Source organism: Pagrus major, chromosome 1, assembly GCF_040436345.1.
Source record: "Pagrus major chromosome 1, Pma_NU_1.0".
NCBI classification, from domain to species: domain Eukaryota; kingdom Metazoa; phylum Chordata; class Actinopteri; order Spariformes; family Sparidae; genus Pagrus; species Pagrus major.
Window position 1 is genome coordinate 36,410,647 of NC_133215.1, and position 72,089 is coordinate 36,482,735.

Below are 72,089 nucleotides of genomic sequence, written 5' to 3' on the forward strand. Positions count from 1 at the left end.
AATCCCGTCATTTGCACATGTCAGAGCATGTGTGGCCAGAGCAGTGTGTGGGAGCAGGGAAGGCCAACCAGGAGAATCCTCCAAATGCAACACTTGGAGTACCCTTGTATCCTGGGCGCACACCATCCCAGTGGTCTAGCCTTCAGGGGGAAGATCCAACCTTGAGCAGAGTGTCCTGGTATCTGCAAAGAGGCCATCGACCCAACAAGCAGGAGAGACAACGGGAATCCAAACTTGTATTGCGTATTCTGCGAAACTGGGAACGACTCTCTCTGATTGAAGGAGTACTGTGCCGCACAGTATGGGACCCTAAGGAAGTCAACCCAGTGACTCAACTTCTGGTCCCTGAGGGTGAGCAACATTCTGTATGGCAGTTATATCATGAATATGCAGGGCACTGGGGCCCAGAAAAGACTGTTTCATTGATCCAAAAGAGATTCTTTTGGCCTAAATTAAGTACAGACATCAAAAACTGGTGTGCTCAATGTCAGAATTGTGTTCTACGCAAGGCTGCTACTGCTAAACAAGCTCCTTTGATCCCTATTAAGACATCGGCACCCATGGAACTGTTGTCTGCAGACTTTCTGTCTATAGATCATCCAGAAGACCCATACCATAATGTGCTGGTCATGGTGGACCACTTCACAAAGTTTGCCTGGGCAGCAGTCACTAAAGACCAAACTGCAGTAACAGCTAAGGTACTATGGAACAAGGTAATTCAACCCTTTGGTGTTCCCAAATGATTGATGTCAGACCAAGGTCCCAATTTTGAATCTCATCTGATGCATGAACTATGTGAGTTGTATGGCATGACAAAGAATCATACTACACCCTATCATCCAGCAGGAAATGGCTCCTGCGAGAGATTTAATCGGACTCTGTTAGGGTTGCTGGGCACCTTGGGTGAAGAGAGAAGAAACTGGCATGACCACCTGCCTGAGATGGTTCAGGTATATTATAACACTGTACACAGTTCAACAGGATATTCACCCTATTATCTGATGTTTGGAAGACATGGATTCCTGCCCCATGACCGCTTGATGGGCCTCATAGAAAATGTGGGCTTCTCCTCGATTAGATAACTGGGTGAGGTGTCATCAGAAACGACTGCAATATGCCTTTTGAGAAAGCCAGACAGCACAGAGACTCCGAAATGTCCAGACAAAAACAATATTACGACCAGAAAGCAGAAACATCCCCACTGCTTCCTGGAAACAGAGTGTTACTTCAGGACATGAGAGCAAAGGGCAGAGGTAAGCTGGCTGATAGGTGGGAAAGGCAGCCTTACGTTGTAGTTAAACAACCAGATTCTGAACTACCGGCATATGTTATTAGGAAAGAGTTGGGAGATTTTGAAAAAGTTGTACATTGCAACTTATTGAGGCCCTGTTCGCTACCACTGCCACCAGAGGAACAGAGCCTTAGTCACCTTGTTGATGCCCCTGACCTGAAGGCTTATAAGCCTTCACACGCCTTGCTAGAGACGTGTAGAGCCCCTGTAGATGGTAGAGGATCTCACTTTTGCTGTGAGCCAGTGTGTTGATTGAGGGCAGGTGTGTTTGATTACCTCCGCCAAAAAGTCTATTTAGGCCCACATGCAGGAGACACTGCCTCTCATTTGTTCTGTGTGTGTGTGTGTGTGTGTGTGTGTGTGTGTGTGTGTGTGTTTGTACTAACTATGTTATCCTCTTAAGCCCTGGCCATATTTTCAGAAAAAATGCCTAAAAAGACATACCCAAAGTAAATGAAGAATTACTCCACTATAAAAACGTTCATATGCATGTTCTTGGTGTCTTTGGACATCTAGGGACTTCAGAGAATGTGTTCCCAGTGTAAAAAATGTTGTGTCTGCCACTATGCCTGAGTAAATTGGAATAAACCAGTGGAGAAATGTGAAATTTCTATCCTCGCCTGATTTTCCCCCCTATTTGACAGAGGATAAAACTATGCCAACAATGATTCCATGCATACAGATGCCATTGATTACCTTCAGCAAATCCTTGTCTACATATTTATCAAATTTGATAGAATTTGAGCAAGGGGCTAAGCCTCCACTAAGGTTTTAGTAAGGATACAACCAGGCGGACACTAATTTTGGCACAGTTTGGCACACTTTGTGCCAAACTGTGCCAAATGGATTACTTTCCACTTCCCATGGAAACTGGCTGGAAAATACAACTTATGTCCATTAGACTAGTGTAATGCCATCTACTGGAGCTTTTGGGTATAACATTTACCTTGTGCTTCATCAATTTGTACCATTGTGCATAATATATGTATAATTAAAATCAATGAAAACAACAACAAAATTTATCATTCATCACATGTAATTTTATGAAAACAGTAATAGATATTAGCAGCAATAACCTAATAAAACAACTGCAACAACAATTAGAACAAGAGTAGAGTAAAAAAGTGCAACAAATGCAAGTATTTACAATGGGCTATAAGGGGGTGGGAGGGATGGCTTGCCAGCAGCAGGCTCATTTTTGAAGTCCCATGCCATGGTACTCAAGGAAGCAGTTTCTGTCAGGAACAAGGCAAAGTGACACATTGCACCTTGAGCAGTACATGGGTGTCTTCATGTCCCTGATTTTGTAGCCCAGCATCTGCTTGGCCTTCACCTTCTCCTTGGCTGCACAGACCACACACTTCCTGCGGTCCTGAGTGCCAGTGGTCCCTCTGAACACAGGCATGCAGGTGTTGGTGAGGCTCGGGCGGGGGGTGGCTTCAGCAACCAAAGCTTTAGCCTGCTCAACCATCTCCCTCATCAGAACTTCTCTGAATTGTTTGTGGGACATGGGGGTCTGGTTGTGGCTGCTGGCCACAGCGTTGTGCAGGATGTAGCTGTTGACGACAGCAATGTCGATGAAATGATAAAAAAACGTCTTGTACCACCGCATTGTCTTGCCATGCACCGAGTAGTAGTGGATGAGCCCTGTGCCTGTGTCCATCTGGCCCCTTCACCCTCCTCAGTACAGTGGCTCCGCTGTACGCCTTGTGAAAGGTGCTGCAGAGATTGACCACTTTAGTGTCCATCCACCGTGCAAATAGGAGGTTGCCCTTACGGATCCACCTCATGTCTCCCCTCTCAGGCTTCTTTGGGAGGTCGTTGTTTGTCGTCCTTGGAAATCCCTCTCTATTTGTCCTAATGGTGCCACAAGCTGGCGTGTGATTTTTTAAAAGTTTATTGAAAAGGAGTGGACTGGTGTAAAAGTTATCAACATAAAGATGATATCCTTTTCCAAGGAGGTCAAACCTCATCAGGTCCATGACAGATGTGACACTGAGGCCATCATCCTTCTGTCCCCTCAGTTTGACCTTACTCTTATCTTTACCCTGATAAACAAAAAAATTGGAGGTGTAGCCAGTTTTAGAGTCTGCCAATACAAACAATTTGTAGCCGAATTTTGTTGGCTTATCTTTCATGTACTGCCTGAATCCAATGCGGGCTTTGCTTGCTACCATCCTTTCATCGATTGAGATGTTCTGGTACGGCTGGAAAAGGGAGTTACAGGCATTCACAATCTTGCCATAGAGTGGCTTGATTTTGAATAGCCTGTCGAACTGAGGTGTCCCTCTCTTTCTTTCATTCTCTTCATCTTCTGTAACATCAGACAGATGAAGAGACCAAAAGATGGCCTCAAACCGGTCCCTGGACATGCTGCTTTTGGGGAAAACAAATTGGTACGGCCACTCCCTCCTCCAGAAGTCTGCCCTGGAGTGCACATGTACCAAGCCAAAGAAGAGGATGATGGAAAGAAAGATGTAAAATGAGTCAACTGAGAGGGGAAACCACTTGGAACCTTGTGCCAATCGTCGCACAGCATTAGCATTTGTATTGTTTATAATGCTGTGCAGACTGCTGCTGCTGAAGAACAGCTTGAAGAGACTGAGGGGAGACCAGAGTGGTGTCAATCCTGGGGCCAGGTGGGTGTTTCGGCTCAAACTGTGGTGTTGGGGGTTCAACATCTGGCTCTTCCTTTGTCCTCCATCTCCCCTGCTGAGGCTCAAAGTCTCCAGCAGCCAGTTTTGGCCGCTTGCTGGCTTGCCCTCTACGGCCAGGACCACAGCCACGGCCGCGGCCACGACCTCTCTTAGTTAGCCTGTCAGGGGAAGAGGACCCGGGACTGGAGGATGCAGATCGGCGCCTGGAGGAACTGTGTGGTGGGGGGGCATAATCCACATCCTCATCTCCTTCATGATCACTGCTGCATGAAAACAGAGCAATAGATGTTGAAAGAATTATATTCAAAGGACTGACGAATCACATAAATTTCTAACAGCAGAAAAGCATATAAATGTATCATTGAAGCAGTAAGAGACAAAACCTACACAAATAATCAGTACACAAACCTTGATAGGAGAGGTGATGCCTCAGATGGAGACACAGGTGGCTGAGTGTCTGGAGTAGGGGGGGGCTGAGGAGATGATGGGCCTGAAGCCTCACTCTCCTCTTCTTGTTGGCTATGAAAATGATGATAATAATTAGTATTTGGGACAAAATATGTAATGATGTATGTACATTCGACCAAAGGAGACAAAGGTAGTGGAAATGTGTAAAAATATTCAATATAATTGAGTAGCCCTGACCTATACTATATTGTGTTTGCACTTGTATGCACTTTATGTGTATATATTTTTGTATACAGTATTTGGGACGACACACATAATCCAATGTGTGCAAACCACGACCAAAAGAGACAAACACAGTGAAACATCTACAAAAAAAAATAGTATTGAATTGAATTGCCCTGCTGTATACTGTACTGTGTTTACATATAACCTCTTCAGCATATTCTGTACAGTACAAAGCACAGCCTGCCCAAAAATGACTCACTCACACAATAACATTTTTTTATAATAATAAAATATAATATATTTTATAACTTTTGACCACAAAACAGCAAAGGTAAGATGCATTTTACAATTTTGTGAAGTTTATTTTCGCTACTCTTTGGCTGCTAGTTCGCCAAATTTACGTCCCACAGTGAAGGGGGAGACATCTTTGTAGTCAGCAGAGCCTCTGCTTTCATATGACATGTCGTTTATTTGGTTAGCATCTGTTAGCATGACGTGGTGAATGTCGTTTGTTTGGTTAGCATCTGTTAGCATCTGTTAGCATGATGTGGTGAAATGAGAAGTGGCAGAAAAGTGGACCTGCGCTGTTTTCGCGTTTTTGTTACATGCCAACATAACGTTACTAGCTTGGGGTTTGAGGTGTGTTTCGTTTGGTTGGCAGTGCTTAGGATGGGCTTTTAGCACAAAAATTAGCCATTAGAAAGAAATACAAATACTTACTCGTGAACGTGATCCACGCCACGCGTAATTGCCTCTTCTTCTGAGCCGCCACTCTCGGAGTCAGATGAATCCAAAAAATCAATTTCCGACCCTCTTTGAATCTCAGCCAAAATTTCAGCCATGTCCCTGTATCTCTTTGCCATTGTGGCCACAAAAACACTAAATACTAAAAAAAAAAACAACAAAAAACACTTACAACCGACTGAATGGTGACAGAGGTCGACACGCCTGTTACAGAGAGCTAGCGCCACCCTACGTGCACTGTTCGTAATGGCGCACTGCAAGGCATTTTCGCTGTTACCTTTACGCAGGGTTTCCATCTCTGCTGGGTATTGTAGTCCATAGAAGGCTTGGTCTCATTCAATTCAGGAGCTCCTCCCCTTTCAAAGGACTACAAACATGGTCGCACCACATTGTGTTCTACGATGATGCAAGGCATTTACTTCCTCAGATCACACTTTTTAAATGTTGCGGATTTCACACCAACAAGGTTTAAAATCATCTCTAAATACTAACGTTTTCACTAAAATGCACGTCCGACCTTCTTTTGTGAACATTAGAGTATAACATTTGATCAACAATTGAAAGTAAACACCGTTGTCCTGTCTTACTACTTTTTTTTACTGTGTTTATTACTGTCGGGTTTTTTCGGCCCGCCCACGGGCCGAACGGGTTTAAAGGGTTATTTATTTATATATATATATATATATATATATATATATATATATATATATATATATCATAGTTGGTAGTCGGCATCTTAAACTGTCATTTGTTCTGTGTCCTGTGTGCAGGCCAGGGTCCGCTCCAGATGCTGAGTTGGGCTTCCTGAGGCTGGAGGCGCTGCCAGCCTAGTCCCCTTGATGGGTTAAAAGACAGCCATCAGGTCAGAGACTGAAGTGGGACCAATCTAGGAAGCAACCAACCTGCGGCGCGGCTGACCTTGGCCTCTGACACTTTCTCCTCTTGCAAATCCTGGACTCTGATCCTTTTGATTCTCCCTTAGATTTTAGTATATTTTATGATTTACAAATAAAGTAAGCTTTTAAACTTTCATTGTGTAATCTTTTGCCTGCTACTTAGACTGGTTGGTCGGATCTAGAATCTGTTACTTCTACATCTGTAACTTCACTAAGCTGGTCAGCACAGTGTCGCAAAGTGTGACCACAGATGGAGTCAGGGCCAGCAGCCTTGCATATATTTACCCTCTTATGGAGATTTGTGACATTTTCCTGCGATATCACAATATCATTCTGTGGGGACAGAGATTCCCGCAACATGGAGACATTATTCATAAAATCAGACCATTTTCGCCTTGCACTGGTCCAAAGAAGCACTCACCAGACACTCGTTTTCTTCCTGTTATCCTGCAGTGTCTTTTCTTTTTCCCATCTCTTCTCTGTACTTTCATAAAGTACATTTCCTCTCCATTCAGCAGTCAAATAGTTGAGTTGTACAAAAATTCACCCCCTGTACTGTTGTCACAAGTGGGGAATGGACCAAAACCGTTTTTTGTACCAGGCTGTCAGCATGTTTATTTCTGCTGTAAAGTTGGGTATTTTAACATGAAGGTCTCTTTTGAAGCTTCAAGGGGCCATTTGAGGAACTGCGGTTTTTTGGTATTTACACGTTGGCTTAATTTTTCAGCCTTATGGGTTGCTGCTTGTGTGGCCTTGGTGGCAAGAAAGTTGCAGCTCGAGATAATTCCTCCTACCATCCATAACACATAAGGCCAGGGATAGCCACGGGCGCTACTAAGGACACACTGCCAGATGGACTCTGCCTCTTCTACCGTGAGGTGTGGATTACTTGTCGCCTAGATGACAATGTCATTGAACGAACGAAGGAGGACAATATATATGGCTTATTGCCACACTTTGAAACTCCTTGTTATAGGTTTAACCCATGTTGCACAATTATTTGATACTGAATTGATGATCACTTGCTGAATGCTAAATTGACCAAGCTTAGCTTAATTATTCAAGGTTTAATTTAACATTGTTACATAAGGTATTTGATGGTAAAGTCAAAACTACATTGATTTGTTATGAATTTAACTTTAGTTGAAGCTGCCGTACAACCTGAAGTGATTTATGTTGAATTAAATTTGAGTTCTTGCTAATTTGTTGTAATAGGGGTTGAAGAGGCTCAGGGCTGCCTCATCAAAGTAGACAAGGCTCTAGCACACACAGTGTTAACTTTGCCCAAGCCACTGATGCTTGAGTGTGCTGTAGTATTACTGTAACTTAAGTATTATTGATTATTGATCAGTTTTGGCTAATGATAATAAACTCTATTATACTGCACAGAGCAGTTTTCTGTGATCATTTGTGCATACGTGTTGTGGTAATAGCTGGTTGTGACGGTCAGTGCTTGGATTCATTTCCTTCACTGTTCCTTTTAATGTGAAATATTTTACAAATATTTACATTTTAAAGTGACTAACCCTTTTTGAGACTGTTTTCCTGTTTGGTTATTGTCGACTGCACAGATACACAAAGTGTCCTCCAAATTTCTGTGCATATTAAAACAAGAGGCTTCAACAGGAGCAGACCGCAGCACTGCATATAGGTAAAAAACAAAAGAAAACAAACAACAACAACATCAGGGTGGGCTACTAAAGATAACTGGACTCTGTGTGGAAGAAGCTCAAAATATAAGTTAAGGTGGAGGTATTGACCAGCAGATTGACAAAGGTATGGCAACACTCAGTCACTCTCTCTATCTGTCCCAAAATGTGATTAAACTACTTATACTACCATGAAGTAGTAGGCTACAATTGATTAGGCTATGTCAATGATGTTTTTCATGATGAAGGATAATCGTAAAAGCATAAAAAACAATAGCTCATAGTAATTTCTATAGTGTCTCTTGATTTTAGCATTTACATTTTCAAGGTTAGGAATATGCATGAATTTGAATGTATTCCTTGAAAAATACTTTTTTTAAACATAATCAGGTGTTTAATATTTTAAGAGGTTAGCATATTTATTTGTTGTCTCCTGGCATTGAAATATGCAAGACAAGTGGATTTTTGAGTCTCATTCCCAGCTCCTCAAAAACTGATGATTTGGGAGTGCAGGATGGGGTGACCACCATCCCAAAGCAAGTTGGGAAACCCAGAGTGTCATTATTTGACGAGTTGTGAATCAACTTTTCTTACAAATGGCACCTTTAAATAATCAGGGGTAAAACATACAATCAAGTTAATATGAACAGCCGGGGTCCTCTCTCAAATGAACTGACAATGTGAACACAAAATAACTGACTCCATTTTCTGTTGGTCCACTTCTTGGTCCACAAGAGAACTGAGTTGGGTTCACTTAAAGAGGACTATATGTGAAAACACCCTTAAAACAAAGTGGACCAAAAGAAAAGGGACATTTTGTGTTCACATTGTCAGTTCATTTGAGAGAGGCCTTTGTTCTTTGGTCCATTTCAACACTGATGGGGCCTCAGTCCTTTTTCTGTTTACACCATAGTTCCTCTGAAGCTCCTAGAGTGCTTAGGAGGAAACAAAAGACCAAGCTGGCCAAGCTCTGCTACAAAAATAAGATGGAGGAGAGGTTCACCAGGTGAAATGCGAGGGATGCATGGCAGAGTGTCAACACCATGATGGGCAGAACAGAGACCAACTGAAATACAGTGCCCAGACCCTGTCTCCTTCAGAGAGCAGCTCATCACCTTCTATGCCAGGTTCAATAACACTGACACTATGCTGGGAGGAATTGAGGATGCCAGCCTTACCCTCCTGGACACAGTGGCAAGGCACCTTGATTCTCCAAACTCATATACTAGGACTGCAAGTCAACACAACACTGATTTTATGGATTGAGGATTTTTTAAAGGACAGACCCCAGCATGTTAAAGTTAATGGATTTAAATACAGCAACATTGTTTTAAATACTGGGGTCCCACAGGGCTGTGTCTTGTCACCCATTCTCTTCTCCATATACACAAATGAAATAACCTGCAATAGCAATTGACTGACACTCCTTAAATATGCTGATGACATGGCCTTGGTGGCCTGTTTGACGGATAAGGCGCTACCTGTCCACATACAGGCAGTATGTGGACACCATGGCCCTCTGGTTCCAGAAGAGCTCGCTGGAACTAAACATCTCTAAAACCAAGGAGCTCTGCTGCGGGGGGCGCCGGGCAACTGACACCCTCCACCCTCTCTCTGGGCCACAGGTAGTGGAACAAGTCGGTGTCCTTAGGTACCTGGGCACTGAGATCAACCATCACCTGTCCTTCACATAATATGCAGACAGGGTCTACAAAAAGGCCCAAGAGCGCATGTTTCTCCTAGAAAGGCTGTCAGACAGGACATTTTACCAACAGTATACCGGTCACTCATTGACTCAGTCCTCACATTTAATATTGCATCTTGGTACAACTTTCTCACTGAAAAAAGCAAGAAAAAACTCACCAAAATCATCAGACATGTAGCTAAGATGACCGGCACCACTCAAATCCAACATTCAGAACCTTACAGTCATGCAGTAGAAATTAAAGCAGTTTGCATCACTGGAACTAAACATCTCTACAACCAAGGAGCTCTGCTGCGTGAGGCACCGGGCAACTGACACCCTCCACCCTCTCTCTGGGCCACTCAAGCTGGAGGCACAGGTGGTGGAACAAGTCGGTGTCCTTAAGTACCTGGGCACTGAGATCAACCATCACCTGTCCTTCACATAACATGCAGACAGGGTCTACAAAAAGGCCCAAGAGCCATCACCTACACACACTTCACCACTCATTTCAGCTGCACCCTTCAGGCAACCGTTTCCTTTTGGCCAGAGGTACTATGGCCATCAGGAAAACTTACAAGAACTCTTATTCCCACTGCAATATGCATTAGTTTAACTGTTGTGTGATTTTATGTGTCTCATGGGTGTGAATGTTTTTTCATGTTGTTCGATCCATTTTTTTTGTAAATTTCTTGTCAATAAGCCAAATTATATTGACCATGATTCCATTTATAAAAGCTTAAAAGGGGAAAACATCCAAGGGGGTGAATACTTTTTATGGCACTGTATTTTAAAAATTAGTTTAGAATTCAAAAATATCTGCAACTTTGAAAAGTTGAAAGTAAGCATTTTCAGAGATCATAAAACTTAGTACAAAACCTGACTAAATTATTATTAGCTACTGTTATTACTTATTTGCTGCCAATGTATTGCTGTTACTACCATCCTTGATTATGACAAAGTTGTCGACATACCCAAACTAATTGTACTTAAAAAAAAAAAAAGTATTGTAATTACATTCTGGGAGGAAAGAGAACAAGAGAGAGACCTAGCGTTACCATTCCTTTATCACTGCTGGTCAACACTTCCCCTTTAAATCACATTTAGGCTCTTTCATACAGAATACCGTCCCGTTCTTTGTAAAATGGCACGCCTTTGTCAGCTATTTCTCCTTTTATCTTATTTTATCATGTGTATTTAAGTACTTTTGATGTTTGTTTGTCTTGTGTTTTTCTTTGACGAGTCTCTACAGTGCAGCTGATATATTTTGTAGCCAGACCTGGTAAACTGCATCTGTTGAACTGAATTCCACCCAAGAGGGTCCTGGTATGAGAGGGCCTGCTCAGAAGGTAGTCACACTTTACAATAGTGACTCTTTTAGGCATTCTACTTATTAGATTCTTTGTTTTTCTGACATTAGTCTTTGGCATTAAGGACTCTTTGCTGTTGTGTTTCGGCACTGCATGTTCCATGGATCCCCTTTCAGTCAGTGTAGTCATACATCACAATCTGATTGATTTTTTAAGTTTAGTGTCTTTATTTCCTTTCACACTATAGTCCAAGTGAATCACTTCAATAATGGAGACAACCTTATAACTCAAGTCTTATTGGGTTCCTTTTGGCTCTGACTTTTGAACATGTAAAACAAGCCTTTTCTATTTTCTATAGGGCTCAAACCTATCTTTTACAGCCCCATCAGGATTCAAGTTGATAAAAGCATAGGGAACAACTTTCCAAGTGCTACATAGAGCATTTTTTGTTAATAGTGCTTTTTGCTTAGTCTCTCCACCTTGTGCATATTCCCTCTAAGTACAAATTGGCTGAATGTGTCGGTAAGTGGTGCGTTGAATTGTCTATTCCAGGTCCGCCCAGGCGGTCCCTGCAGAGTGCTTGTTTTACATCTCATCCAGTGTGCTTTCACAGATCATTGTTTGCGAATGGAATGAACCCCCTCCTGTGTGCTTGTCATTTGTGCTGTGAAAAGCTCTTATTTGGTGCCCAGCAAGACAAGAAAGACAGAAGAAAAGAGAGGGGCCAAAAGTAAGATGAACAATGAAAGACAGAAGAGGCTACATAAACATTAATAGAGGGGTTGAAAATTGAGGGAGAAGGAGCAGAGAAGAGAGAAAAAGGTAAAGACATTGCACTTGTTCTACAACAGCATCATCCTCTAAGGGGAAGAGTGTTATTGAAAGAAAGGTAGGACGGGGGACATGAATTTCAATTTGGGAGGAAATTGAAAGAAAAAAGTTATTTCGGACATATAGAGGACAGGTGATAGAGAGATAGAAGAGGTAAGTTAAAGACATGCAAAGACTTATCCTTCCTATTTATAATTAGCTCCCAAAAATGGGCTGTCCTGAGTCCTGACCAACTAGTTTATATCCCATTTGTCATAGAAGAACTCTCAGGTCTCTCAGCAGTAACCATACCCCTTCTTTACCGTGGGTCTGGGCAATAAACAAAATTTGGTAACATTTTGTATGTTAGCAGTAGCACAGATCTAACCTTGATCAGAAGCCAATGTAGGGAGGACAGGATGGGTGTTGTATGATAAAATGTTTTGGTTTTGGTGAGGATCCTAGCAGCCACATTCTGAACAAGTTGGAGGCTTCTCAACAGATTTGGGTAGGCCTGAAAACAGTGTGTTGCAGTAATAAAGTCTGAATGAGACAAAGGTGTGTACCACGGTTTCAGCATCAGACAGAGTTAATATTGAACAGATTTTTAAAATGCGAAGATGATGGAAGGTTCAGAGGTTCAGATTCAGCTCCTTTCGTTACGTAATGAAAGGAGTGATTTTCATAGGCCGGCCCCTCTGCGCGAAAACACTCCCCCCTCTCCCCGGCGTGAAGTTCTGCGCGTCCAGCGGTAAGATAGCAGTGTTTCACAATGTCGTCGCTCAGAGCTAGACACGCAAATTGCTCTGTTGTTGGTTGTAAAAATCAATATAAGTGCCTATATTCTGTCCCAGCTACAGAAGAACAGAAGAGACAGTGGTTGCGTTTCATTTTTAACAACAACGTGCCGGCTACGGTTCCTGTAAGTTTGTTTGTGTGTGCTAACCACTTCACATCGGACTGCTTCAGTAACGAGGGTCAGTACAGAGCTGGCTTTGCCTCAACACTGACCCTCGTAAAAGGATCAGTCCCAACCATACGGGACCCAGCAACTGCACCTGAGCCACAAGTAAGTGTCACCACGTTTTGATAGTATTTACAGTTGCCTACGAGTATGGTGAAGTCAGCTTGAAATTGGCTAACTAGTTAGCTCCGCTTTGGTCCGCTATGCAATGGCGTTTGAAGCGAGTTTAATGTTAATAATATTACAAGGGAGCTTGGTTGTCACAGTAAAAAGTCTGGAAACGTGCAGACTGGAGACAGAGACTATGCGAACAGTGTCCAAGAGTTTGGAGACTGTGTTGGAGACAAACACAGCTTTCGCTAACTGTTTTTAGATGTTACCTGTTGCAGGTCAGTGGGGGATGGGAGCCGGGTGGTTGTGTCCTGCTGCAGCCGCAGAGTCTGTATTTCTTCAGGAGTCTCTCCTACTGGGTCCGAATCTGGGTCAAACTGGTATGGTTGAACGACAGCATCTCGGCGAGCCATAGTGATACATCCACCGTAAACATTAGCACATGCTACCGCTAGCGTAAGTAAGGCACAGAAACAGTCTGTTCTCAGTAGAGCTCAGTGGAGCTCACTTGAGCGACTTTTAGACAGCTGAAATTCAGGACCACGGATGGGTTTGGGGCAATACATTGCAAATACAGTGTTGTTGGACCTCTGACAGCTGTGTGAAATTGATGAAACACAGTATAATATGGGACCTTTAAGGGACATGTCCTTAAACAGACGACTCCTGCTAGGAGGACCAACTATTAGCAGTTCAGTTTTATCTGCATTGAGGAGCAGGAAGTTTGATGACATCCAGTCCTTAATAGCACATAGACACTGTTCAAGATTCGATATTTGAGACTGGTCATTTGGCAAAATTGGTACATATAGTTGCATGTTGTCCGCATAACAGTGAAAATTAATATTAAACTTGCAAATGATAGCAACATATAAATAGAAAATAGCAGTGGACCCAGGACAGACCCTGGTGGAACACCATACTGCACTTTTGAATAGTCTGAAATCATATTGTTGTGGACTAAATAGTGTGTTGAACCAAAACAGACCTAAGCCTTTAACACCAGTTTGGTTCTCGAGCTGAAATAGAAGGATATTGTGGTCAATGGTGTCAAAAGCTGCACTTAGGACCAGAAGGACCAAAGAGGTTTGGTTTGAGTCAATGGAAAGCAGAAGATCATTGGTCGGTTTAGTAAGTGCCGTTTCGGTGGAGTGGAATGATCTAAAGCTGGATTGGATGGGTTCATGGAGGTTATTACAAGATAGATAATCAGTAAGTAGGTTTGCAGCAGTTCTCTCAAGGATTTTGGAAAGGAAAGGAAGGCTAGAGATGGGTGTGCAATTTTTGAGGATTTCTGGATCAAGGTTTGGTTTTTTGAGTAGAGGTTTAATAACAGCGGATTTAAAGGCTGAGGGCACCATGCCAATGGAGAGTGACGTGTTGATGATGTTGAGAAGTGAGGGACCTAGAATTGGAAGAAGTTCTTTGAGGAGTGGTGCACGGATAGAATCTAGCAGACAGGTTGAAGGTTTGGCAGCGAGAAACAATTTGGTGAAGGCACTGAGTGAGGCCGTTTCAAACTCAGAGAGTTTACAGTTCAACTGAGGAGCAGAGGAAGGGACTTGCAAAGGGGTGGAGTCCAGACATTGCTTAGAGAGAAAACCATCAATTTGATGTCTAATTATGTCAATGTTATGGGTAAAAAATTCAATAAAGTCATTAGCAGAAAACAGAGCACACGAATCAGATCAGTTTTGCTACTGTGTCAAACAGGAATTTTGGATTATTTTTATTTAAATTGATAAGTCTAGAGTAGTAGGAGGTTTCACTTTTATATTTTTACTTATGTTAAAGATTTCGACAGGTCCTTTTGAGGATGAGCGTTTGCTCAATAAACAAAGTTGTATGTTTTTTAAGGGCAACGTTCTTAATTTTTGGGTTTTTTTGTTGATTTTTTTTTTTGCCTTGATGGTTAGACAGAGTCCAGGGTGTTCCGCAGTGCTGTATTCAAATTATCGGTATAAGTGTCAAGGGGCCAGCCTTGATGGAGGCATCAGTGCGCCGACTACAAAAAGTTTCATTACTGTCAGGGCAAGAAAAGGACAGAAATGTAATAAGACAATGGTCAGATAAGGCTAGAGCATGGGGAGAGACAACCAAATCTGACACAACAAGGCCATGTGATAAAACTAAACCTAGGGTGTTGCCACCACTGTGAGTTGATTGGTGGACTGACAGAGGGAAGCCAAAAGTGTTGATAATGTCTGAGAAAGCCTTGTTAAGAGGATCGGAAACTTTGTTGAGGTGAATGTTGTAATTACCAACAATTAATACATTATCAACACGAGTCACTAAATCTGATACAACATTTGAGAAATCCTCAATTGGGAGTAGGAACCTGGAGGACGGTAGAAGACAGCTAGTGAAAAGGATGAAAGGGAGCCAGATGAGTGACTGGAATGTTTTGCTTGGGGTGAAGGATGCAGTAGCAGCACCTCGAATGACGAGAAAATAGGCGCCTAGGTGCAGAGGATCAAGAAGCAGCTGACCAGCACTGCCACCATCCTCATCACAGCTCTGTAATTAGTTTACAAGTTTCAGTAGTCTGAATATAGTATGCTATATTTAATCAGTTTTACTAAGATATTTATTTCACTGTATATGCCTGGATATGCACTGCCTCTGAAAAGACTCTGACTATGCCTCTGTGCTGTTTGGGGGTGTCTGGATGCTGATGAGGCATTTCCCTCCCAGTCCCCTCTTTGCTGCAGCAGAGTTCTCTTTCTCATGTTTTTTTTTTTTGTATGGTTAAACAAGTGGTGTTGCACAAGTTGTGCACACAATGGGACAACAGAACAGTGGAGAAGCAAAGAAAAGGCTTACATGTGTTTAAGACAACAGAACGTTGTTAGACGGCTCTACTCGTTGGTTAAATACAAATATGCAGGTACAACGTAGAAGAGAGAAAAATAATTAATAAAAAAATAATAAATAAATGAATAATTGGTGGGGTCACAAACAAAAGAAAATTCACCAAGTGGTAACAAGTTGCTGCTACAGTTAATAAAGTGTGTGTGACAGAGAGGTGTTACGCCCCATCCAGGGGTGACTGGGACGCAACATGAGTAAGCCCCATTCTCCCCAAGACCCAAGCAGCCACCAGGATGCAAACTTAAAGAAGTAGAAAAAGGATTTATTGATACAACATAAACTGAAGGTTACCTACGGACTTCAGGGTGGACCCAGGCCAACATAATAAACAAAAAGGAATCTAACTCAGGAGAACAACTGACCTGCCGGGAAACAACAAGAACTCAAGAACAAAGGCTGACCTCCCTAACTGGCCAAACACAGGAGAAAACAGATAAACCAAACTGGCAGTCCACCCCTACAAAGAAAGAGTACAAAATGGTCTGGTGTGTCTGGTTGGATGCTGAGGAGTGTGTGGACATCTGCCTCTCTGCCCCATCTCCGACGCCATCTTGGGTCTTATATAGCTGTGGCCCATTTCTGGCAACCAATCAGCTTCCAGCCTGGAAGGTGCAGCACCAATCAGCTCAGAGGAGGAGGAGTCCGGTCAGCAGGCTGCACTCACATGTGACAAGAGCAAAAAGAACACACACACACCTGCACACATTACAACAATACTACGACAACAGTGGTAACACCCCTCTTCTTCCTCAACCCAAATGGCATCACCGAGTACTGGAGGAAACTGTCGGGGGTGACGAAGGCGGAGATCTCGGATGCGCGCGGTGTAAGAGGGACCTGCCAGTAACCTTTTAACAGGTCCAGCTTGGTGACAAACCTGGTAGATCCCACTCTGTCAATGCAATCCTCCATCCTGGGTAACGGAAAAGAGTAGGGTTTAGTGATGGAGTTAACTTTCTGGTAATCGATACAGAAACGGGCCGTGTTGTCGGGTTTCGGGACTAATACACAGGGGGAGCTCCAGGGACTAGTGCTGGGAACGGCTAAACCATGTTCGACCAGGTAACTCACTTCCTGCTGCATCAGAGACCGTTTTGTTGGATTTATCCTGTATGCGTGCTGCTTAATAGGCCGGTGTCCCTCCACGTCGATGTCATGACTTAACACAGAAGTTTGACGGGGATGATCAGAAAAGAGTGACAGGTTATTTTCAATCAACTGACTGACATCTGCCCGAGCGGCAGCGGACAAATGGGACAAAAAAGACTCCAGGTCATTTAAAACCTCAGAGTTTGGCAAACGAGCGACTGGCATCGAACAACTTTTTTCCACTAACTCGTCATCAGCCAGTCAGTACAACAGTGGAGGAGCAGCAGCGGCAGCAGCAGCAGGATGCACAGAGATCACCGGTGCAGCAGGTGATGGACGCGGAGAGCTCTCCCTGGAAATGTAACTTTTTAACATGTTGACATGACACACACGCAACTTTTTTTTCCGATCGGGGGTTTGTACCACATAATCGGTGTTACTGAGTTTTCGCTCCACCTCATAGGGACCAGAAAACCGAGCATGCATGCTGGATCCAGGCAACGGAAGCAGCACCAAAACTTTTTCACCCGGCTGGAAAACACGGAGCACTGACTTTTTATCATAACGTTGCTTCATTTTGCCTTGGACTTGGGCCAGATTTTCATGAGCCAGCTGGCAGGCTTGGTGGAGACACTCACGAAAAGAACTGACATAGTCAAGAACGTTATGCTCGGGATTAGGTTTTTCCGACAGCCACTTTTCTTTAAGGAGCCGGAGAGGACCTCGCACAGTATGACCAAACACTAAATCACAAAGACTGAAACCCAAGGATACTTGAGGAGTTTCTCACACAGCGAACAGCAGGAGAGGAAGAGTTTCATCCCACTCTCTGTTGGACTCTAAACAAGCCTTCTTCAACATAGACTTTAATGTCTGATGGAACCTCTCAAGTGCGCCTTGGCTCTCTGGGTGGTAAAGACTTGATCTTACATGTTTAATTTTTAGCTCGGTCATAACCTGGAAAAACCTCTGACATAAAGTTTGAGCCTTGGTCAGTCTGAATTATTTTTGGTAAACCGAATGTTGAAAAGAATTTAGTGAGAGCTTTGATGATGGGTTTAGCTTTCAGGGTGCGTAATGGGATGGCCTCAGGGTAGCGAGTAGCAGCACACATGATAGTTAACAGATACTGTTGACCCGATTTAGTTTTTGGCAACGGTCCCACACAATCTAACAACACATGTTCAAATGGCTCCCCAAGCACTAAGGATTTGAGGCCGAAATTCTCCTGGCACAACCACTTGGCTCACCGTATTTACCGCAGATGAGTCGGGGCTCCAGCGTCTCATTAACACACCATCTTCAAAGAAAAAACAACAGGGTGAAGCTCATCACTAGTAACAGCGGAGGATAGACAATGGGCCAGAGATGGATCATTTTTCTGAGCCGTCACCTATGGAAGAATTATCCTATCTTTATTCAAGAGCGTAGATTTTCAATTTGAGAGCATGATTTCATTCCTTTTCAGTGACACAGCTCCTTCTCGTGCTCAGATTTATTCTCCTCATGCTCACATTTTGTGCTCGCACTGAGATGTCTGCTGCTTTCTTTCAAAATGTGTGCTTGAACTCAAAAATCACATGCTTGTGCTCACACTTCTTCTTCTTGCACACAAAAATTTTGCTCGCATTCAAATATGTCCTGTGCTCACTCAGATCTAAAGTCTACGTGCTCAAATCTAATGTGCACACACTCAGAACAAGCACCTCCTCTCAGGTTGAGGTATCTGCTCAGACTCAAGGCTGTCCCTCCCTGCGCTTAAAATATTGTGTTTCACCAACCAATAGGGAGACAGCTAGAGTGTGGACCAATCAAATGACGGATGCCGCCTTGGGTGCGTTCCTTCGCCTTTTTTTGAGTGCCCCGTAGGGGCGGGTATATGGTCTGTTTGTAAAACTGCTTCTCTCAAAATACACCAATTTACCATATTAGTCAGCTATTTGAATCATCACCTATATGATCAGCACCCTCTCCATCACACAGTAGACAGACAGCGGAGTACCTTCTCTCACAGGCTGCTTCAGCTCCACTGTCGAAGGGACAGATACAGGAAATCTTTCCTGCCACATGCCATCACACTGTATAATAACAGCTAAAACTCTGGTCATAACATACAGTCTCTACACACTTTATATGTTTTTACACTGTTCTGCACCTCATCTGTTCACTGCACCTTATATTTTATTTTGCACTACAATTAATACTGCTTGTGTATACATCAACACTGCTCATTTATACATTTTTATACATTTTTTTTTGTATATATACATTTTTTTATTTTTTTTTTATATTACATTTTATATTGCTATGTTAATATGTCTAGGTTGTTCTTTTTATTTCACTGTGTTGTCATTCGTCTCTGTGTGTAATGCTGCTGCTACACCTTAATTTCCCAGCTTGGGATCAATAAAGTATATCTATTCTATTCTATTCTATTCTAAGACGGCAGCATATTTATGTATAATTAACCTTAAGTAATCCTAGAAAGAGTTATCGTAGTTTAGATTTTTCAAAAATTTAATATTAGCGGATATATGTTATATAGTATAAATACTCACAACAGCACAGGAATGATATGATAGTCAAGTGGTTAAGTTCACTACCAGCTATTGCATTAAACTATGGGACACCAGTTCGCATCCCGCCCGCCACACTAGCCCTTTTCACACTGCTGTTTGCATGCGGGGATCCTGCGCCAATTCTCTGCATCCGCCTCCGTGTGAAAGTTTCAGATGCAGCGAGGGGTGAAATTTCGCTGCGCCTCTGATACGGAGGTAGTATTAGAGGCATAGTATTGGCGAACCGAACCAGTGTGAATGGATAAGCCAGCGGCGCGGAGCAAGGGTGTGTCGATCTGATGGTGTTCACTGTCTGATAACTAAACAGGTCCTTCACACAACAAAATATAGAGAAATGTCCCACAAAGCAACGTTACATGACCAAACAACAGTAACTTAGTAACTGGTCGTGTGTTTGGCGACTTAAATGAGGTAAAAAATACCGCAGTTATACGTGGAAAAGCCTCTGTCCTCCTGTCTGTCCGACGACTCTTCGTCACATTTCTGCCCAAAAAACAGCATCTGTCCCCGGCAGAAAACTTCAACTCACCAACTGTTTGTCGCGGTGTAAAAAATCACTGCGACGGTCAGCCCTCCCGACCGAGACTTCAGAGAACTTTCCCCCCAGAAAACAGCCTCCCTCCCCGCGAGTGAAAGAGTCAGACAGTCTCCTGTTTACTGATGGTGATTATGTAACGTTTAACTCCTTATGTTGCTATTGTATGTATTCGCCCAACTGTAGCTAACGTTAGCTAGCTAGATAGCTAAAATAGCAGACTATATGCATATATCTGTGAATATACACCGATCAGGCATAACATAATGACCACCTGCCTGTGAAGGTTCCCCTTGTGCAGCCAAAACAGCTCTGACCTGTCAAGACATGGACTTATCTGAGGGTGTCCTGTGGTGTCTGGCACCCGGGCGTTTTATAGTGGATCCTCTGGGTCCTGTATGTTGGGAGGTGGGGTCTCCATGGATCAGACCTGCTCCAGCACGTCTTACAGATGCTCGATCAGATTGGGATCTGGGGAATTTGGAGGCCCGGTCAACACCTTGGGCCCTTTACTGTGTTCCTCAAGCTGTTCCTGAGCAGTGTTTGCGGTGTGTTAGGGCACATTGTCCTGCTGGGGGGCCACTGCCATCGGGTGCTGTTGTTGTGATGAGGGGGTGTACTTGGTCCACATCAACAGTGTTTGGATGGGTGGTGCGTGTCAAGTGGCATTTACATGAATGCCAGCACCCAAAGTTTCCTAGCAGAACATTGCATTATGATGAGATGATCAATGTTATTCACGTCACCTGTCAGTGGTTTTAATGTTGTGGCTCATCGGTGTAGTTTGTATTGTATTTGTAAGCAGATGTTGTTAGATGGTATTTATATGACGTTCATTCATATATCCTTTGAACTATACGTTTTACAAATGTGCTGATGTATCCTATTTCTGTTTGCTATAGTTATGAGAGGGACGCATCAACTTCTAGCCTTCAAAGAGTCAGTTCACAACAGAACCATGTCCTGATGTTTCCACTATTTCTGCATGGGAAACAGAATGCACCTGACAATCCCTATAAATTATCGCTTGCCACCATCACATAAGCTTCCCATCACCCACCTAACCCCAGACTTCATTTTTTTTTGCATTCTTTTGCTGCACTGGCAGCAAAGTTTCCAAATTTTCCAAATGGATACCGTAAAATTACAGTAAATAACTGGATCACAGAACTACATACAATAACTGTAAAAATACAGAGTAGATTTTACAGTCAAAATTAATTAAAAAACAGTATATTATAGTTGATAAATGCCCATTATACTGTAAAATAACATACATATTATGTCAAAAAACATCAGATACCCTTCAGGTTAATCTCTGTAATTTTACATCAAAATACATTAATAGGTATATTTAAAGATAATATCTGTAAATTGAGGGTATTAAACAATCATTTTAGTAAACTGAACAAATATTGTTAAAAAATTTCATTTGACAGAAAAACAAGGATAGTAAGTCATTACACATTAAAACAGCTAAGGCAATCTCTGTAAATGTAAGGCATTCAGCAGTTACTTTATATAATTGTTCAATATAGTGTTTTACTTCCAAAATGTTGTTTTTATATGAAAAAAAAGAAATAGGAATATTTCAATATTTTGAACCCTGGGCCCAAATGACTGGTTTCTGCTATTAGGGATTGTGACTGAAAACATGATAGCTCCCTGCCCCGCCCATCCAGTAACACTGGAAAGCCCCCCCCTATTCTACTGCATTTCTATTCTACTAAGCAACAATCTATGATCAATTTTTTCAAAACATGACACTCGCAGTATAATCATACTGTAATCATCAGTATGTTATCTTGAAAAACATTGTTTTAAAAAAAAGCTGTGCAGACCAAAGAAAAATTGCAAATCTGTGACTTGTTTTATTTTTGAATACCATGGAGTTCAAATAGTTACATGATATGGAATATATATTTCTGGCTGTGGATAGATGGATCATAGTTATTAACAGATAAGCATTGCAGATTTTGCTTTTTTCACAGGCCATGTTTACAATAAGTAAACACTACACCAGTTTTATCCTTTAAAGTGATATTCATAACTTTTATGTTGTACTGTCCATACTGCAAGTCCAAAATATTGAGCAGCTTCTTCAGCAGCTGCTTCTGTGCTCTACAAGTAAGTTACATTGACTAGACCTCCATATACATTAATTGCAGGGCAAAACTGGAAACAGAAACATCTTTTATCTATAAGTAACATCAGCATAAGAACTACCTGCCTACCTACAAAAAAAAAGTTACGTGTACTTGAAGTTTTTTTTAGTTTGGCCCATGTTCCACTTGACAACATGGAGAGGGCCGACTTTATGTCCTATACTACAGCCAGCCACCAGGGGGCGATTGAGATGTTTTGGCTTCACTGGAGGAGCTGTCATGCTGTCCATCATACAGTATTACTAATGTACTATTCATACTAAGTATGTCAGATTGAGTATGTAGTGTTTCAGCTGCATAGTATGTGGATTATGTATACACGAAACGCCCGCATGTATACTAAATTATCAAGAATTTTTGAGTATGCAGTGTGAGTTGACTGCACATACTCAACTCAATGCATTGCTAGCCTGATACTCAGACAGAATTGCCATTTCGTTTCCCTGCATTATTCAGTCTGACCGTGCTCTCATAGCAGCCGTTAGCATAGCAGCTAAGTGTCAAAGCAATTTCTCAAGATACAAGTTGCTATACACAACTTTTGGAGACAGATGGACCTGGTTTCGTCCAGAAGCCATCAAAAGGGATGTGCAGGGGTAATACAACTCTGATACGAGGTGTCCTCAGACACGATGGGCGATGGGGACAGGCGATGGGGTATATTTCATCTCTGACATCCCATTTCCTAAACCACATCTAAACAGAGCTAAATGTCTCTGGTGGATTAAGCTGTGTGGTAGACCACAGTCAACTCAAGGTAAAGAAGATAAACAAGGATGTCTACATTGGTTATAAGGTAAGTCAACATTGTGTATGTATGGTATGGATTCTTTTTTTCACCGCAGTGAAAAAGCAACGTATCCCCGTGGGATGGCGATTAAAATTTGACATAATTACATAGGTTTTTGTAACATATACTAGCATAATCTACTTATTGCCTGTTATGTGCAATAAGAGTAATTTTGAGGCCTTTTTCTCAATGCAATGAATGTGTATTGGGAGCTGGACCACAATTGTGAAGCACAGGAGCAGCTTATGAAGACGATCAGCAATATTTGGACTTAGGTCATGGCCATTAAACTTCGTAACTATTTCTTGCAAATGAAACAAATGTAAAAATCATTTTAGAATACATTCAATTCGGGCAATACATACTGTGCGTGAGAAACTTGTCAGATCATTTCAAACTGTCTGTTCACTTGCTTTTGGATACACAGAGTTTGGTCAGTTCCCAATGTGCACTTCTTCACCGGCCACTTATTAGGTACACCTGTGCAATCTAATGGAGTCCAGTCCAACAGCTCTGCCATACATTCTACTTTATGAAGCTTTTACATTTTCAGTTTTTGTTGACATTGTCAGAAAGGTGATAATTATACTTTATGTTTATTATTGAGGTTGTGGTGCTGGTGTACTGCTCAGCACCTCAGACAGCTCATCGTTCACATCACAGATCCACGTTAAGAGGGCCGTATGCAGGGTTTAAGAAATACCGAGGTCCAAACCTAAATTTGGTTCCACATGGTGTTTGACAAAACTAGGGATAACCCCGGATAATAAAAAAAAAAAACCCTTAAATGTTGATTTCTGGTGAAATTTGTGGAAACATAAATTAAGACTGAATATACTACATACTGTACATTATTATTGTACTACCGTATTTTCCGGACTATAAGTTGCACTTTTTTTCATAGTTTGGCTGGTCCTGCGACTTATAGTCTGGTGCGACTTATATATCAAAATATATATAATTTAACATATTTTTAAATGTTAATTCATACTGACTAACATGAACCAAGGAGTAAACATTACCGTCTACAGCCGCGAGAGGGCGCTCTAGGCTTGTGACAACTATATGCTGCTCCTGTACCACTGAAAAAATTAACTGAAACATTAACTTAAAGACAACTTAGAAAGATTGAATACAAACAAAATGCCCCCGAAAAGAAAATCCTATTCTGCAGATTACAAACTGCGGGTAGTAAAATATGCAGCCGAAAACTGTAATCGAGCAGCAGAAAGAAAGTTTGCTGAGTCTGACGACAGCCCTGCAGAAGAGGAGACGGCGCTTCATCTTCCTCCGGAGTTGGCGGAGTTGTTCAGAAGCGACAACGAGGATGAAGAATTCAATGGATTCAGTGATGTGGAATGAGATCGAGAGCTTGGTGAACTTGCTTACCGGTAACTTGCTTGTTGGACTCGCTGGCTTGTTATGTTAATTTAGCCTATTCAGCCTCCCAGGTATGTTCTTTATGCTATTGTATAGTTGAATAACTGTTAATGTGTTACGTTAACATACCGGACACCTATTAAGCCTGTTGTTCTGTGTGCTATTGTGTAGTTGAATAACTTGCCTTTCCAGATTAAATGTCTGTTCTTGGTCTTGGATTTTGTGAAATAAATTTCTAAATAAACTTATATATGTTTTTTTCCTCTTCATGACGCATTTTTTGACTGATGCGACTTATACTCCGGAGCGACTTATAGTCCAGAAAATACGTTATATAAAACCTGTTGTGAAAAACCTGCACAGGTTATCATATTCGACACACTTCTAACACAACTTTAAGCAAGTCTACAGGGAGTTTGACCTTATCAAATAGTAACAAACTCTTGAGAAGCAATACGTTTTGAATAATGTAAAGGTGACACCTGCTGAACTCACTTTTCTCTCACTCATTTACTGAGGGCAGTAGAAATGCTAAAATCTTTCCATAAAATCTTATAAACAATGAATTATCTACAGTCTGAAAATACAGAAGAGGTTACAACAGAACATCTTAAATTAAATTATAACGATGTGAACGTCCAAATTTATGAACTATAACGTCCTATAAACAGCGGTGTCAAGCACGCGCTGCACGCTCCAGCTGTGTCTGCAGCTGATGAAAATAGTTCACTGGTGGATGCTGATTCAGTGTGTTTCAGTATTTACAAACCAAACTGACCCGACTGACAGCAGCAGATGTTGAAGCATGATGCGCAAAAATGCACAGATGATCAGCTTTTATTGCGCTGTGGCAGAGACACACAGTATGAGCACAGATCTGAAGAATAAAAGATTCAATAACTTTGTTGTTTTTCTACTGGATGGAACAGAGGATGATGCTTTGTTTGAATGTGGGACTGACACGGAGTCTGACACGCAATATTTGCGCACAGTGACAGATCTGATGAAGAGTTTTTGGGTCTCAGTGAGCACACAGATTCTCACTGTATTAAACATGTAAAGTTACTGTGTTCTTTTCAAAAGCTTAATTGAAATTGAGTTCGGAACGGCGGGGTTTCGCAATGGAGGGGTTGTCCCCAATATTCAGAATAGCGGGGCCTTTAGAAAAAATGGGAAACCCCGCCATTATGAAGAATGGAGATCTATTTTTGGAAAGGCGGGGTTTCGAATAGGCGGGGTGTAACCTGATGAATCACAACTTTGTTTAATGCAGGTGTTATTGAAAACAAACACATTAAATACTTTATAAATGAGACCAAATAAATGTATTTATGCAGTTGACAAATTGTCTCATTTTTATTTCCTGTCATTAGTAAAACTATATACACATTTTAAATACTTTATAAATTAGATAAATAAGTGCATTTAGACTGCGTTAACAGGCTCTCTGGGTTTTTTCTTCCCACATGTGAGTCCAGAATTTGGATTGGGCATATGCTATATCTGTGTTTGTTTTTAAACGTGATACTTTGTTTAAACTCGAAATTTTGATCTGGTGACACTTTTGAAAGGATTGCGCACAGTTACCCCTCCCCCCCTCGACTCAGTCTTCAAACAAAGTTTCGAGGCGAACTCTGCATGAACCTAGCTGCTGCAGCAAAAATGGACAGACGTGACGACCCTGTTCCCTGCTCAGATACACACATTGCGAACATGGTGGGTAACATTAATAAACTTTCTAGCTTAATTTCATGTGGAAATGTATGTTTGGTGACTGTGAGTAGACATTGAAACACTGTTTCTACCGTGCACACTAGCTTTGTGCTGGTCAGTAGCATCCATCCAAACTAGCAAAAAACAGCGCTGCTGCTCAGGGGTATCTCCATGCAAATTATATTCGACACATGTACTGACTAATAAATAACTACGCTTTTTGCTAATAATATATTGTAAGATTTTCTGAGTGGTCTGACTCGGTTTTCATTCCTGGTTCTACCATGCTACCATGTTAAGCGGTTTGTGAAATAATATATTGTTTCTACAAAATGTGTACATGGAGCTTTTAGCTCTGGTGTGAACAAGTCTCCAAGTTTCAAGTGTGTTTTATTGCCTACAGTTGTTGGTGTAACACGAAATGGTGAAGGTCTTTCCATGCCGCTTCTGTAGCCTTTCGTTAACATCAGTAAAATGTTATGTAGACCACCAAATACTACATAGACATGAAGCTAATGCCCAATTTCCATGTTGTGTTACTGACTGCAAATGTGTGTTTGTCAAATACAGTGCTTTTAAAACGCATTGTTATAGACACCATAACAACCCATCTGTGTCAGAATTGGACATTATGCAAGGACCATATACATGTGAGATCATAAGTTGTCAAAAACAGTGCACAGATCTCAAAGACCTTCTTGCACATCTCAGGTCACATCTTTCCAAAAGTGAGTTGGTAAATTGTCCATTTGCTAAATGTAGCAAAACATTTAAAGTAAGGTCTTCATTTACTTCCCATATATCCAGGATCCACAAACATGCAACAGCAGGGCAAGTATCTGCAACATGTTCTGTAGAGTTGGTGAGTACTGAGCCAGCATCTGATGTGATGGAAAGTGGTACAGCTGAAAATGTCCCTGAATCTGTGGACATGCCAGATGATATTGATTTGAGAGCCTTGTACACACAAAATCTCTGTATGTTTTACATGAAACTGCAGGCAAAACACTTCATTCTTTCATCCACTATACAGATGATTGTTGAAGAGATAAATGACTTACATGATATTTGCAGTCAGCACACAAAAAAGCAATTCAAAGAGGTACTTAAAGCCAGAACAAACCTCTCTGACTCTGATGTTGATGAAGCTTTAAGTAGTTTGACAGATTTGCATTCTTCATGCATTCTCCTGGACAGATCACTGTCTCACCTGGAGAAGCCTGGAAGCACTGTGAGGATCATGTTCTTTGATTTCTCCAGTGCTTTCAACACCATACAGCCTGCACTTTTGGGGGACAAGCTGGAGCTCACGGGGGTGGACCAACACCTCACGACCTGGATCCTCGATTACCTCACCAACCGGCCACAGTATGTGAGGACTCGGGACTGTGTGTCGGACACAGTCGTCTGCAGTACGGGGGCCCCACAGGGAACAGTCCTGGCCCCTTTCCTGTTCACCCTGTACACTGCTGATTTCTCCCACCAAACACCCCACAGCAATCTACAGAAGTTCTCTGACGACTCTGCTATCGTCGGCCTCATCAGGGACGGGGACGACAGAGCCTACAGAGGACTTATTCAGGACTTTGTGGACTGGTGCCAGTGGAACCACCTCCAGCTCAACGCCGGGAAGACCAAAGAGCTGGTGGTGGATTTCCGCAGGCGCAAACAACCCTGCACACAGGTGAACATCCAGGGAACGGACATTGAGATGGTGACGTTTTACAAGTACCTGGGAGTTCACCTGAACAATAAACTGGACTGGACTGATCACACTGCAGCAACATACATGAAAGGTCAGAGCAGACTCCATCTGCTGAGGAAGCTCAGGTCCTTTGGGGTGCAGGGGGCACTCCTGACAACTTTCTATGACTCTGTGGTGGGATCAGCCATTTTCTATGGAGTAGTCTGCTGGAGCAGCAGCATCTCGGCAGCAGATAGGAAGAGACTTGATAAACTTATCAAGAAGGCCAGCTCCATCCTGGGATGCCCTCTTGACCCAGTGCAGGTGGTGGGAGAGAGCAGGATGATGGACAAGCTGTCATCGCTGCTGGTGAAGGAGTCCCACCCCCTGCAGGTCACTATCACCGCACTGGTCAGCTCCTTCAGCGACAGGTTGATACACCCCAAGTGTGTGAAGGAGAGGTATCGCAGGTCCTTCCTTCCTGCTGCTGTTAGACTGTACAACCAGCACTGCTCCCAGTAGACCTCACATGTGCACTGTGCAATACAAAACTCTACACATATCCACACACTTTCTGGTTTGCACTAATTGGACAATTTTTAATACCCATATTTATTATTTATTGTTTGTAAATAACAATACTAAACTGTTTATACTTACACTGTTCATAAATACTATGTCATATTGTAAATACCAAGTTCATATTGTAAATACTATGTATATACGAGTTAATTCTATTTCTTATCTCTTATCTCTTATTATATTGTTTATTTTTTACTTTTTATTATTGTTTAAGTGTGATACTGTCCTTTGGCTGTTGTGACTAAGGAATTTCCCCATTTGCGGGACAAATAAAGGAATTCTGATTCTGATTCTGATTCATGCAGTACTCCTCTCTCTACAGAATATACCAGGAAGCAGGTTTTCCTCAAAAACTTCAACTATGTTCACCCACAACCTATTCATCTAGGGACGGATGACAACAGAAGTGACAGGTATGTACAGTACATCCCTCTCAAAGAAACACTGAAAGCTATGCTAAAAGATCCTGTCGTTTGGCAAGAATGTGGGAAGACTCAAAATGTCCCTCCTCCTGGGGTGTTGATTGATGTGTGTGATGGATCAGTGTTCAAGACAAATGCTCTGTGTATGCAGCCAGGTAAAAATGTAAAGCTTATTTTATACCAGGATGCTTTAGAGGTAGTCAACCCTCTTGGCTCAGCAAAGAAAAAGCACAAGATAGTGGGGGCGTACTTCACACTTGCCAACTTTGAGCCATTCTATCGGTCAAGTGTTGATCAGCTGCAGCTCTTACTTTTGTGCACAGAGTGAGATTTCAAATACTTAGGACATGAGAGAGTGTTTTCAAAAATGTTCTCAGAGAGAGAGCTAGAGGATAATGGGCTTGTCACTTCTTCAGGTCATACTGTACGAGCAACAGTCTTGTGCATTGTTGGTGACAATTTGGGATCCCACTGCATTGGAGGTGATGCTGAAAATTTCAGTACCTCCTCTCACTGTTGTAGGTAATGCTTGGTACCCAGACAGGACATGGACAAAGTGAGTGTCAAGTTTCCAGTGAGAACTGTTGAGAGTTACAAAGAGGCAGTGCAGCTACTACAAGACAGTGAGACAACTGTAAATGGAGTAAAGTTTGACTCACTTTTCAATGGTCTTCAGTATTTTCATGTGTGTCAGCCAGGCCTTCCACCGTGCACAGGCCATGACATATTTGAAGGAGTAGTTGTCTATGACCTATCCATTTACATTCAGTACTTTGTGAAGGTAAAGAAATGGATGACTTACCAGCAGCTCAACCGGCAGATCAAACAGTTCAAGTACCTGGGTTCTGATGCTAGTTCTGTTCCTTCGGAAGTCAGTGAACGTGGCATTAAGGTTGGTGGGCAGGCAACTGAGAATTGGTGTTTGCTGAGACTTCTTCCCATCATTACTGGGGACAGAATCAAAGACACCCAGGACCAGGTATGGCAGCTGAGTAGCTGTTGAGTTAGTCTGTGCGCCCAAGATATCTGCTGGCCAAGTCAGTTTCCTTCAGGTCCACATACAAGAATATCTTGAAACAAGGAAGCATCTCTTTCCCTCTGAAAAACTTAAACCAAAGCATCACTACCTCCTCCACTACCCATCTCTGATCATGAGGCTTGGCCCACTCATTCGCTTGTGGACAATGAGGTTTGAGAGCAAGCATTCGTACTTTAAACAATGTGTGAGGAGGACACACAACTTTAAAAATGGTTGTAAATCTCTTGCAAACAACCACCAGCTACTGCAGTCCTACATGAACTCCAGCTCCTTCTTTCCTCCAGCATTGCAAGTGAAGGATTCCTCCCCTTACCATGCTGAGTTGTACAGCAGTAAGGTACGCAATGCTGCTGAGGAGAGCTTGGTCACACCTGACTTTATATCCATAGAAGTGCGCTTTCAGGGAACTCTCTATAGAAAGGGCTCCTTTCTGTGCCTTAAGAATGATGAATCTGTGGAATTTGGACAACTTGAGCTTATACGGATGAAAGAAAACAAAAATGTGTATTTTCTTGCGACACCACACTCATCATCTTACATGCCAGAGTATGGGCTTCATAAAGTTGGCGAATCAGCAAGGGATATGCTTTGCATCAATGCTGATCAGTGTCTTGATTTTTATCCACTGGCTGCATACAGTCTGCTTGCAATGAAAGTAATATCCCTGAAGCATAGTGTTTTGGATCTGTAAATATGTTTTCATGTCACTCGTCATTTATTCCCCCCTTTCAGACATGGATAGCACGCCAGCTACACTGCAACCCATTATGGATGTCCTCAAAGATGTTGGGGTGGAAACGCTTGACGATATGCAGCTTATCCAGATAAATGACCTTGCAGGCGTGCTCAGACCCATTCAAGCAAGGAAGCTTATTGCACATGTTAAAAGTAAGTCAAGGCTCAATCTGTAATATGAGTATATTGCCACCAGTGCCATTGTTGGTCTACTATTCATTATTATGTATGTCTCTGTGCTTTTTAGGTGTCTTCTCAGCTCAGACTGATGCAGCTTCAAGCATGGAGGAGGATTTCACAAGCACACCCCAAACTCAAGAAACACCCCGGGTCCCTACAAGCCCAAGCATCCCCTCTACTTCTCGAAGCTCATTTGGAAGCCCAGGCACACCTCAAACTCCAGAAACACCCTTTTGAGCCTCATTTGGAAGCTGCATCTCCTCTCCATCTGGTAGTGAATGCTCTAGTCCCACTAGACAACTGGGCAGTGACTGGCACTACAATTTTCAAGTCCCTTGGAACATGCTGCCAGCTGTTGTAAGGAAGAAATTACACAATCAAGAGCGGCCCACAACCATAGAAAGGAGGGAAGTGATTCGCATTATTACAGCTGAAATTCTTGCCACTTGCAAGACACCAGCGAAGAAGCACTTAAGTGAAGTTGCACGGAAGATGGTCCTAGAATATCCAAAGTCTTTCAAAGACATCATAGAAGGTGAAGTCGTTGGAAGCGGCTATGATTCTCTAACAAAACAACTTCAGTGCAGAGTTGATAACTACAAGAGAAATGAGACACTGGGTAAGAAGAGGATCATCCCAGATGACATCAGCACCATAAGTATCAGTACCAGAAAATAAGAACCAACGGAAAGACTCCTATGGCTGTATTCAGTGGGAATCTGGACCTGTGAATGTGGAAGCACAGATGAAGAAGAAAAAAGACATGCAAAAAATGTTCCTGGAAAATGAGAGGAATGAAAAACAAATAGAACAGTTAATCTCAGACACCTTCATATCTCAGAGAAATGACATAATGTCTGGTAAGGACACCTGGGCCCTTACTGAAGAATGGCCTCTCCTCTTCTCACTCGTTGACATGAAGGCACACTTCAAACTCTTGACTGGTGTCCACATCAGTGAGGGATTTGAGGCCTCAAAATTGGCCAGAGTCCTGGAATATTTTCAATCTCTTCCATCTCTTCCATTGGAGAAAACAAGCGTAGCTGCAAAACAGAGAGCAGAGATCCAAGCTGGAGGTGGACCCTGTGGGGCGGTATTGATGCTACTTTCACACTTCAAAGAGGATTGTGCAAGAATGTTCCACATGGTCGACAGAACATGCATCGCTGTGGAGGTTGAGACAGAACACCTGCCACCCACACCATGCATTGTTGTATGTGGTAAGTGCGAGGCAATAGAATGTGTGTGCCCTACATGCAAATAGAGGCATTTAAATGGGTGGATTTACTGATGCCTTTTTTTTCACAGGAGAGAGTCCATTGTCTGCAACAGCTTTCATGGTGGCAGCAGACCAGGAGGTGATGATGGATAACTTGAAGAGCTTCACCGACGCACTGGTTGGCATGTTCATGTGTTTCTACATCTTCAATATGCACTACCCAGTGGAACTCGGGCCAAAGGTAAGTGTACATGAATAATCATACACACATACACATGTATTCACAATATAACTCCTCTGTAGGTTAAGGGATATTTAGGATCTTTTGAAGAGGGGTTGTATGAGCTACTTAATACATAGTCAGTAGGTAGCTGTTTGCGTGACCCCAGTGTGGAGAAACATGCACCTGCGCTAGCATTAATGCTCAGCAATGTAATGCTGCAAACAGGGATGTAGTCTGTCTCCTACTCTATTCAACGTTTATATAAATGAATTGGCTAAAAACCTGGAACACTCTACGTCCCCTGGTATCACTGTAGAAAACACTCAAATCAAGTGTTTGTTATATGCTGATGATCTAGTTTTGCTGTCCCCTGCCAAAGAAGGCCTGCAACAACACCTGGATCTCCTGCACAGTTTCTGTCACACCTGGGCTCTGACTGTCAACCTGAACAAAACTAAAATACTGATTTTTCAGAAGAGGTCTGGGAATCACAGCCTTAAACATCAATTCTATCTAGACAAAGTCAAATTAGAGCATGCAAAAAATTACACATATTTAGGTTTCAATATTAGTTCATCAGGTAATTTTCAAACGGCGGTGAATGAGCTAAGAGACAAAGCGAGAAGGGCATTTTATGCAATTAAAAGAAACATCAAAACAGATATTCCAATTAAAACATGGTTAAAAATCTTTAAATCGGTAATAGAACCCATCGCTCTATATGGCAGTGAAATATGGGGCCCGCTCAGTAGACATTTAAAATTTACTGACTGGGACAATCACCCAATCGCGAAATTCCATGTAGAATTTTGTAGAAACATATTACACCTGCAGAGACACATCCCAAATAACGCCTGCCGAGCAGAACTGGGTCAGTATCCCCTACAAATTATAATCGAAAAAAGAACCATCAAATTCTACAACCACCTCAAATCAAGTGACCCCCAGAGTTTCCACTACAAAGCACTAAAATCCCAAGAGATAAACTTGGAGAAAAGCCCCCTCAGTCAGCTCGCCATGACTCTCAGCTCCCTGACCTCAACACCAGACCCTCAGGACAGACCCCAAACCATCCGGCCCAACCAAATCATAAGCAGACAGAAAGAGAAATACACCACCTACTGGAAAGACACCACAAAGAACCAAAGCAAAATGGATTGTTATTCAGCCTTAAACAGGCCAACACAGACAGACCTGGACTCCCAGGGAGGACAGACTCTGCTCGCTCTGCTCACAGGGAGAAGTAGAGACTGAGCAACATTTTCTACTCCGCTGTGACAAATATAAACAAATTAGACAAATGTTCTTCCCCAGATTTAAAAACCACTATGAAGAATTTGAGACACTTCCAGATGTAGACAAATTAAAATATGTTTTAGGTGAGAAACCGAAGTGCTGCAGACTAGCAGCTGAGTATGTGTCCTCCTGCCACAGACTGAGGGAGGACCACGGAAACACCACATAGGAGCAAACCACCACTCCAAAACTCTGTTTCTGTAAATATGTTGTGATCAAAATGATTTTCTTTTGGATGTTTTTTTTTTTTAAATTAATTTAATTAATATTATTTTATTGTTATATGCTTTGGCAATATAAGCACTGCCTTGTCATGCCAATAAAGCTATTTAAATTGAAAAAATTGAGAGACAGACAGACAGACAGGAAGAGAGAGACAGACAGACAGACAGACAGAGGAAGAGAGACAGACAGACAGAGGAAGAGAGAGGAAGAGAGAGAGACAGACAGACACAGAGGAAGAGAGACAGACAGACAGACAGAGGAAGAGAGACAGACAGACAGACAGACAGAGGAAGAGAGACAGAGAGAGAGAGAGAGACAGAGGAATAGAGAGAGACAGAAAGACAGACAGAGGAAGAGAGAGAGAGAGACAGACAGACAGACACCTCTAAAACTTCCTCCAGGACCCCCTAAAACTTTCTCCAGGACCTCTTCTGCCTCCTACAATAGTGGAAACATTTAAGAGGTTGAATGAAACATTGTTATAAGCAAGTATTTATTTATTACATTAATTACTTTACATAGAAAATACAGTCAACATGTTTATTACCCCACAAAGAAATGTGTTTTGCGGCAGAGATTTGAATGTAAACAAAGAACTAGCAAGCTATTTATCTATTAGCTAACCCCATTTAATAGTTCTCATGTCCATTACAGTTGACATTCATAAAAAGGCTATTATTTTTTCCTAACAAAAAGTTTAACTGCACTCTGACACCAATTTATAATTCCTGACATGTTCATAAAAAAGAAAATATGATTACCGTAGGTTAAAAAAACCCCTATATCTTAACAATATTTGACTTATCTTTTCTCTTTTCCCGGCATGGGCATTTTGCTATATTCTCCATTTTGTCTCAGCATGAAAAGAAAGTTCCCATCATCCCACCCAAACACATGAGATATCATTGGAAAGGCCAGGTCCTCTATAGAGCACATCAGGAATTAGTAGGGTAGCTCAAATGAGTCAAAAGATAAGACCAAAAACAATTTTTCAGTACAGTGGACACAAATGAAAACGTCATCTAGAGATTCGGAGTCTCACCTTCTTTTTCCACAAGTGCACTGTTCTCAGCGGAAATAGACATAGTTCTACAGTTTTAGCATCTTTAAATATGTAGAATATGTCAGACATGAAAAAATAACACCTGCTGTATCTGTTTCTTCTTCCTCTGTTTATTCAATATATCAGTCTCTACAGTATGGTCCATACCAGTGAAGTGAGCAGGATGTGATAATATAGAAATACGTTATACACCACTATCATTTATTCCAACTCTAGCAGATATCTACAGTACCATCAAAATATCACAAATATGATGAAGAATGAAGTTCGTTGATTTTCTGTCCACCAAAGTTTCTGAAGGTGTTGATGCTCATAGAACAGGGGTTTTCAAATTGTAGGCCTCCCCTTGGACAAACCCTGACTTTTTTTGTGAAAATTTGACTTTGTTTCAAAATAAATTAATTAATTAAATGTGTTATAAATATGGAGCTTGTCTGATTTTTCCTGTTCTGCTGTTGCAGATGTTGCATCTTTTGGAGAGACATAAGTTAGAGCAGCTTCTCTCTGTTAGCATTACATTAGATATCGCAGGCAGTCCAGATAGTTTTAGCCGCAGGCTTGATAGCAGGCCTGCTAAGTTGGCATCACTGATGTCAGATAGATAGAATGAATGAATGAATGATATCTTTATTATGGTATCCTGCATATTAATATGCCCAGCCCCCATGGGCTTACAAGACACCATAAGTCCAGATTTATAAACCAAAAAGGAAACTGATATATCTAATCAAATCTGATTTTCACCAGTAATGGTAGTGAAAACAACACCCATGATCCCACTGTACTTCACAGAAAAACCTTAGAAAATAATAGAGTACTTTCTGTAAAATATTTGTTTTTTTTTACAGTAGTTTTCAGTGAATTACTTTTATGTATGATGCATGTATGTTTTATTTATACCATTAATTACTCTTTTATAAAAACACTTTAAACACATGATTAATTACCCGCAATTTTAAGGAAAACACTTTGAATGACTGGTGATTTCTGTAATTTTGTATGTCTTCGTTATCATGGACAGCAATCTGTAAATTAATACCTCACATTTAATGTAAAAATACATTCAAATCTTTACAAATATAATAAATTGCCATTGAAAACATAATATTAACATAATCTTAAATCATGGTAAATTACCTGGAATTTTAATGGCAAAAATTTAAATTACTCCCAATATCTCCAAATCTACAGGCATTTCATCGTTTGTTTGAAAGTCAAAACCTGTAAGAATACAGAATACTTTCTGTAAAACTGCATTATTTAAAGTGCACGTTCCATAAAAAAATATTTTAAATTGTCTTTCTACAGTAATGTACAGTTAAAAAAAACATAAAATCACTTCAACCACGCATGCTAAATAACCTGCAATTTTTGTGGAAATAACTACGGATTTCTGTCATTTTATATACATTTCTTCATTACAATTATTAGGAAAGATCTCTAAAATGACATCACATATGACGTAAAATTACATTTGAATATGAAAAAGACATGTTAAGTTGCCTTTAAAAACATAATAATAATGTAATCTTATGGTTAATTATTTGTAATTTTAAGGGTAAATGTTTAAATTACTGCTAATATATGTTAATCTACAGTTACTGTCTTATTGAAAATGGTGATAAACCTGTAAAAAAAAATAAAAAAATTATACAAAATTACAGTGGAATGTGCACTAATACAATACCATATAAATGGTAAAAAATTAAATTACTCCCAATATCTGTAAATCTACAGGCATTTTATTGTTTAAAACAGCAACACATCTGTTACAATACCGAATACTTTCTGAAAAATTACATTATTTAAAGTGAACTTTTTGTAAAATAATATATTTTAAATTGTCACACATGCTTAATGACCTGCAATTTTAGAAAAAACACTACAGATTTCTGTAATTTTACGTACATTTCTTCATTATCATTATCAGGAAAGATCTGTAAAATTACATCACATTTTATGTAAAATTGCATTTGAATATGAAAGAAACATGTTAAATTGCCTTTAAAAACATAGTAATAATGTAATATTATATTATTGGTAATTACATGTAATTCTAAAGGTAAATATTTAAATTACTGCTAGTATCTGTTAATTTACAGTTATTACATTGTCTTATGGAAAATGGTGATAAACCTGTAAAAACATAAAGAAAATTGTATGTAAAATTAGAGTTAAAGATGTACAAATACAATAAATTGTCATTAAAAACATAATATTAATGTAATCTTACATTATGGTAAATTAACTGTAATTTTAAACATAAAACCTAAAATTACTAAAAATATCTGTAACTCTACTGGCATTTCATTGTTTTATTGGAAAACAGGACAAATCTGTAAAAAATTACAGAACATTTCCTGTAAAAATACATTTTTTTTTACAGTGTAGCAACAGTCCTGTGTTGTCTTTGAGAGAATTGATTGAACATTTGTATGCCCCATAAACACATTCAGATGTAACTTGTGTATGTCCTGTAAACACATTTAGTTCTCCATCCTTATCCAGTTTTCTGTAACTATTGTAATTTTTGCAGAGATGATGGAACTCCTTTCTTTTAGGCCAAGTACTCCAAGGTGTACAACAAAAAGTCCAGAAAGTAGAGCTTGTACACACTACTGTCAAAATGCATAGTAAAAATACTTATAATAACAACTGAATAAGGTAAGACTCTTGTTTATTAAAGTGCATCAGGTAAATTGTAAGAACTGTAATGGGATGGTTGTTTATGCTGGAAGTGTAAAGAAAAGGCTTTTATCATTTTCAAGACTTTATTCAAACAGTTTAGAGATAATGTAAAACAAGGAGTAAAAACAGAACAACAAATAAATAGGTGTCAGGCAGAGTTCAGCACTTGATGTGATTGCTCCAAACTTAGTCCTTGAATTCTGGCCTGTAAAGCAACAGATGAGCAACATGAGTAGATATTTTCATGGAACAGAGCTCGACTGTCCTCAGCATACTGTGAACATACACACTTTCAATGGTCAATACTTTAGACACTCCTGGACAAAACTGTACAGATGTCCCAGTTTAAATAACATTTTTTTTGAAGTACCAGCCCTTTATCTTTCTTTACATTTTTCTACTTACTGTGTTTATTGTTATGCATCAAAACACAAATTGAAATGGTGAAAAACTGCTTGGCAAAAAATGTGATTCTGATTAGGGCACTTGTGTGTCCAAGTTACATGCCTGGTCAATATACTGTACAAACACAAATAGTTGCAGGTGGTGGTTATCAAGAAAAAATGCCCCAGTAATGTTCTACTTTAGATGCTGACCTGCTCATGTGCAATCCTTGGGATCCCTGTCGCCCTCCCACGTCCACGTCTTCTGCCTCCACTTCCTCGAACACTGCTGGTTGTCCTCCTGTCGTTCTCTGACGGGATGATGTGCTTCACTCTGGCGTGTCTTCGTCATCTGAGTCAACTATGCTCTAATCGTGGACGCTCTAACATGCAAAACATCATATCATCATGAGTCCAATACAATATTCACATTCGTCTGTGAATCACTGAGGGAAACACAAAAATAAAACATGTAGTAGGCCCACCACTAATCTTGATGTTTTAGCTTTGCCATTTCTAATGTTACCATAGCCAGCTGCTGCTAGTTAACCAGCAATAAGTTACAACATCAAAATACACTTTTAAAACAATGTCTGAATGCTCACAAAGCTAGCTTGACAGCTATCAGTACTAGCAATGGCTATGTTGGTTGTTATTGTTCAATATGATAATATTAGGTGTTTACTTACAGGTGAATGAGACATAAGGTAGCTACGTGTTGTTAGATGTTGTGATGAAAACGATGCACTGGTACTCTTCTTCCCATCGCTCATGAGGACTCGGACTCCGTTGGCAGTATTTGGCAGTTGTCGGACAGTGTGCGTTCATGGTTTGGGGGGAGCGGCTTTGGAGAGAGACCTGAGTGCAGGGGGCGGGGTTTACTGGCTGGATACTTTCAAAATCTAGCCTGGGCTTGACGTTTTTTTGTTTTTTTTTCCTTTCATATTTTTATTTTATTTTCACAAATGATAGAAAACAAACAATAAACAACAATAAACACGCACTCAACAATAACACGTGACAACAACAAAAGCATCACCGACAAAAACAAAACAAGACAAACAAATTAAACAAAGCAGCAAAAAAAACAAAAAAAAAAAACAACAGCCACAATGACACTATGGTGTGGGGGGGCACAGTGCACACGCAAGTAATTTGGCGTACAGAATGAAGTAACCTTCTGCATACTGCACAGAAAGAAATTAAACAGGAAAAAAGTATCTGTGTGCTTGAACACCAAGGAAGGATCTTATGCTGACCCAGAGCTCGCTTGTATCCTCATCTAACTCCCTTAGGATGGAGGTGGCTCTTTCCATGCTTAAGAGAAAAAGGAATTCCTCCAGCCATCTAACTCTGGAGAAGCAGGAGGGTTTCCTCACCTTCCAGTTCATTAAAATCATACGCTTTGTTGAGAGGCACGCAAGGGGGTCCGTGTATCTTTTGGTCATTGGAATTTCCCTTCATGAATGGGAATTAAAAAACAAAAAACGACTGGTTTATTTGATTTTCGTTTTGAAACACAAAAACAAAAATTGAATTACGCTGAATTTTTCTTTTATTTTCATTTTCTATTTCATATATCAAAAATAAATTCACTAGTCAGCAGGAACGAAAAAGGTCCGTGTACCTTCCGTTCATTCTATTTCCAATTTTGAAACGAAAATCGAAAAACGAAAAAAACAGGCATTTTTCTTTTTTCAAAATATGTAGCAGGTTTTAAAAGACCAACCAGGAGCCGTTTTCTATTAAAATACAGCCATAAAATTGGATTTTGTGTTGTTTTCCTATTATGGATTTTTATATTCCCAGATAAACACGAAGAATCCAATCTATGTTAATCCAAAATGCAAAAATGTGGGGATTTTTTAACATTAAGCAGTATACCCGGACCCCGGAAGCAGTATTTTAGCCTTTTTCCCACGATTAGCGCGTCTTTAGCAAAACAGTAGCAGATTCGGTTGGCAGGAGTTTGAAGCCTGGGCGAGATGGTGTCTCTCGAGCCCTATGGAAATTTAATAAGAGAAATGATAGCTCAAAATCTCTCGCACGCGGACATTTCCACGAATTTATTACAGATAGGTGTGCAGAAAGGATGTTCTGAAATGAGTGTCAGGAGATTTTGTGCACATCACAACATTTCCAGGAGGGGACATGTATCGGACACACAATTGGAGGTTACGATCAGCAGGGCAATAAATCAGGTAGGTTATTTTGGTTTTCTTTGACAAGTCACATTTACATTTACTTGATTAGGTTTTTGGATAAATTGTACGAGTAGTTTTACATCATCTCCATACTTTTTACTTACTTAGTATACTTGTGAAGAAGAATGTACTCTTACTCCTCTACATTCGGCTACACTGAGCTAGTCGCTTTTCTTTTTTACCCATTCAGTATTCTAGGCAGCATTATCATCATTACACCCCCATCTGTTTTATATTTCATATTTCATGTTGACTAGGTTACATTTCACGGCTTATGTTGATTCATCAGACAGGGTCAACATATGGCCGAAAGATGATGACCGGGTACCTGTCTGCAATCGGAGTGGTTGCTGGTGAACGCCGGGTGGGGAAGATTTTGAGAGCAACTCATCGTCCCTATCACGAAATGCGCAAACGTGTAAGTATCTTTTGCGAGCCTTTAATGTTGTGGTATATGGTATAATGTATTTTACTAGCTGACTTTTACTTGCTTTTTCCCCCAAAGGGCGCACGTAACCTTAACCCCGTCCCCTACAGTGCAGAATACATGGGACACAAAGTCCACATCGACCAGAACGAAAAATTGGTCATGTTCGGAGTAACACACGTTCTCGCAATAGATGGGTACAGCAGTAAGGTCGTTGCCCACGCAACCATGCCTGTCAAAAATAACCTCACAATCTATGAAGATGTTTACAGGTTAGTACAGTGCTTCTCAACCTTTTTTTTTTTTGCTTTAATACCCCCTTCCTCTGATTTCTGATTCCAAGTATCCCCTAGGGCAAAAACACATTTTTCAAAACAGTTTTTTGTGACTTTTTCTGTCATTTTTGCAACTTTGTTTTCTTTTTTGCAATTTTTTGGACCCCCCCACACCTGAAGCCTACAGATGACTCTAGATGTGATTTATTAGCTGGAAAATACAATAGGGACATAGCCTGAAGCCTCACACAGTTCCACTACAAATTTGAGAAAAATAAATCACATCTAGAGTCATCTGCAGGCTTCTGTTGCACAATTTATTTAGGTATGTCATCTCATGTAATTGTGGACACAATGCACTCATAGATTGCAATATTCTTGATCTATCCTATATTGCAGACTTAACATTTGATGAGTCAACATTTGATTGAGTCATGTTTCACTATTTTATAGATCAGCAGTTCTTGAATATGGGATGTGGGACCAGGTCAGGGTGGACCATGGCCGAGAATTTTACTTGTCCCTCTACATGCAGGAGATGCTGTCTAACCACAGACACAACTTGCAAAGGCAACCATATCTCCAAACACAGTCAACAAAGGTGAGGTAACGGGTTCCTTAATGTACAAAATGTGCCTTGTTTATGCCTGAAATGAGACTATGCTTTGGAGATGTTACTCAGATGTTACGTACTGAACAGCAAAATAAACTCTAGCAGTGATTGTTATTGGAATATATAGCTAACAGAAAATATCACTTAACCTTAACCAGATGCACCCTTGAGTAGGGATGCTTGTAGGTACCCCTACACATCAATGGTCCTCCTCCTTGGACACCCAATCAGCCCTCTTCATATTGTCTGTTAATTTTTTACATCTAATATAATCCTATTTCCTCTCACCATGTTGATTTTGCAGACTAAATTGAGTGGGGATTTTTTTTTTTTTTTTTTTTAAATTGAGTGTTGGTTTTACATTATCCACCTAAAAAAAAATCTACCCTTTTCTTTTCTACAGAATCATACGGTAGAGCGAATGTGGGTAGAGATCAACAACCGGGTAAATTACCCATTGAAGGAGGCCCTCATGCAGCTGCAGGATCAGGAAGTCCTCAACATGGATGACAACATCACCAGATACTGTACATCTAACCTTACTGCTGAGCTGTGCAAGATTGGCATAACAAGAGCTGTACTTGCATGGAATGCACATAGAATCCCAGGTGAGTTACATAAAAAGAAAAAAAAAACATGTAACACATTACAGTCCAGTCCTTTTTTGTGAAGTTTTTCTTTATTTTAAAGTTGACTGTGAATTCAAACAATAGCTGCCATTGTGTGACCTATGCTTTGCTTCACAGGCAAAGGAACACCCAATCATTTGGCAGCAGGAGGATGTCCAAAAAAACTAGATGATGATTTGTTGCCACATGCCTCCCAAGCAGCAGACATGTACCAGCAGGATGTTGGCTCTTCACTTACTAGAGTCTCCTGTTTTGGAACTGACCCCTTCTCAAATGAGGAGGACAAAATATCAGCAGAACAACGATTTGCTGAGGGGTACCCTGACATTTCAGTTTTATTAGACTATGTGGTAAACTATAATTTTGCACCTTTTCAGGATGCATTGCTGTATCTGATAAACATTACACAACAATATGCATGAAAATGTCAAATAAAAACAAGTTGGTTCTGGATATACTGTATATTTTGTTACTTTCATTGAATTGCAACTAAAATCAAACACAATCAACAATACCAATGTTAAACATTGAACTATGTTCTCCACCAAGTGAACATATTTTTCTAAAGTGCAACATGAAATACTAAAAATATTCTGTATCCTCTACAGCTGTTGAACAAGTGCAAAATTCCAACTGACTTTGAACAAGGCAATTAGCCAGATGTACTGTAACAGAGGTAATCAGGCTTAAATCACAGAATGTGATACAATCACACTTAAGGGGTTAATCCATCTTAATTACACCACCCAGTATGGAGAGAACATTGTCAAGACTGGTCAGCCTGTGTGCATTGAAAGAGAACTCATCTGCCCTGCATTTGAGGCACTGGTTGGATGTCAGCATCCACTGGTCAACGCAGCTTTTGCAGCCAACAAAGCTTTTGCAGCATACGGCAATCACAGGTTCTTCCATTAGTCCTGTTTGATGAAGAAAATAAAAAGGACAATACACATGCAAGATTAGAGTTCATTATATTATTTTCTCTTTATCTACATATTACATATGTTTAAAAGCTTGGCAAGGGACTGTTTAACTTTAACATGCAAAAGTGAATTAATGTTTGATTCACTTGGACATTCAATTTGATCCTGCTTAAAGGTAGACTTTAATATAGACCAATCAACAAATTATGTTACAGACCTTTGCACACAATACAACCAAAGGCCTCCTTCATGTGTGTTATCATGGTGTTGGTCAGAACCAGCATAGCGCCGCTGGTGCTGCTGGCATGTGCTGACAGGTCCTTCATTACTGTGGTGACTTCACTCAGTCCTTGAGCAGCCAAGACCACTTCTTCTATTTTATCATGGACCTCCTGAAGACTTGTGGAGTCCACATCTTTAAGACTACAAGGAGGGACAAAAACGACAACACAAACATTATACAATATTCACCAGTTGTGTTCAGATAACCTTTTTTCTAAGAGAGATGGTATTAAAAACAGAATGAAAGACAAATATTAATAGGCAGTAACTCAAATTTTTTACCTCAGTTTCTTTCCCTTTGTTCCATGCTGGAACTCATGGAAGATCTGCTCTGGGACAGCAAGAAACTTTTTTGCATTTTGCTTCCAATACTTGGAGCCTAGCAAGTGAGGAAGACAAATCATTTAGCAGATATAATGTAAACACATTTGCAGCTAAACAGAATACTTTGTGGGTCAAAAAATTATGAGACAAAGAGAGCACAGTATTGAAGTAGATGGGGCAGGTAGTTGATCAAACAAACTATTATTATGTAATTACAAATTTTTTCAATTAGTACCTCTTGTCCCTTCGGAGTCCACGATCTCATTTCCCTGGGCATCAGTCAGGATGAGCGGGTCATCACTCTGCAGGGCATCATGTATTTTTGCAAGGATACCTGTGGTTGTTGCTTCAAACTCAAACAGTCTGAGTACAACCATACGAGTAGGCTTCAGTTTCCCCTGGCTGAGCTCAGCAATGAAAACAGACCTAGAAAGTGGGAGTGGTTTACATCAAGTCGAATCAATTAATTCCATCTCAAACACATAGTCTACATTACAAAAACAAATACAATTATGTTGATTTATTCATATGTAGCTTGCTAGTCAATTGTAGGGGCTGTGAACTGATGAAACTAGGTTGTACCTTTGGAAGGTGTTACTCATGCTTGCTCGGGGGGGAGCAGGAGCTATGGCCTGAGCAGGTGACCCTAGAGCAGCAGTGGGCTGTGCTGTACGGTGGAACTGGAAACGGTTCTGGCCTGACAATGGATGACTCTGCTCGGCAACTGGTAGACCAATATCATCCCCATGAACCTCATAGTGGCCACGAGGTCTTAGGTCCAAGCAGCTGAAATGTCCAGCCGATCCCGGGAATATCGCCACATTGTCATCATCAGTTATGTACAGGCTAGGAGCATATACCTTTGAAAGAAAAGCATCAGCTAAATGTTAATTACAGATATGTACAGCCTACCAAACATTTATTTTTATTGCAATGCTATTATTATAATATTCTATTGCTCACCCCCTCAGCTCGCACTCACACACACCCCAGTTCTCTCTCTCTCTCTCTCTCACACACACACACACACACCAGTTCTCTCTCTCTCTCTCTCTCACACACACACACACACACCAGTTCTCTCTCTCTCTCTCTCTCTCTCTCTCTCTCTCTCACACACACACACACACACACACACACACACACACACACACACACACCAGTTCTCTCTCTCTCTCACACACACACACACACACCAGTTCTCTCTCACCCACACACACACACCAGTTCTCACACACCCACACACACACACCAGTTCTCACAAACCCACACACACACACACACACACACACACACACACACTTTTTTAAATAGGCTTATAGCTTTTAAATTTCAATTATCTTACATTGAAGAGCCTTAATGAGTCGGCTAGCCATGTGCCATGCATAGCATCCTTTGGTCTTAGCATGTTCTCCAAGCAAACGAAAAAAGTGTTACCTACCTGAACTATTCTGGCGATTTTATCTCCCATCATGTCGGTCTCCTTAAGCGTGAGCCTTTTGTTTCCTTTAAAAAGGATAAAACTCGACTCCATTCTTACCGCACCGGCACCACGCTGAAGTTAATTAAACTAGGCTACCGCACGAAGGTACACGGACCACGGACCGCACTGCTTCCTGCAACGCGGATCAATCCGCGCGATAATTTATTTTATTTCCGGGCTACAGGCTACAACGCTTAAAAATTGAAAATTGAAAATGGATATACAGAAATTCGAGGCCTTTCGCGAAAACTACATTTTAGGTCAGAAAATGCAATGGTTTTTTTTACACCGGGTCATTAAATTGGTTGTCCTATTTTTGTTTAAGAAATGGCAATAGAAAAAATGGCCCTAAATTTGTTTTTTGATTTTCGTTTCAAAATTGGAAATAGAATGAACGGAAGGTACACGGACCGAAAAAACCAACCAAAAACAACCATTTATTCATATTCTCGCACCAGAGAATTCTCGGAAGCCAGGCAAGAGCGCATGGTCCAGGACTGTCTGAGACAAGGAGAGTAATGACGACGGAGACTTCGAAGAGGATGGACCAGTATGTTGTGTTCAGAAAGAGCAAGAGAGTTTGTCTTCGCGATGAAGACATGACTGCTGATAAACTTAGTCGGATCTTTCAGGTAAAAAAATAAATAAATAAATAAATAAAATCGGGTTACCTATAGATCTGCATGCTACTGTAGCCTACTGTGCGCCATTCTAGCTTTAATTTTTTCTTCAAATTTTGAATTAATGTAATTTGGACAGCGTTTGGAGAAGTATCCTCACAGTAACATTAGATTGAATAATTATGTTTTGAAAACGCTAACGTTAATAACACTAACATTAGCTGTTATTTGACTTGTGTATTTCTTAGGTCTCAAGTCACAGTCTGTACTTAACAGACGACACAAATGTGGCTATATTTCCCGGAGAATCATCCGGCGTCTTCAGCTCTATCGACCTTAGTCCAAGGAGTCACTATGAAGTCCACGGCGAAGACGATGTCGCCTCAGCATCAAACACAACGGGGCAACGCTTTGCCTTCACACGAACACCTACCAGTACAGTTACTAGTGGTTCACAGCGGGTTGCCTCAGCCCTCCCCAGAGCCACTGTTGCCAAAGCATTTCAGAGGTAACTTTAAATTAGAAATACTTTATTTAATCCCCGAGGGGAAATTTAAAAATGTCACAGAGCAGCAGCAAGACAATACAGACAACGACACAGATCACAAACACTGAGTAAAAATACATGTAAGACATAAAAACACATAGTGTATTAAAACACAGAATAAAAGAAATTTAAAGAAAATTAAAGTCACATATTCAATGACTATGAAACCAGAAAAAGATATACAATAGATTTTATTGCACACAAGCTAGTTGAGATCTGATTATGGGGTCATATAGCCTATGGTGTGGATGTTCTGAGTTGTTATGAATGGCCTTTAACATCCTCAATGTGGGGGAGATGCACACTGAAGATATCAAAGGCCATTCTTAACAACTCAGAACATCCACTCCATAACACCTGTAGCTACTGGTGGATGGCTCCTCTCTCTTCAATGCCAGATAAATAAATACAGAAGATCCTTATACCAACAGCCATCAAGCTTTTAAATGCTTTTAATACTTCTTCTAATATATGAGCTGCCTGACAAATTGTTCTCAACAATTATTCTCATTCTTATATCCACTCCATTAGCCATTATTTGTCTCATTTGTAGACTCTAGTTCTTGTTGATATTCAAAGTGGTGGAAAGTAACTAAATAATTGTATTTAAGTACTGAGTATTTTAATTGGCTTCTATACTTCTACCACTACATTTCAAAGGAAATATTGAACTTGTTACTATTACTATCAGTTCCTACATAAGACCATTAAGCATTGCTAGGTGTCATGGTTTGTGTCCGTGCGTCTCCTGTTTGTCTTGTGTGATGTTATTCCCTGTCTTGTCATGTCTGGCGTGTTCCTTTTGTGGGAGTTTCATGTTTTATTTTGAAGTCGTGTGTCTTCCCTCTGTGTTGAAGTTTCCCCGCCTCTTGTGATTATTTAATGTGTCTCACCTGTTTTGATTACCCCTCGTTTTCTCCTGTGTGTTTAAACCCTGTGTTTTCCCTTTGTCTTCATTGTATCGTCTGTTGACTTGTCATTTGTCTCTGCTTGGCCCTCCTGTGCTGTTCCTCCAGTGAGAAAAAAAATCTGATATTCTTCCAGGTCAGTGTTCCTTGCTGAGGTGGTTAGTGGGAAGCTGAATCCTAGCAGAATGGTGGTGGTGAGGTTTTTAGAGTGCGAGGCTTCTCTTCAGGGGATTGCCACAAAAGTACAGGATGCCATTGGAAGTGAGGAGCCCTTAATATTGACTGATGCGCAGGGCAACGCCATTGTGGAGTCAGAGGGAACAACAGGTGGGTAACATAAATTATTGTTGTGTTTCTCTGTATTGAGTCTATGCTTTTTTGATTACAAATGAGTGAACCACTTCAGTTGTAATGGTTTTTCCTGGTTTCCGCTCCTGCTCCAAGGGTCGCCTTACTGGAAACAAAACGCAAGAAAGATTCTTGCTGTTCCAGAAAAGGACTTCAGAGAGCTGCAGGGCACCAAAAGAAGGAGAATGAGGTAAGGTCATCTCATTTACACTGAAATGTATGTGTTCCTTTTTTTGTTGTTGTTTTGTTTTTTCTGTTAGACTTATCATTACATGACTTTTCAGACAATTTTGCCATTGCTGCTTCTGTATACAACATACATAGGATTATTTGGCATTCCCACATACTAATACTCTGTCTGCCGCTAAGGAACCAACTCCCCCCTTAAAGAATGAAAGCCTGTCGACCTCATATTTCCATATTCAGGAATGGAATTTTTCACCCCTTACCAATTTTACTGATTTGTGTCTTTTTCCTAATAAATACATTTCCTAAATTGCAGCCCTGACCTGGCAAAGCTACATTCATAAATCCAATACTTATGATTATTATTTTTTAGGCTCTTTTCTAAACTTTCAAACCAAAGGTTAAGCTTCCACCCCACCACCACCAATCCTGTTCACCACATCCAGTACATAATCTAGCCTGTGTGTTTTGTTTTATCCCTGTGTAGCAGCCGAAAAGATGAAGATGTTGGAGGCATTACAGAGGTCACAGAGAAAATTGAAGACCTCGTACTTGCATCTCAGAGTCTCCCGGATGTCACTTCAGCAATCAGGGAGCTCACCAGTCTGGCTGCAGCTCAAAGAGTGACCCTGACTCGTTCCCAGCTGCAAACCATTAAGCAGGGGTTCTCCTGTGTTATTTGCTTGAGTAAGTATCCAATGGATCTATTTTATATGGTGTGTGCCACAATGTAAGATTTACAAATAAACATTCATTTTTTACATTATCTAACCAACGTCAGCTGTATGCCAGCCACTTCATCTTTTGTAATATATCAGACATTTTTTATAATCATCAAAGTTGTGTAAAAATATAACGCTCATCCAATACACCAAGAATATTTGACTGGGGAAACACTTGCAGAAAATGACTAGTTTTTCTCATTTTGTTTTTTAGAGTTCATCGGGGAGCCGGTGTTCACACAGTGTTGCCAAAGCATCATTGGCTGCAAGACTTGCCTGGAACAGTGGCAGGAGACCTCAGACAGTTGCGCAAAATGCAGGGGAAATGCTGAAGGCAACAGCATGTTTGAAGTTAATGGCCTGTCTGAGGTATTTTCTGTTCTCAGGTCACTTTTTGAAGAAGATGAGTAATTTACTCAGAAACAGGCAGATATTTGAGTTGTTTTAATTATGAAAGATTGAGTCAGAGTTCACTGCTACCAGTTGTTCTACTTGTTTACATTCTTTGAGTTCTAATACAGCAAATGGTGTTTTTACACATTGCGCCGAGTTGTGTTTATAAGAAAGAGAAGTGCTTCTTTGTATGGTGTGAAATCATTGTTGACTGCTTGAGAGAACAATTCAGAAATGTCAGAATATGTGTCTGCAAACTGATTCTCAGCCAGTACTTTGTCTTGTTCTGTGGAAAATGGATCTACTCCAAAGGTAGATTGTGGTGTCAGTGAGGACCCCAGCTGTTGTCTGTAGAGGTCTGCTGCTTCAACTGAATGAGGCAACAGCTCCTGTGGGATTTTTTTGGGACACCCACTGCCAGCCAAGTTATTTGGTGTACCTTTACCTGTAAAATAAAGAACATACTGTTGACCTTGAGACTTATGTGTGCCTGTTGTAATTATTTTAATGTTTGCAATACTGATTTATTTCACCTGGAATTCGATGAGCATTCCAAGACTCCACCACTCTTGTAAGACCAATCTGGCACAGCTGACCAGTCAGGCAGGACACACAGTATCTGACAAGGCTGTCATCCATGTCCAGTTCTTCCTGATCTACCAACTGCAGAAGGGCTGTCTTCAGGGGGTAGTTGACACGATTATTGACCTCAGGCCAGATTTGTTCAACTGTGTGATTCTGAATGTGAGGCAAAAACTTGTTATTAATTTATTCCAATGGTTAAATTAAAAATATGTAGACCTTCCAGAAAAGTGTTCTGCTTATCGTAGAAGTTGGAAAGCATAGCAATTCTGAAGAAAATTAAAAAGATAGCATGATGCTGAAACAAACATAATAGTATCTAAATACCTAACAACACAAAATATTAACAATAAATAGCTTCAATGGGCATGCAGTGTGTGTTGGTGAAGCAACCATAGAAACTACTGAACTGTACCCTTGTGGATGGAGTTTGTAGGTAAGGTCTTCTCTCCTGATCATAGCGATGAGATGACAGCAGCTCCTGCATGAAGAGTGTCAAATAGAATTCCTTTCCATGATCCACGCGCACCTGGTCCCACATCCCATTAGCAACTACTGCAGGCCTATTGGATGAAAAACTTGATTTTAATTTGTGCAAAGCTTTTCAAATGTAGCCATTCCAAATCAGTTATTCTCTGTAAAATATAATGATTCAGTCATAACAAAGTAAATGTTAAGCAGTCAGCATTTTGTCACACTTGTGTACATGTAGGATACTATTTCAATGCCAGTTTAAATGAAGAGTCTGTCATTTATATGGGATTAGTATATGCAGCCTTTCCTTTCAAGTAGGACGTCCAAAATCACATATCATATAGTGTCATATCACAATCTTGATACCATATTGATATATTGGCCAGCAACCACTGTCTTGCATAAATGACAGAATACTGCTTTAAGTGTCCACAAATTACAGGCTATTACCTGAAAACATCTTCATAGATGACTAGGTTGTTTTTTATGGGCATTGTGGAATGACCAACAACCTTTTTGCTGAAGCCATCAATGGCTACAACATGTGTGACCCCATACATCGCTAACTTTTCATTCTGGTCCATATGAATCTTCTGTCCCATGTAGTCTGCTTGGTATGGTATGGGGTTGAGATTGCGGGCACCCTAAAAGAAGACACGAAAATAATGTAACAATTCCATAGAAACATTTCCTACAACGCCATCCTCAACGACATAGTCCTATACTCTAAATGGGCTGATAACTAGCCCCTCCCACTTCTCACTTTCTTAAAAAAAAGGCTACTGGTCATAAAACAGTAAACACTGTTACAAGGAAGAAAAACAACATCGGCGACATAAAAGGACGAGGAGGAAAATAATAGGCTACATTTGTTACCTACAGTAGCAACCATAATATTCTTTTGTAGCAACTTAACTCTAAACGCTACACTAACGGAAGACAACATATTTCTATTTTCAAAATAAAAGCATTTGTTATTGTAACCTACTACGGCCACAGAGACGCGCCCCTTAACCAGCTGATCCCTGGTTTACACCAACGTCTCTGTTTACACAAATACACACATCATAACACCTAGGCTATAATAATCCGCTGATCCATGAATTGATTTCTCAAGTTGAAAACAAATGTATGTGGTTGTCATGGAAGTGACCACGGCGCTACCTGAATCATCTTGAATTTGCCAAGTGTAAAACCTACCTGGCGTCTTGCTTCATGGTAAGGTTGGTGCATAGTTCTGAGCACTGATCCTATATGTTTCTCAGCAGCATGAACCCCTTTAATGGCGAGATACCCCTTCATCATTCTTCTGCCAAAAGTTGGTCCCGTCTAGAAAAAAACAAACATCCAAAATCATGCCGATATGTTTGGTCATTGGGAGAATACGTAAAATGGGGGCGGCATGGGATTTGCAAGTGTTTTACGGAATCTGTTTACTGTTGTGTAGATCAGGCTATAGTGACGATAAAAAATGTCAATGTGGGGACAAGAATTCACTTCTTTTCCCACGCACACACATATCAAAGAAGAAAAGATCAGATAGTCTTTCATACCTCGGCTATGGCTTTTGCCACCTCCAACTCCAGATGTTCCTCGGGCAATCCCATCAAATTTACGCCGTTTTCAGCACAGAATCTTCTCACATTTCGAGCTGAAAATCCTCTCCTGCCCCCGCTTTCTACTGAAATGCGCGCAGAGATTTCGGATGATGACAGGCCTTGTTTTGCCATGTCTAAAATCATTTCTGAGTACGGCTCCAAAGACATTTTGCTCATTCACGCTTTGTTGTAGCCTAAATGACAGCTTCCGGTGCGAGAATATGAATAAATGGTTGTTTTTGGTTGGTTTTTTCGTTCCTGCTGACTAGTGAATTTATTTTTGATATATGAAATAGAAAATGAAAATAAAAGAAAAATTCAGCGTAATTCAATTTTTGTTTTTGTGTTTCAAAACGAAAATCAAATAAACCAGTCGTTTTTTGTTTTTTAATTCCCATTCATGAAGGGAAATTCCAATGACCAAAAGATACACGGACCCAAGGGCAACCACTCTTTGGTGTTTATTACTTTGGATATTCTGGACACGGGCCCCGAGCAGGCATGTTTTAGGGGAAAGCTGAAAGTCAACTTTGAGGATCCCTGACAGGAAATGTGCCACCTCTCTCCATAGGGACTCAATGACTGGGCAGTGCCATAGCATATGGAGGAGCGATCCCTCTTCTCCACATCCATGCCAACATTGAGCCGATAGGCTCTGGTCCATCTTTTTTAGTCTAACCGGAGTTAGATATGCCCTATGCATTATCTTCATTTGTATTACTCTATATCTTACGCATTTGCTTATATTAATTGAGTTCCTCCACAAGCCATCCCATTCAGAAGATGACAAATTAATTCCCAGATCTTGCTGCCACTGCAATTGGGTCGAGGTATTGCAATTGGGGGAGGAAAGGGATAAAAGCCTATAAAGTTTGGATACCACACCTCTGCTATGGGCGATAGCCTCCAACTTCTCGTCCAGCTCCTTGTGGCAACCGATGGCGCTGCCCGGCATTGATAATCTGTTTAAGATGGCTTGTTGTAGGTATATTAAGAAAGAGCTGCTACTCAGTCCAAAATTTGCCTTGAGTACAGTTAGCGGAATCATTGAACCATCCCTCAGCACTTGGCTAAGCCTATGTATATTCAGACTCTGCCATGCTTTGTCAGATAGTGGATTCCCACCTGTTGATAATAAGTGATTGTTCCATAGGGGACACGAGGGGAGGGAAATTCCACTGGTGCCTAAATTACTATGTATCTTTTTCACAATGTCGCATGTAAATTTAATGATCGAATTCTCTAATTTAGATGGAAATTTGGGGCAATACCATAGTGAAGATAAAGAAATGAACCTGTTGTTTTCCCTAAATAACTCCCTCTCAAGCCAATCCCAGGTACCTCTGGTTGAGATATCATTGTAGCCCCAAGAGAGTGGAAATCTCACATTGTATGACAGATAATACAGAAATACATCCGGGACACCTAACCCACCTTGGGATCTCAGTTTGGAGAGCTTTTTACGGTTTATTTTTGGTTTCTTATTTTTCCATAAAAAGCTGGTGAATAAAGCCTCAATCTCTTTAAACCAGCCCTGTGGAAATTGCAATGGGAGGGAAGCAATGATGTAAGTTAATCTCGGTAGAATATTAGTCTTTATTACCTCTGCTCTGCCTCATAGTGACAGTGGGAGAGTCGTCCATCTTTTGATGTCTTCACGAATCGTTCTTAGAAGGGGAGGACCATTAAGATCAAAAATTTTAGAAACTGGCGATCTGATGGTTATTCCTAAATACCTCATTCCTTCTGGTCTCCACACAAAAGGGGTGGTCTTCAGGTCCGCTGAGAAGGTTTTAGAGTTCAAGGGAATTGCTTCACTCTTGCTCCAATTAATTTGGTATCCTGAAAACAGGCCAAACGATTTAATTAATTCCAAAACTTTCGGTATTGAATGAATTGGGTTTGATAAGGTCAATAAGATGTCGTCTGCATACATATTTAACTTAAAATCGTGGCCACCTATCCTTATGCCAGTTATATTGGCATGCTCACGAATGGCACATGCTAGTGGTTCCAGAGCTAGGACAAATATTAAAGGGCTTAAGGGGCAGCCCTGTCTTGTGCCACGGTAGAGATTAAAAGGCTTAGAAATCAGACCATTAACCTTGACTGCGGCAACAGGGCTGTTATACAGGGCCTTGAACCACTGCACAGCAGATGGTCCAAAACCATATCTTGACAATATCTGGAACAAATAAGGCCATTCTAATCTATCGAAAGCTTTTTCCGCGTCCAGTGATATCCCTACCGCTGGACACTGGAGAGAGCTAGCTTTTAACATGACTTGAAGCAATCTTCTCATGTTGTTGGCTGGGAGTCTGCCTGGTATAAATCCTACCTGGTCTATATGAACCAGGGAGGTGATTTTCTCTAGACGGAGAGCCAGAACTTTCGCGAATACTTTGTAGTCATTATCCAATAGACTTAAAGGGCGAAAATTTCCCATGTCTAAATGATCTTTTCCTGATTTGGGAAGAAGTGAAATTGTAGCTGTGCGCATTGTCGCTGGCATTGACTTATTTTCAATAATATTATTATAAAGTTGAGTCAGGACTGGAGACAGGCTGTTCTGGAACTGTTTATAAAATTCTATGGTGTATCCATCTCCCCCTGGGGATTTGCCATTGGCAAGCTTTTTAATTGCGGTTAGAATCTCTGCGTCCCGCACTGGTGCCTCCAGATCATCTCTATCCAATGCACTCAATTTAGGGAGGGGAGTATTCATAAGAAATTCTGCCACCTTGTGCTCCTGAGATTGACATTCAGCCTGATATAATTTGGAGTAGTACTCTTTAAAAGCGGAGCTTATTAAAGCCTGTTCTGAAATAATATTCCCACTGCTGTCCCTTATTGCTGGAATTGACTGTTTGTTCTCCTGCTGCTTAAGCTGATAGGCGAGCATTTTACCTGCTTTGTCGCCACTCTCAAAATGTCTTCTACGCAGACGGTATAGAGCAAAGGCAGTCTCCTCATGGAGTATTGACTACAGGTCAGCCCTCGCCATGAGAAGATCCTTCTTCATGACAGGATTTGTTGTGTCAACCATGTGTTGAGACTCTAAAGTCTTAATTTTCGCTAATAGGTCGTTTTTCTTTTCATTTCTTAGCCTACGTTTGGCAGTTGAATAAGAAATTATCCAGCCTCTGCACGTTACTTTGAAGGCTTCCCAGACAGTTTGCATGGATGAGACTGAATTCATATTTATTCTAAAGAATTCACTGGTTCTTTGTGTTATCAGGGAAACAAATTTTGCATCCTGCAACAAGGAGTTATTGAATCTCCATTGCTTTGTTCTGTGTTGGGTATCAAATATAGGACTGAAGGTCATTGATAAAGGTGCATGGTCTGAGATAAGTATACTATGAATTGCTGTATCAATGACATTCATGGTATGATTTGAAGAAATGAGGAGATAGTCAATTCTGGAGTAAGAGTTGTGCTCGTTTGAATAATATGTATACCTCCGTTCTTGTGGATTTACCAAACGCCACACATCAGTAAGTGCCAGTGAGCTCCTCATCTCGCTAAAAGCTGCTGATGATGCACTATCTGATGGTAGGGGGCTGCTCGAACGGTCAACACTGGCATCACTGACCAGGTTGAAGTCGCCACCTATCAATAAGGGAGTATCTGCAAACTGAGCTAACAGGATATTGAGGGGGGAGAGAAAGAGGTTCTGAGTTAGGTGCATAGATGTTAACCAAGGTGCATTTCTCATTCTGAAGTGTACCTGACAGTACCAGATAGCGCCCATCATCATCCGCTCTTATTGCAGACGGTGTGAAAGAAATTCTTTTCGCTATTAGTATACTAACACCTCTGGCAGCTCCTGAGCCTGGGGCCGAAAACACTTGGCCCACCCATCTTTGTTTCAGTTTCAGAGACTCCTGCTTTGTAAGGTGCGTTTCTTGAATCATGGCAATATCACAACTCAGAGATTGGAGATGAGATAGAATCTTATATCTTTTTACTGGGTTCTGAATCCCATTTACATTCCAAGAAATCAACTTTATGGTTCTAAACATCTTTTAATAAAGTGGGCATATAAAAGGATTTATGGGATACTAAGTAATGGCAGATGTAGTGTCTACATGATGAAAAAAATGGAAAATAAAAGGCAATCACCAAACAGATCCTATTATATACTTCATCTTCGTTACACTGTGAGAAAGAGGAAAAGTGGAATGGGGTACATGAAACACATACAATACAAAAAAAACACAAAAAGTAAAACACTGCCAATAGGCAAGCAAAAAACGAAAACTGACCTTAAGATGGGGCCTGCACCCATCTCCTATCCGTGAAAGCCAGGCGTGGGCCTCTTATGGTGAACTAGAGCACCCAGACCACTTGACTTTTCTACATAATTGATTTAAAAAACAATCGAACATATAACAGCAACTGTGCAGTCTTTCACACTTTATTTTTAACTTAAAGTTTCTCTCCAGTCTTGGGCTGACTACCAAAAAGAGAAGGAAAAAAAATATAAACCCAAAAATAGAAAGAGAAAGAAAAAAAAACACACACACCTAATCCCCATTGTACTTAAATATATTGACGTCTTCCTTATTCGTCTAAGCGGGCACTTGACGGTTTTTCAAACTTACCAACCCCAGCTTTAAGAGACATTTTTCCACCAAGCATCCTAATTACGCCACAAACTTGTCATCACGGGAAAGAGAAGAAAAAGCCCTGAAACTGCATTTCAGCTTAATTGCTAGGCATTAGCCAGAGTATTTTTACATATATTGTGAAGGAATTTCTAATAAATACCGCTCTATCAGTCCTTGGATACATTTGTCTCTCACTAAGCAGCACATCTCAGGTTAGACTGATTTTTCTGTCTCAGTACAGAATACATGTAATGCAAAGATAGCGTATAACAAACGGTTCTACCCAGGTCGCTAAGTAAACATGGACATCCAGCGATGGGTTAAATAGACTTCTGATCGGAATGCTCTTCAGAATGGTAGTGGTTGGCACACTGCCACTATTATTCTCCTTGATTCAGCCTGCTTCTCATGACATTGGATTTCTTGGCATCTTCTTCATAACCACAAGGCCACCAGCTCTACAGAATTTCCATCACAAATTTGTTTTTACAAACCATTTAAGAATCATCGCCAGTTTATCCAGTTACTGGCAATAAGTGAGACAGAACACACTGACAAGCTGTACCACTCAGATGTTCGCTGGCTGAGCCTTGGAAAAGTGTTTCGCTGGGTGTGGGAGTTGAAAAGGAGACAGAGACATTTCTGGTGACTGTCGGAAAAGAGCTGATGAATTTGCGGAGTTGCAGGACCCAGATTGGGTGTGTGACTTGGCTTTCCAATATAATGGGCCATCTAAACGACCTCAATCTGAAGTTGCAGGGGAAGAATGTGTTCAGGCACGCACTGTATTCACACGTGCAAGCATTTAAAGCCAAGCGGACCCTGTTTTCCAGACAACTGGCCAACAAATGCGTCGCACACATCCCAACGCTGGCAACCCTGTTTGTGCCAACCTGCCACACCCACAGGTGCACCACTACTGTCAGACCTCCACACTGAGTTCAACCGGCATTTCCTGGATGTGCAACTGGAACTGATTGACGTACAGGACAGTGTGCCCCTGCTCTCAAAGAAATGTTCACTACATCCACACTGGACAACTTCTTCTGTTTACTGAAGAAAACACAGTTTCTATACCAGCCAGGCACGCACAGAGGGTGCATATTTTATTTGGCTCCATGTATGTGTGCAAACAAACTTTTCTGTGATGAACTTCAACAAGTCAGGTTAAAGATCAGGACTGACTGATAAACACCTGTCTTCTGTACTGCACATTTCAACATCAGGCATAACACTCAACTTTGATAGTCTTGCAAAGAGAGGTAACGTCTCATCTGTTCCCATTAGGCTAAATTACATGGGTAGACATTGCTTTTCATGTTGTCATTCATACATATCTTACATTTATAATTTATTCATTCATTCTCATAGGATAGTTACAGTTACATCTGTAAAACAGAATATATGTTCATGTGGTCTTAAACATGATGTGTAAGACCACATGTTTGTTCAGGAATAGTCAATATTAGCCTGGTCTTTTCTTCATTCAGTGCTGCAGGTCTGTTCTGCATTTGGTGTAAAATTTCGAGTCAGTTGTAGTAAAAGTAAAAACAGTCTCACACAGTTAGACAAGTAATAACAGAACAGAAAATGATTTGAGTAAAATGAATATGGATATTTCATGAATATGAATATGCATTTTGTTACGGGTCCCAGGACTGGTACCGAAGTAACAAAATAGATGTCTGTAAAATACAGATAAAGATCAGCAGCAATGAAGACACATGTTAACCGTTCGTCATCCAGATTGCATCTGGGGCTTTATTCTTCAATAACATAATCAAAACATATTTTCCTGAGTGCTAGCGTCTGTTTCAGTCCATGTTTATCTCAAGTGCATATAAAGTCCATAAAACAATATTATTCAAGTCAAATCCAAATTACTTCACAATATGTAAACCTTTTCCACATTTCTAGTGAGCATATTACAGTTTCAAGCGTGTCAGGTAGCATGCAAATATAGTCTCACACATTTTGATGTGAATCAAGGCTACTCTATCAATATAGTGCAAATTACAGTAATCCTTAACTATCTTTAAAGCGAACAACGCTTATTCTAAAGTAACTCTGGACCTAGGCACTTACTTTACACATAACTATCACTCATGAGAAAATTTAAATCCTTTCAAGTGCAAAGCCAACTAAACATCACATTAAGGTTTCACATTTATATAACTGCATACTGTAAATTATCATTTTAACCTTTTCCACAAATAAATACAGTTCTGTTACTCTTAACTGTTTGTTGAAGTTAATACATGTGCAGGAGCCCAAATAAACCCTAGCGACCTGCCTGCGAGACCTTGCACAGGTGATAAAAACCCACTAAACCACGTGCAGCAGCGGGACCTGCCACGAGACAAAGGCAGAAACTTCGGTTTATAAAGTTCGACAGAAGTATCCGAAACTATCTCAAAATATCTTAACAAAGGCCGCCGTTTAGCTCAGTTGGTAGAGCGGGCATCCCATGTACAGAGGCTTCGTCCTCGCTGCAGCGGCCCCAGATTCGAGTCCCGGCCTGGGGCTCCTTGCTGTGTGTCACTCCCCCTCTCTCTCATCCTCTCTCATTCCTGTCGTATCTTGAGCTGTTCTATCAATAAAGGCCAAAAAAATTATTAAAAATAATAATAAAATCTTCACAACACTTGCTTATAGAAGTTGACATTTATATTTTTTTAACAATTACTAATCTGTAAAATACAGATAAAGATCAGCAGCAATGAAGACACATGTTAACCGTTCATCATCCAGATTGCATCTGGGGTACGGGCAAAAGTTTCCCCCCGAAACAACCTGGGGCGCAATAGTTCCTGTGTCACATGTTCCACCTGTATGCTGCTCACATTTTCCACACATGAAAGATAAAATAATTAGACGGTTCCCCATATTATTAGGCAAAATATTAGACCCAAGAAACTAAAGGAAATTACTTTTCAGCTTATTAAATTAAATAAACACCGAAAGTGGTCACTATATTTTTGGGGTGTACCACAATTTGTTCATAGTGTATGTGAATATTAATATTTTCTGTATTTATTTGTGTAAGTATGTCCTTTTAATGGTGAATATTACATTTTGACCAGTGCCGGCCCTGATCAATTTGGTGCCCTAGGCAGGATTTTAGCTGGCGCCCCCTTGCATCGCAGACAATTTCACAATCAATTTTTACACTCACACTCACACAGAAAATACAATATAAATAAGGCATTGCACAAACATATTAAAGAATATTCTATTTACATACAAAATAAAAACAGTGAACACGAAAACAAGTGACATAAAATGAATTAAAAATACAATATATGGGTATTGCACAAACATATTAAACAATATTCAGGAGCGCCTGATGCTGTGTCACTGGCGGTGGTGGTGAAATATTTTAAAAGTGCATGTGAAGAGAGAAGAGAAGTATATGTGACCACTGGATGTTACATTTTAATAAAAAACAGATGCTTGGTGTGTGCTATACATAAGACTTAATGAAAATACGATGAGATTCATTCAACTTTATCATCATTGCAATGCAATTCAGTCTAACCAGAGTGCAAAAAGCAGTAAAGTGCAGTGAAATTAATACATATATAGCCTATGAATAATATGGGAAAGCTAAGGTATGGAGTATTAACAGTAATACACTTTAACTGCACTTTAACACAAACATAAACTGTGACACAATAAACCAAAGGCTTACAACTGCCCTATTACTTATAAAGTGGATGGAAAACTAATAGCATTTTAACTGACATACAAGCAGGAAAACACAGCCAACAGGTTAAAATAACACCTGAACAGGCCTGACGTTAACTTTCCAAATGTCCCTGATGAATTTAAGGTGGGTGTAACATTAACTTACGTCGACTCAGCTATTTACTGATTAGTGCATTTAAAACTTTGAAAATGAGGCACTCATTCACTTCATCACATTGACGTTACTGTACCTCTTTCTTTTTCACGTTTTTCTTCCTCTTCTTTCCTTCTTTTCCTTCCCTGGGCGCCGGATGGTTTCAATCTTTTGGACATTGTGATTCTGCTACAGTATCGATAAATGTCTCTCTTGGTCTTGGGGTCACGGTCCGGTCAGATTCAGGCAACTCGCCTCTCTTTATGCAAATATAAATTGTTGTTTGCTAAATTTGTACATACATTTTTGAAATTTACAAAGTTATATACAACTTTTTACATTAAAATGCAGGCAATGCCTCAGGCGTTTTTTGTACAACTATTTACAACCATTTACAAAACAACCAGGTGTCACAATAAGATGCCACTCCAAAAAACAGTTCCTGTCCACCACAAGACAGAGAGGCACATCACAGGCCTGATAATTCCATGGTGTCACCAAAACAAAAGATGGATCACCCACTTCATCTTCAAAGTCCTCACTCTCTGGCTCAGACTGGCTCTGTATCTCCCTCAGCTCCTTCCAGCTCAAAGAAGAGCTGCACTGCCTGCTCCACTTTCAGTAGTCGCCTCATTGTTTTGACACACAAAACAAAAAAACGACTACACTACACACTAAACACTAAACACACTACACTACACACTACACTACACACTAACTATACACTCCAAACACGCTAAATGTCACAAAACTCTCAAATCTCAAAACTCGCTATCGCTAGATGTTCGATATCGCTGTCTCTCTTTCGCTGCCGTCACTCCGACAACTTTCCCCTGTTCCTCAGCAACCAAATGGCATTTTTTGTTTGGTTGATGTGGTGCATTTCTCCAACAATAGGAAAAATATGGGTAGCCATGTTTTTTTGCTTGCAAGCACTTTCGCTTGCGAGCACTTTCCTGAGAATAGCCCGTTTCTTCCTAACGCGCACCAAACGTGACGACAATATTCAGGAAAAGCATGGCGTGAATTATTTATTATGAGTCTGGTTTTACTTGGCCTATCAACAAAATTTTAAAACTGGTATATAGTTTAAAGTCCACTTTCAACACAAGTTGGAACGAACTTGCTGCTACATCATCTTAAATCGGTCATGTGATTTGGACGCGCCGGCTCGTTCATCGACTCCAGAGGGTTAATTTCCAAATTTGTGGCCCTTCACTTACATTTGGCCCTAAAAATGTTGCCCACCCCTGAGGTAGACACTAGCCAGAGATTCCATAATAGTGTTGCAAAAAAGGCTCACCTCTACCCCACCTTCATATTTTTACTGTGAACCAAGCAGTGCCAGCATAACATCGCTCCAGTGTGTAATTTCAAACAGCATGCTGGCCTTGTGGAACCAAAAGTGGCATGATGGTACAACATCATAAGGTTGAGATCTGTATTTTTTTTTAGAGTGTCTGCACCTGTAAAGAGTCTCAGCCAACTGCTAAAATCATACAGATACTGTTATAATGTGTTGTGATTGAGTTCATAACCCACCATGCATCCTGAAAAGTTACATAGATAATTTTTTTTGATTGGAATGACATCACAATATCACCATCAGTATATAGCTGACCCCATCAGAGAGGAGAGGGACGCTGATTTCCAGGGAGAATTTCACTGAAGACTTGGTGAGCCTCAGGGCTTCAGTAGTCTTTGTCACAACAAACTTCTTCTTGGGCCACAAATAAAAGGTTAATTTATTTTCCAATACAAGGTTGTATTGTCAGTCCTTAAACATTATCTTAGCAACTGGACTGGGGAAAAACACAAAAGCTGTGTTAGATGTACTGCAAGTTGTCTTTTTTCAGATGTGGGGCGTTCTTTACCCAGTGGCATGTTACACAGGGCCACCTGTTATTATGTGATCCTAGTCCTGGTAATTGCTCAGAAAGTGAACCTTGATATATCTACTATGAAATATTTCTGTTTATCTCCTGAGGTCCTCTCTCTCTCTCTACTTAAAAGAGGAGTGAAAAGGGAAAAAAGGGAAAGAGATTGTGAAGAGTTACATGTCATTAGAACAAAAAGAGATGCAGGTTCAATGACAACAGTAAGTGACAGATTTACACCAGCATATAAGAGATATCCTTTGAATAAACACACACACACACACATACATAAAGACAGTGACAAACAGTTACTGAGAGAGAAGCTTACAGACACTAGTAGACAGACAAATACTACATATCCATGATGCAAACATCAACACACACAACCGCACACAGAAAGAATTCAGTAGTAAGTTGGCCATGTCCGATGCTGTGTGTGTCTTAGCTGCAGGAGATCCTGACTGATCCTGACACTGATCCTGCAGTTTTACTGGGACCAGCCTCTACCACTGACACAAAGCAGACAAACAGAGCACATCTGATCCCACATAACAAGAGTAATCCCATCACTCACTCCCTCATACACACACATGAACACACACACAGCGAAATGATGGGATTTAACGTGAGTGGAGTTTGACTGCATGAAGGTCTTTGAAAGTGATAACCATACTGATGTCTTTGGATTGAAGCTTCCCAAAGATATTATTTCATGCTACCATTAAAATACTTTTGACTTCATGAGGTCATGTTACATATTCGACTGAATAAAATTATAAATTGTTTCCTTTTTCTCCTTTATTATTGTAAAAATATGTTTATTTTCATTTTTGCCCCAAAATAATTTGCAATGTTATGATGCATACAGTATAAAGACTGTTGTCATATTGTACAATACATAACAGTAATACAAGATTCAAGATTCAAAGATTTATTTGTCACATGCAATTGTACAAGTATAGCAGCAGTGAAATGAAATTGCAACCACTCCGTTTACTGTGCAAAAATTAGTGCAACCAGAAAATAAAATTTAAATAAGAAAATAAAACTGAAAAAGAGAATAAAATAAAAGACTTAAATTTAAATAGACCTATATATATATATATATATATATATATATATATATATATATATATATATATGGGTCAGTGACATATACACCAGAAAAAAACTTCAAATAACAGGCATAAAAATGATTGACTTTTGTTCTACTAACTCTCATCTTTATAGAAACATATGTTATTTTTAGATTTTCAACTGGAATCAGAATTTATGTGACAATTTGTTGTATTAGTGCCTAAAATCGTCATGGTGTGACATGAAAATAATTGTATATAAAATGAAAATGGATTATACCTTTCTTAAGTTACTCACTTTATCAAAGTCCTTTATCATAACTAAACTGTGATCCATTATAGTTTTGTGAAAATTAATAAAATTTGTGTATTATTTTCTAAATCATTGCTCAATGTGAGACCTATGTTGTCAGTCTTTCAACGTATTTTCTATTTATTGTGACAAACCTTGCTATAAAATTATAAAAATATTTGTGACTCTTGCTCATACTATTTTCTATGTATTCCATGAACATTTTCACATTTTATCATTAATAAAGGTATGTTATTTTCACAATTTGGAATGTCACACCTGTAGGAGATACACTAATAATAAACACTCGTTAATGGGGCACCACCTCCGTTATTTTGTCTATTTGAATAATCCGGAGGTAATTAATCAAATTCGACTGGACAAGTTTAACTTGTATCAATTTTAATCAATTTCAGATCAATTTATTCAATCTCATATATATGAAGCAATGAATTCTACACATATCCATCGGTTCTCCACATTAAAAACAAACCTGCACAGACAACGACATACGGTTAAATATGTTTATTGACTAAATAATTCAGGTTAAATAAATGAAATGGCAATTTAAATGAATAACAACAGGTAACAGGAAATGTGAAATAACTAAGTAATGGGTTATTAGTGGAATATAGGCTGATGGTGAGATCACGAGTTAGGTTGAAGCATTTAGATATTACGGTAGTAATTTTTAATACTAACGAGACCCTAAACGAATTTCTCTTAAGCTAAAAGATATGAATCAGAGCCATATACACCATCTCATGTATCATGTGTGAATCCAGCTGTTGTGAGTGATGGAGAGCCTACTTTCTCAGCCAAGTTGCGGGGTCCGCGGCGGCGGATTCCCTCGGGTGATTTGCGACTCTAGCTGGCAGTCCCGGTCCGATGGCCGAGGGTCAGCTCGTCCGGTATCAGTCGGTTGGGCACCTCTGTCCGTTGTCTTAGGAAGAGGGCAGCTGGTCCCGTACCGATCCGGTGCAGATCTTGGCTCAATGCCCAGCGGGATGATACCGCTAGCGAGCGCTGGGGGCTTGTCAAAGAGTCTGTCTTTCGTTGGAAACCGCTTGCACGGTCTCGGACACAGCAAGTTTGCTGTAGTGTTTTGATGATGATTGTGATAAAGATGTTCTTCTTCGTTTCTTCGAGTGGTTCTCAGGCTCTGACTTTGTAAACTAGATTTAACTTCTTGAATAAAATAACTGAGGATGATACGTTGATCAGGCGGATCTTCCGTTGTTAGTTAATGCAAGGTAATCTAAATTAAGTTCACTTAACGGTATAAAACAAATTAAAACAGAACTTCGTTCTGGTACAAACTTAATAAAAGAAGCTAATCAATACTGCGAAAAATATAAAATGAGAAAAATCAACGCGTGAGCACTTCTGATGAGATCGCTGTCTTGGAGCGTGTTTCAAAGTAAAGTAAAGAGCTTCAAAATAAGTTACAAAAGAAAAACTTAAACAAAAATTAAAACTGAACTAAAAACTAAAAACTGAACTGTAAACTAAAAAAAACAAAACTTTTAAAAACTGACTCGAGAGACGTGATCTCTCCGTTTTATTATTCGCAAATCGAGGCGTGTCTAGACGGGGCTTACCGGCTTTTGTCTCCAAGATTTAAACGTTACAAAACAGTGCTTCACCTTCTCACAGATTCTCACCATGGCTCAATAGATGTACTTTGTCTATCATGAAAAGGATTATGACGTGATTAAACATTAATTATACATATTCAGCTTAATACTTGTTAAAACAAAGACATATCAGAGTCATTTACTGGTTATAACCATGAACATATTAAACAGAATATTTCTCGTCCAACTGTATCAGGACTCACCATCAGGAGGTGCTGTGGTTCCACCGAACACAGTACAGATTAAACATTAAAATTTGATCTCAGTCAATCTTAATCGTAGAGAAACGGGAGAAAGATCAGTTTTATGAGCTTCTCTTACTGTTTCTTAATGTGTTAGAAATAAGATTGTGAGATACTGACTTAATGGTTAATTAGAAATGGTCTGAAATCTGGAAGAATACAGAGGCCATTTGAATGGAATGTGACCAGATAGCATCCAGATGTGTCGTAAATTACAGAAGACAGAGTAACAGCATAGAACAACACGTCAGAAGGTGTCCGATGTCCACTCTGTGAGTGTTTGTGGATCAGAAGTCATAGAGAAAGAGAGTTCAGAAATGGGAGAGAAAGTTCATCCACAGGCTTTGGGTTGTAAATTAATTAAAACTGTCCTCATTTGAAGTCTTTATGGTCCAGGAGAACACTATCCTCTCTGCCAGGAGATAAGATGGTCAGCCTGGAAGACGCCTCCTTCCTGTAAATCTTCTTCATCCAGATGAAAAGGGTTAACAAGAACAACAGGCCTCAATATAATGCAGAGGCGATGGACAGAGGTTCCTACACACCACATGATATAGTGTCACACCATATGATCATGTCGCCATGTGTCAATGCAAAACATGTATTAACCTACCTATTGGTGAGTACTGATCACTCATATGGCAGGAAATATTAATTAGGGTTGAGATGAGATGAGATTCTCTGCATTTCATAACTGTGTTCCTCTTAGTTGCACTGCCTACAGTGTTCTAGTCCAATGATATTTTAGATATCATGTATTGCCAGGCTTCAAGAAATCTGCCCCAAGGCCTTTTGAATCAACAATGAAGGCACCCTATAAAACCCTCCCTCAGACCTTCCTATTGGTCAGCGAATGGAAACAGACCGTTGTCGTTTACTTTTCTTTTCTTTGCCTCAGCAACTCCTCTCTCCTCACAGGGTGTCATTATTTGCCTCAAGTTGACAAAAGAAAAGGGAATGTATGGTTTAAGACGAAGACAAAACATTGTTTAGACTTAAACAGCATTCTAAGGTTTCTGTGAAGGGGTCTGCTGTGTCTGTCTGATAAACTAGAAATCTGTATCACCGAATAAAACTAAACTAAACTAAACACAATCTATTGTGGATAATTACAGCTTTTATGTGATGATGGATGCAAACAAATGTTTAAAAGGACAAAACATACATTGGACTTTGTTATTTATTGTTATATCTGCAGGAAATTACAATTTGTATCATATGGTGTGACAATCAAAATCATATGGCGTGACAGGCAGACATGTCACACCATATGATAAAGTGTCACACCAAATTATGTTTTCTGCACTTAGCACAACCTTGAGTCTTGTAGCTACACATTAACATGCTAACAAGATGCTAGCTATAACAAAGCAACATAGATTTACATGTAATTATGACAAAAAAAATAAAATTTCTTCTGCATTTCTATGAAAAATGTGTCACACCAAAAGACATCTGGAAGTGGGACTTTTGTCAGAGTGCCAACAAAATCTGATTTCTTGAAAACATAAAAATGATAACTCACCTCAGAAACCTGTCATGGTCTGGTATTAATAGTACTGAACAACCTTGCTGAAGAAGGACCTCTCATTCCCAAGGATGTCAAAACAGTTGCCCGTTGAAATATCCCAAAATAGTGTCACACCATATGATTTTGATTTGTGTGACAAAATCTTTTTGATCAGAACTGACTCAAAACATTATGCTTGGACTTTGAAAAGAGTAGGCTCACAAATAAACATCTGTATTATTTTTCTGTATTGTTTTGAGAATTTTTGCATTTATTTTTCTTAGCTTTATTCAAGTTCTTACTTTGAGAAACAAGTGTCGGACAGTCACACCATATGAGTTTTGTTATGTTTGGTTGAAAATTCTGAAAAAATGAGTGATGAACTGTTTTAATGTTGAGTATGTTCACATGAAGCATAATCTTCTGCACAATATTGAGAAGGTTTTTGACAAATATATTTTATATTTATACATGTTTGACACTGAAGACAGCAAAACTGCCATGTCACGTCACACACCCATATATATGTATGTATATATATATATATATATATATATATATATATATATATATATATACATATATGTATATGTATATATATATATATATATATATATATATATATATATATATATACATACATATATGTATATATATATATATATATATATATAGGTCTATTTAAATTTAAGTTTAAATTTATATATATATATATATATATATATATATATTATAATACATATTATATACATATTATAAACAAGAAATAGATATAAATAAGAGACAAAGACAAAAGTATTTACAGTAAGGGAGCAGTCGCGACGGCGTCCAACCACAGCAGCGCCATCTTGATGATCTGACAATACTGTGAATATATATATTATATACATTTTACATTGACACTATACTTGTATCAAAATAGGCTACAATGCACATTTGTCTCCAATTACGAATAAATTACGCTGAACTCATAAGCAGCTTCCAGAGTGTGGCTTGAAACCTATAGTTGTTACTGTTATGTTGTTCAAGTTCAAACCAAAATTGTATAGATTTTTATTAGAAATATTGGATTGCTGTAGTCTCCCTCCTCCTCCTCCTCATGCTCTAACTCCTCCTCTCTGATCTCCCTGCTGCTCCAATTTCTCACCTGAGGCATCTTTCATACTCTGACAGGCAATTTAAGTGCTTTGCCAACTGAGTCTAAACAGGTAAGAAGTGAGTGAAACCAACTGGTAAGGTCCAGGTGAACAAAGTGTGCTAAATGATGGGATTTGTGTTTAGAGTTTTGCAAAAATGTGATTTAAAATTTCTATTTGAGTGAAAACAGTGAAATTGTGCTTAGAGTTTGACAAGCTGGATTGTTTTTCCCTTTTTTTTAAGGAAACATTTCAGTTTCAAGTTTTCAGAATTGTGCGCCTAGTTTTGTTTTTCGTGTGTATGCTATGGAGACAAAACTGTTAAAGAATCAGAAGAGATAAAATGAGTCTAAGTTGTAAGAAGAGATACAAAAAGATGATTTTGTTAACCTGAGATGGAGCAGGAATCTTCACAGTTGACGAGTTCTGACAGCAAAGGTCCCATCACTCTTGGTAATTAGGCATACTATCAAAACAGTTAGAAAGGCCTGCTGTTATGCCCCTTCTCAGGGAAGACGAGCTCAGCATTAGAGCAGGTACAGTAGTGCCAAGTGTGTGCTCAAGTTGAATTATGTATTGTGAACGACATCTCAAAAAAAGTGCTCTCATCACAGTGAAATTCAGCCAAAGTAAAGCTTAGTTTATGCTTCCGCGTCAGGTCGACGGCGTACCTACGCCGTAGCTACGCCGTCGACGCAGACCCCTACGCCGTAGCCTGACGTGCACCTCCAAAAAATCCTAACTACGCGTCGCGTTGACGCGGACCGCAAGCGCTGTGATTGGTCCGCTCAGAACGTAATTTCCGGCAGTTGCTTTTTCCGATCGTACAGACCACCTCCGCAAACGTCTTCTCTGTCGCCTGCGCTTTAACATTTACAATATAAGCATTTGCTCTTCAATATTGATCCAACTCCAAATACAGCTGCTCCACCTCGGTCGCCATTGTTTACTGTTGTTTACTGTGACCGGAACAAAAAGCAAGGATTCGGCTATAACCCCTGAAACCACACAGCCACACAGCCACACCCCCCTGGCGGCATGGCGGTGAATTGCAGAGCAACGCGGACCCTCGACGCAGAACTTCGAATGCTCAACGACGGCGTCATGTCGACGGCGTAGGTACGGCGTCGACTTGACGCAGAAGCATAAACTAAGCTTTAGACTCAAAGGGCAGTCATGTTTAAGTGGGTAAACACATTCTACAAAAATAAAACAGATTGATACCAGAAATCTTAGAGACAAGGTGCTCATGCTGTCAGCTGCCAATCTGGACTGATCATCGGCCATGAGACTTGAATGAAAAGATGGTGGAAGAGCGTGCATGTGCCTTTAATCATAGTGTGGTTTGGACAGAGCTGAACTCTGAGGTTCTGAATTTGGTGTACATGCTCCTGCCACACACGTGTCTGAGTGTGTGTGGATGTGCGTGTGGGTGTGCGTGTACGTGTGGGTTTGTAGAGAAGACAGAAGGAAAAAGAACTGTAGCTCGGAGCACAGCAAGGACGAGGAAACAACACATTTTTCTATCAGTCTGCGGCCTGACAACAAACTCAGACTTGAATCACCTTCCACTTGTCATCGTTCCCTGATAGAAATGCAGCTTATTGTGTGAGCATACGGTGCCAAAGCTAACACTAAGGTCAAGCTCAAATAAGCTTGTGATGAGCACAAAGAAAGGCAACAGCAAGCATAATGTTTTACAGTGTAAAACCAGCAGCAAATTTGACTTACTGGACATTGGGTTTTCCTTTTTTTCTAGTATTTCTGAGAGCACCGAGTCTGCATGTTAGGCTTTGGTTTGTATGCAGGCTTCTCTGTTGTAAGGATCATGTGGTGAGTTCCCAACAAGTGTGAAGTGGAATCTCAATGATTTTGCACTAATTTGGGGGCACTGTCTCCGAAGAGGGAACATCGAATCAAATCAATAATCTGTAACGTTATCAGTCAAATATCCAAAAGTGTGACTTCTCGATTATATTGAGCTCCAGTCTCCACTCCAAAGGAATACACAGAACAAAGACTGGGTCTAAATGACAATATTTATTAATTGATAAAGTGCTAATCCAATGTCTTAAATTAAATGATTTTTAAACGGGAATATTTAACGTATACAAGCAACACAAATGATGATAGTGAATTGAATGATGAATGGGGAATGGTGGAAGAAATAATTTGTTCAATACGGATTCTAGTAACTAAAATTGAAGGAAGATGCAACATTTGGAGGTTGAATTACTATCAATAAGATTATTATTGTCATATTATTTTAACATCAACCCACTCATGAGCAGTTTAAGAAGATGGTTTGTGCCTACTTTGAGCTGTGAAGGCCAGGCATGTGAAATGGCTGGGCAGAGGGTCCAGCAGCCGAGGATCACATCCCTTTCCCTCAGCGAAGATGAGTGCCACTGTTTAATATCTGCCAGACCCTGGAGCACCCAGCTCTTAAAGGGAATGGGAGACAACACTCAGATGGGGGGAGTCATTCTGTTTTTGTTCTGCTGTTCTATCTGTACTCTGTGATGTGAAGACTATTTCTTCTATTACTTATTGATAAGCAACCCAGTTCATGGGCATGGTATACTGTGATTTTTAGGTCCTTGATATACACCGATCAGGCATAACATTATGACCACCTGTCTAATATCGTGAAGGTTCCCCTTGTGCGGCCAAAAATGCTCTGACCTGTCAAGACATGGTATTAAGACCTCTGAGGGTGTCCTGTGGTGTCTGGCACCAGGGCGTTTTATAGTGGATCCTCTGGGTCCTGTATGTTGGGGGATGGGGCCTTCATGGATCAAACCTGCTCCAGCACGTCTTACAGATGCTCGATCAGATTGGGATCTGGGGAATTTGGAGGCCCGGTCAACACCTTGGGCCCTTTATTGTGTTCCTCGAGCTGTTCCTGAGCAGTGTTTGTGTGTGTCAGGGCACATTGTCCTGCCGGGGAGCCACTGCCATCAGGTAGTGTTGTTGTGATGAGGGGGTGTACTTGGTCAACAACAGTGTTTGGATGGGTGGTGCGTGTCAAGTGGCATTCACATGAATGCCAGCACCCAAGGTTTCCCAGCAGAACATCGCATTGTGATGAGATGATCAATGTTATTCACGTCACCTGTCAGTGGTTTTAATGTTGTGGCTGATCGGCGTATGTTTGTTTGTTTAAAAGAAATAGAAAGCATGTGTATCTGAATGCCATGTCCAATGAGGATCCAACATTTCGCAATAAAAAATATTTGAAAAAGAGACTCAGCATAATTATTATCACATATTAATTGAGAAAATACAACGTACAGTTTGTGCTCGCAAAATATCTTTTCTGTCTTCATCAATACCTAATTCACACTTTTCTCTACTGAGATCAATTTTTTTAAAGCTCTTCACACATTCAGCACAACAGTTTAACCTACACAAACTGTTGATCACTCATTAATAATGTCAAAATACATGAACTGTTTTCTCACTGAAACTCACTTGACACAAAATCTATTTAAACTTATAATTAGACCGCAGTGTGCTTCATTCTGCCACTTCAACATCCAAAAAGAAGTAATTAAAAAAAGAAAAAATAGAAACCTGAGTTAACAAATGTAAAAAGCTGAATCATGGAATGTGAAAACGGGCAGCTAATTTACTAATCTGTAATTTCACATCATGCACTTAAAAATATGATTCCAAATGTCATTTCAGGGAGGTTTCTGAGCTTCAACAATCCTTTCATGACAGGAATGGCAGATGGAGTCATATGCAGTAATAAATTTGTAGAGTTGCTTTTGCTGGAAAACTTTGTCAGAAGTTAAAGTTGAAACACTGGAGGCCAGAGAAAAGTTCCAGTTGTTAGTTGTCAGTGAAATCTCCTTTGCTGTCTGGATGGTTTCAGGATAGCTGATCTCATCTTACTGGTATATATATGGGACTTTGCTTGCACACACACACACACACACACACACACACACACACACACACACACACACACACACACACACGCACGCGCCCATCTCCAGCAGCATTGTATTATTGATAGAGAAGCAGTCGGAGGGCGATGTTTTGCACTGCAGCTGAATAAATCAACACCATGAATAAATCACCAAATCAAACCATATTTACAACTGGGGAGAGGCTATCAACCTTATCCTGCATCATTCACTTTCTGTCTCACTCGCTCTTCTTCTTTGTTTCTTTTTAATTACCTCTTGTAGCTCCTCACAACACTTTCTTCGTCTTTTTTCTGTCTCCTACCCCTCTGTCTCTTCTCCTCAGATTTGTCCAAGTTCACTCGAGGCACTGTTATCAACATTCTAAGATTACTGTTCTGTAAAAAAAGAATCTTACATTAAGTTCTTCCAATAGTGTGAAAAATGTGTTGAGTTTTTTCTGAAATTACTATCCCAATAAAAACATTTTAAAAAATGTGTGTTTTACATAACCCTGCTGCATCTTTGCAATTATATGTAACAGAAAGCATTGCTTTATTGGTTGTGAATGCTGAAGACACTAAATAATATTATTAGTGCTGTAGCCACCATATATATGTGTATATATATATATACATATACACATACACATACATATATACATATATCCCTTGTACTGTTGTGTCGGCTACTCTGTGACTAGATAAACTACATGCCTTGTTAACAGCTTACCAGTTGCACGGATGAGTACCCCGCACCCCCAGTTTTGAACTTACGCCTGCTCTTGACTAGGAGCAAGATTT

At 40.2% G+C, this 72,089-nt stretch overlaps 3 protein-coding genes across 3 annotated transcripts; 1 reads left to right on the plus strand and 2 right to left on the minus strand.

Moving 5' to 3' along the window:
- The first annotated feature begins 31,648 nt into the window (after positions 1 to 31,648).
- LOC141003751 (uncharacterized) lies at positions 31,649 to 42,200 on the plus strand. Its single transcript, XM_073475233.1, has 8 exons — positions 31,649 to 31,733; positions 31,822 to 31,973; positions 39,686 to 39,811; positions 40,104 to 40,232; positions 40,320 to 40,513; positions 40,970 to 41,117; positions 41,533 to 41,737; positions 41,876 to 42,200. Exons 1-8 carry the CDS (start codon positions 31,649 to 31,651, stop codon positions 42,178 to 42,180), a joined length of 1,344 nt encoding a protein of 447 aa, XP_073331334.1. The 3' UTR covers positions 42,181 to 42,200.
- Positions 42,201 to 42,215: 15 nt separating this feature from the next.
- Positions 42,216 to 44,200, minus strand: LOC141005055 (uncharacterized). The gene is made up of 5 exons (XM_073476802.1): positions 43,870 to 44,200; positions 43,523 to 43,713; positions 43,246 to 43,342; positions 42,899 to 43,104; positions 42,216 to 42,675 (listed from the first exon to the last, which is right to left on the minus strand). Exons 1-5 carry the CDS (start codon positions 43,887 to 43,889, stop codon positions 42,482 to 42,484), a joined length of 708 nt encoding a protein of 235 aa, XP_073332903.1. The 5' UTR covers positions 43,890 to 44,200; the 3' UTR covers positions 42,216 to 42,481.
- Positions 44,201 to 48,279: 4,079 nt separating this feature from the next.
- Positions 48,280 to 52,103, minus strand: LOC141003835 (uncharacterized). The gene is made up of 7 exons (XM_073475342.1): positions 52,034 to 52,103; positions 51,104 to 51,231; positions 50,751 to 50,879; positions 50,001 to 50,194; positions 49,492 to 49,639; positions 49,028 to 49,232; positions 48,280 to 48,939 (listed from the first exon to the last, which is right to left on the minus strand). Exons 1-7 carry the CDS (start codon positions 52,101 to 52,103, stop codon positions 48,635 to 48,637), a joined length of 1,179 nt encoding a protein of 392 aa, XP_073331443.1. The 3' UTR covers positions 48,280 to 48,634.
- Positions 52,104 to 72,089: the final 19,986 nt, after the last annotated feature.

Excerpts from the sequence above, each read along its gene's own strand:
- LOC141003751 (XM_073475233.1), top strand. The coding sequence starts at position 31,649 with ATGTTCCACATGGTCGACAGAACATGCATCGCTGTGGAGGTTGAGACA. Across the intron at positions 31,734-31,821 it reads ACCATGCATTGTTGTATGTG|GAGAGAGTCCATTGTCTGCA; the intron begins GTAAGTGCGAGG and ends TTTTTTTCACAG. Across the intron at positions 39,812-40,103 it reads TCAGCAGGGCAATAAATCAG|ACAGGGTCAACATATGGCCG; the intron begins GTAGGTTATTTT and ends TTGATTCATCAG.
- LOC141003835 (XM_073475342.1), bottom strand. The coding sequence starts at position 52,103 with ATGCCGGGCAGCGCCATCGGTTGCCACAAGGAGCTGGACGAGAAGTTG. Across the intron at positions 50,195-50,750 it reads ACCATGAAGCAAGACGCCAG|GGTGCCCGCAATCTCAACCC; the intron begins GTAGGTTTTACA and ends GTCTTCTTTTAG. Across the intron at positions 48,940-49,027 it reads GAATGCTCATCGAATTCCAG|GTAAAGGTACACCAAATAAC; the intron begins GTGAAATAAATC and ends TTTATTTTACAG.
- LOC141005055 (XM_073476802.1), bottom strand. The coding sequence starts at position 43,889 with ATGAGTAACACCTTCCAAAG. Across the intron at positions 43,714-43,869 it reads ATGAGTAACACCTTCCAAAG|GTCTGTTTTCATTGCTGAGC; the intron begins GTACAACCTAGT and ends CCCACTTTCTAG. Across the intron at positions 42,676-42,898 it reads TGGTTGTATTGTGTGCAAAG|GACTAATGGAAGAACCTGTG; the intron begins GTCTGTAACATA and ends TTCATCAAACAG.